General features: G+C 28.2%; 7 protein-coding genes across 8 annotated transcripts; 2 read left to right on the top strand and 5 right to left on the bottom strand.

The window, feature by feature from the left end:
- Window positions 1-413: 413 nt before the first annotated feature.
- On the bottom strand, window positions 414-2030 carry LOC113385173 (NAD(P)H-hydrate epimerase-like). Of its 2 annotated transcripts, none has more exons than XM_026622991.1 (5): window positions 1947-2030; window positions 1688-1869; window positions 852-1178; window positions 636-766; window positions 414-540 (listed from the first exon to the last, which is right to left on the bottom strand). In XM_026622991.1, the coding sequence occupies exons 1-5, from the start codon at window positions 1950-1952 to the stop codon at window positions 452-454; spliced, it is 735 nt and encodes a 244-aa protein (XP_026478776.1). In that variant the 5' UTR covers window positions 1953-2030; the 3' UTR covers window positions 414-451. The 2 variants fall into 2 exon arrangements, with proteins under 2 accessions (XP_026478776.1, XP_026478778.1); XM_026622993.1 differs by having other exon boundaries at window positions 1958-2028.
- A 2726-nt stretch (window positions 2031-4756) lies between these two features.
- LOC113385294 (nedd8-activating enzyme E1 regulatory subunit-like) lies at window positions 4757-7792 on the bottom strand (the record flags this gene model as incomplete). The annotated part of the gene is given in 11 exon segments (XM_026623137.1): window positions 4757-4852; window positions 4925-5069; window positions 5345-5448; window positions 5515-5714; window positions 5784-5917; window positions 5996-6126; window positions 6424-6559; window positions 6745-6934; window positions 7121-7303; window positions 7420-7584; window positions 7656-7792. Coding segments are annotated over 11 exon segments (1552 nt in total), but the record flags the coding sequence as incomplete, so codon positions are not given.
- A 400-nt stretch (window positions 7793-8192) lies between these two features.
- Window positions 8193-10435, top strand: LOC113385324 (protein nessun dorma-like). The gene is made up of 7 exons (XM_026623166.1): window positions 8193-8336; window positions 8406-8580; window positions 8658-8785; window positions 8923-9158; window positions 9236-9902; window positions 10085-10243; window positions 10311-10435. Exons 1-7 carry the CDS (start codon window positions 8236-8238, stop codon window positions 10426-10428), a joined length of 1584 nt encoding a protein of 527 aa, XP_026478951.1. The 5' UTR covers window positions 8193-8235; the 3' UTR covers window positions 10429-10435.
- Window positions 10436-11154: 719 nt separating this feature from the next.
- LOC113386067 (cytochrome b5-related protein-like) lies at window positions 11155-16165 on the bottom strand. Its single transcript, XM_026623875.1, has 5 exons — window positions 16137-16165; window positions 13394-13584; window positions 12826-13211; window positions 11875-12060; window positions 11155-11672 (listed from the first exon to the last, which is right to left on the bottom strand). Exons 1-5 carry the CDS (start codon window positions 16153-16155, stop codon window positions 11156-11158), a joined length of 1299 nt encoding a protein of 432 aa, XP_026479660.1. The 5' UTR covers window positions 16156-16165; the 3' UTR covers window position 11155.
- A 2715-nt stretch (window positions 16166-18880) lies between these two features.
- Window positions 18881-23801, bottom strand: LOC113385469 (cytochrome b5-related protein-like). Its single transcript, XM_026623320.1, has 5 exons — window positions 23764-23801; window positions 22390-22580; window positions 20828-21213; window positions 20570-20755; window positions 18881-19397 (listed from the first exon to the last, which is right to left on the bottom strand). Exons 1-5 carry the CDS (start codon window positions 23771-23773, stop codon window positions 18881-18883), a joined length of 1290 nt encoding a protein of 429 aa, XP_026479105.1. The 5' UTR covers window positions 23774-23801.
- Window positions 23802-25463: 1662 nt separating this feature from the next.
- On the top strand, window positions 25464-34639 carry LOC113386066. The gene is made up of 12 exons (XM_026623874.1): window positions 25464-26319; window positions 26665-26892; window positions 27075-27326; window positions 27752-27910; window positions 28642-29595; window positions 30142-30369; window positions 30562-30813; window positions 30879-31042; window positions 32193-32913; window positions 33108-33335; window positions 33420-33671; window positions 34473-34639. The coding sequence occupies exons 1-12, from the start codon at window positions 25464-25466 to the stop codon at window positions 34637-34639; spliced, it is 4461 nt and encodes a 1486-aa protein (XP_026479659.1).
- Window positions 34640-37580: 2941 nt separating this feature from the next.
- Window positions 37581-58648, bottom strand: LOC113386065 (organic cation transporter protein). The gene is made up of 13 exons (XM_026623873.1): window positions 58578-58648; window positions 53989-54160; window positions 52983-53167; window positions 52884-52907; window positions 51610-51798; window positions 44630-44733; window positions 43892-44046; window positions 40200-40368; window positions 39888-40037; window positions 39635-39810; window positions 39346-39480; window positions 37967-38160; window positions 37581-37890 (listed from the first exon to the last, which is right to left on the bottom strand). The coding sequence occupies exons 2-13, from the start codon at window positions 54029-54031 to the stop codon at window positions 37690-37692; spliced, it is 1725 nt and encodes a 574-aa protein (XP_026479658.1). The 5' UTR covers window positions 54032-54160; window positions 58578-58648; the 3' UTR covers window positions 37581-37689.
- Window positions 58649-72089: the final 13441 nt, after the last annotated feature.

Below are 72089 nucleotides of genomic sequence, written 5' to 3'. Positions count from 1 at the left end.
ATTTTATGTTTTCTCGACGTTTGACACCAAATTTAGAAAAAGTACAACCTTTTGCTCAGAGAGCTGAACCAATTTCAAAAATTTAAAACGCAAACTATTCTAATTTTATTTACTTCATTATATTTCGCTATATATTTATGATCTTCTATTGAATATTTGTTATTAAATATAACTAAAATTAATCATAGTTGTTGCTTCATTTAAATTTACATTCACCTATTTAGGGTAGATTATTGATCGTATTTAATCATTTTATTGAAATTTCGATGCAAACCTGCCATTTGCATGAGATCAATACTAAATATGATAAAATTTTTTTTACATAATAAAAACATTTTAATTTATATTATTTTATTTACCATTACATAAATATTTAATTCATCTTTTTCATTTATCTTTCATTCCACAAAGACATCATTATTAAAAATATTGTATCTGTACAGTGTATTGACTATAGTTTTATATAAGTTGATGTTCCAGGATACTGTGGCAGATTTAAATCATATTTATCTTGCAAACTCTTTGGAACAAATAAACCACCTAAAAACATTTTAATACAGAAAGTATAGTATTTAAATTATTATAATTATACAGTAAAAATTTAATCTTAAGTATCATGAATAGATATATTATACCTAAATAATGGTGGCCATTAAACTTGTGTGCACATTTTTTTGGTGCTGTTAATGATATAAGCATCTTTGGATTTATTCCTCCACTTTCGGGGCAGCCTGTTTCGACATCCCACCCACTTGGAATATCAATGCTAAAATGAAAAAATGATTCATTTCACTAGATTATAAGCATTGAATTTGAAATTAGAATATTTATATTGCTTATTTCAAAATTACCTCACAATTGGAATCTTTGTTTCTATCATTTGATTGATTATATCTTTGAATTCATCTCTAACAGGAGGCTTGAAGCTAAATCCAAATAATGCATCAACTATTAAGCCAAATTTATGTGTCTCTGTGATTTTATGGCTTGATTCAATTAGCGGAATATTATTTCTAGTACACTGATGCAAAAGATTCTGGTATAGTTCTTTAGGAGTTTGTTTCGGATAGTATAAGAATGGACAATAGCCAGTTAAGGCTAAATGTCTTGCAGCTACTAAGCCGTCACCACCATTGTTACCAGGGCCACAACAAACCAATACATTTTTACTTTCTAAACTGAAAAATAGGCAAAAATTAAATAAAGAAAAAATAATGGTAATTGACTTTAGTTAATAATTTTTATTGTGGTTTTTGATTCTTCTTGGAACCCTATTAAACACTGTCATGAGCATGCCTATTTTAATCAGAATTTCTCACTTTCAATATTGTAAATATTATTTCAACGATTATTATGCAAAGCAAATGAGAACTCTGCCTTTTAGACAAGCTCAAAGTCAATGTGTATTGGATAAGCCTGACGATGAGCAGAATTATTGTGCAATTACACTTAAAATTGTTTGGATATTAGAAATATCTCATTGGTACTTATTTAGACCTGATCTTAATCACGACAAAACTATATTGGCCATTAGAAGCATTATATTTAACTATGCTCAGCTCAAATTACTGAATCATATTGCAATGACATTCATCGATAAAATTTATTATAGCTATATGTAAAGCTAATCATCATCATCATAGATTAAATCGATAAACTAATTAATCCTGAATAATAATGAACTAACCTATCAGGAGGATAGCAATTAGATATAGCAGAAGAACAGCTCAAACCAGCAAGTTCCATTAACTGGTCAACGCTGAATTTATACTCATTGAATAATTCAACATCAATTTTTGTAGCTTCATCTTGCGAAAGGTATTTCATTTTGGTCAAACAGCTTGTTTGTATTTTTCTAACTTGAGATAACTGAAATTGTGTTAAAAAAATTAAGTACATAGAATATAGTACTGACTATTATATTCGAATTGAGTAGCAATGCTCACAAGCATATTACTTTATTATGCTATAAAATCAGATGATTAGCCTATTTCAGTTTAAATTTTGCTGTTTTATATTATTGTCTGGGATTATAACATAGACGTTTCTCTCTCGCGGTATTTGCGTTCAGAGAGCTAGGGAAAGTCACGACCGCAATTGGGTGATGGCGCTTTAATCGCATGTCGCTCGGCAGCCTCGTGCTCCAAAATGCATTCAAATTAAAGCGCCAAAATTAGAAATAAAAGAAAATTGTCAATTTGTAAAAATAATTTATTTGTATTTAAATTTTGCATTACAATAGTCTTATATTGACATTGTTATACAATAACAAAACATACCAAACATAATACATATATTAAAATAGATATCAAAGTAAATAGCAATATGTTGCAACAAACATATTTATTTAAAAAAAAGGAAAATAAAAAGTTTAACGAATTACAGGATTCCTGCCTTCAAGTGGATAATCATTCATTATTCACTACCAATAATGTTGTGAACACAAAACATGGTGTTTAAATTATAGTGTCTGTGCATTACTTATTAACTAATAATCATTCAAGTAAGATTTGTCACTTTTCAGCACATTCTTTGCGATAATCCAGTCATGCTAAATGGCTCTTGATATTATCTTGATATTCAAAAAACTGCTGCATTAAATAACTTATTTTATCATTTGCACGGCAATTGGAACGTTCATTAACTCAGTGGGTGTTCTAAAAAATGTAAGTCTAGTCTATTTATGCTTTTCCATATGATATTAAGAGCCTCCAAAGTTTAATACAATTTAGAGGAGCCTTGCTTTCTTATAAAAGAGCCCTAGCTTGCTCCCAAAAATGTATTGTGATTAAATTTTATTATATACACTGCTTTAACAACTGCTTTATTTCCTCTTCATTTAAGAGTTATAGATTTGCTTGAATCACAAATAAAACCGTATAAACAATTATAAAACACTTGTAAACACAACAATCACAATAAGAATCAAAACAAAATTTTGACATTTCTGGTACATATTGCTCGTGAATTACTAACCTGTCAAACTTGTCATCGGCTCACTAGCGCCAAATTTGCGCCTAGCGGTCGTGACTGGAACTACGCGTTGTGAACGCGGATTTTGTACTGAGATAATAGGGCCTGTATAACCTAACATGACTGTCAATTACTAATACGTCAGGTATCAGTTGATACAAGTTGCATTTTGCAGCTCTGTTCCAATTCGACGATGCAAATATTGAATTTAATCGCTTATTACTATCAAAATCTTCATTACTAACTTTTAATATCTCGTATCTATTTAGGGGTCGTCTCTTAGAAATATTTCTCCGAAGTATCTGGTGCAGTAAAGACTAATTTCTTCTTCTATAGTTCGAATCCTGAGATCTTGATGTATCAATCAATTGGGAACGTATTTTGAAGCGTTCACGATTTATTTCAAAATGTTATTTTGGAACCTTTGTGGAATAGTTATGTTCGATTTACTGGCCGCACCCCATAATTGTACGCCGTAGGACCATATTGGTTTAATAATTGTCTTGTATATTAGGAGTTTAACCAATTAAGTTGCCTACGTGTTAATTCAAGCTGCTGACACTTCTTTAGAATATGTTCATGCCAAGTTAATCTTCTATCTAAATGTATTCGCAGATATTTAACAACATTGGATACAGGCACCAAACACCATTCAATCTAACAGGGGGGCATGAACCTTGACGTAAGGTAAAAATAACGTGAACTGATTTAGAGTTATTAACTTTTATTCTCCATAGTTTCATCCACTTTTCTACTTCATCTACATGTTTTTGTTGAATTGCCGAGGCAAGCAAATGGTTTTCATGTTGAGCTAGAATTTCCGTATCATCTGCAAAGGTAGCAATCATGGTTTCTGCATTTGTAGGTATATCAGCAGTATATATAATGTAAAGCAGCGGACCAAGAACACTACCTTGGGGAACTCCGGAAGAAATATTTACATTAGATGAAGCATCATCAAAAATGATGAAGAACCTTCTATCACACAGATATGATTTTAGGAGGAGATAATAGTTGTATGGTAAATTCTTCTTTAATTTGTACAACAAGCCGTTATGCCAAACTTTATCAAACGCCTGACTGATGTCAAAAAAAGGGCTGAACAATATTTCTTTAAGTGAAAGGCTTTATAAATGGAATCAACAACTCTATGTATTTGTTCTATTGCTGAGTGTTGTCTAATGAACCCAACAGATCCTTTTCATGTATTTATAAATTTATGAGTATTATTTCAAACATGAAACAGTTTTCTCCATATTCTAGAAGGTTCAAAGAATTCTTTAAGCCTTTTAATCAATTCCTTGAAAAACTGTATAGTGCTCTTACCTCCTAATAAACAGGAAACCAAAAGTATACAAATGTACATTGATTTGATATACATATATCCAGTTAATGTAGAAAAATATTAGATTATCTACTGTAGAATATTGGAAACTAAAAATATACAATCTTGCAAAATATGCTAGTTATTTTTGAGAAATAATTTAAAGTTATACAGTTGAAGCAGTTTTAAATTCAGCCATTAAGATGATTCCTGGAATTCCTGATTTGATGGAAAATCATCAGCATTGAATAAGTTCATTTATATGGTAGATTAGTCTAGGCAGGGTTTAAATTCTGCAACAATTTAAAATAGTGGTTATTTCCTTAAAACTCAAAATAATCTGACAACTAAAATAATCTGAAAGGACTAAGGCGGATTCCAAACACCTATGCTAAGACTTCTTAGAGAAGAAAGCTTTTATTAATAAATAAATAAATTAAATTTATAATATTAATGTTTCAGTTGAAGAAGTTATAGCATCATATATAAAAGTATTATGTAAAGGTTTAAACTGCCTTGTAACAATTTTAATAACTTCTTGTGTAACACATCCTCCTGAAAATAATTTTATGTGAGTTCAGAATTGATGAGTTATATTATATATAAATTAAAAGAGTCGATATAAACCTATAAATGCAGAAACACTATGTATTTCAGATCCTCCATATCGACACAGTTCATGGGACAAGTCTTCTCGAGGTATAGCTGAACAACCCCAATCAGATATCAGTTTTGAAACACAAGACTTTAGACGGGCTGCATCAGGTTCCATCTGACCAGATTAAGCAGTCACAATATTTTATTAAAAAATATAATCGAATTAATTGCATTATTCTTGATCATTCATGCAAGAAAAAAATATCTTAAGATACGGAAAAAATAGCTTTCTAATATATAATTTCTGGAAGTTATATATTACATACAGTTTTTGAAAACAAAAAAATTATACAAAAATATTAGCATAACATGATTATTATCTAATCTAATCTAAATAATTATTTTTTTCATTAAATAAACATAAAATAATCAAGAGTCCTATACACTTACCTGACATTCTCCAGGAAGCACACCATATTCCATTAAAAATTTCTCAGTAGCCCTCAGCGTCACATAGTGTTCCATTAAGCTACTTGGATTTTCAAGTCCTGATGCTATAATTTATGTCATCATAAAAGATATCATACATGAGTTTAGACTAAAGTATTTAATTGGCTTACCAACAATATTTGCTATAGTTGATTTGTCATATTCATCTGATATTTTAGTACCACGCACCAAATGTAACGAATTAGCATTTCTGCAGAATATTTTTATATCTTGCTCACTAACGTAATCATAAGGTAAATCTAATTCTTGAATCAAATCTTGCACATATTTCATTACAATTTCAACGTCATGATTGAATTGGTTCTTATATCTGTTAGAATAAAAATATTTATAAAATTGTAAAGGAATAAATATCAGCATAAAAAATATATTGTAATACACTTGTTGCAATGCGATGTATGATTTAGTGTCAGCAGTCATATCTGGAATAACGCCTTCAACTGGTAACCATCCATTTCCTTCTTTTAATTCAAACTTTCTAACAGCATGAGCCATCACCCAAAATGGAGTTGACTGAAAAACAAATTATCTTAATTACTAAATTTTAATATCTACATCATTGCATTTTATTATTATCATATATAAACTAACATTTCGAGATAGATTTAAACAGCTATCATCATCTAATATTTTTCTAATATCACTTGTTGCCTTTCCACCTCCAAGATTCGAGTTGACTGCACGTATGGCCTCTTCGTAATTTTCTTCATCTGCAGTCATACCTAAAATACATAAAACAATTGTGTTAAAAAATAAAAACATATGCTATAAAATATAGTGCTATGTACGAACATTACTTTAAAAAAAAAATATGTAAAATGGTTGAATATGAGCATTGACACTGTGGGTAATGATCACATGTAAGTAATTGAATCATAAAAGTTTTTAGATATAATTCAATACAATATAATAATAATTAATTAGAATATAATATGACATGTTTCTGTTCTAGCAAAAAAATAGGAGTTTGTACAAATATTATTATGCTAATAAATTAAATATTAATTGAAAGAATTTACCTGCTTTAATTAAGTCCTTCAATTCTGTTTTTTCCTTATATGTTTTAGGAATTCGACCTTCATTTGATTTGCGCCATATTTGTAAGTAATGGTACAGAATTTCTATCCAAGGAGTTTTTGAGGATAATTCTGTTCTCTGTAAAATATAATTTATATAAACATATAAGTTCAAATATTACCAGTACCTTTATATGTATCATAAATTGAATTGAACATTATTATTTAAACAAAGCTCTGCATTCTTACTCTTATTATCTTATATTTCACTCTTATATAGTGAAAAATAAATTATGTATAAAAGTTATGCTTTTATAACAATACCTGAAAATGCTTCTCTAATGCTGGGAAAGGTTCTACAAGACGCAAATCAGAAGATTTGTTGTCTGGATGTGATTCTACAACTGTAAGCTCTTTGATTTGAATTCTCAATGAACCCATAAAACCAATACTTCGACAGACTATTAATGGTACATTTAACTCCCATAGATGATTTGATAATTGAATGGTCGTTCTGAAAAAGTGAACTATATCAGTTTTTCTACCAAGTCAACACCGTATAATCTCTGATAAGATATAATTTAATATTGAAATTATTCTGTCAAAAACTGTTTTAGCTGTAAGTTGTAAGCTGTGCATAAATAATTTCTAAATATTTCTTTTAATTGGATATATCTTTAGAATAAAAATATTTTCATACTTTTCTGATAAAGATGTGGCTACTACAACTTTGAAGTTTTTGAAAAAGTCTGGATTTTTTTCTAACAACTGTTCAGGGCTTTCATCAACATAATCTCCTCTTACGTCAGGATTTAGTTCGAGTAGTCCCCTTGCACAAGCCTGAGCTCTAGATTGCCCAACACAATTTAATTCCAGGAAAAAACTAAAACAAGCAGAAAATAATCATTAACATACAAAAATTATACATGTGCACATATAATTAAATTCTATAGTAATTTTTTATTTGTATAAACACATTTATATTGTCAATGTTCTGACTTGCATCCAACGTCTTCCTCAGTGACTGTTTTCTCATCTACAATAGTAAATCCACCAACACCGGGTAGAATTAGGCCTTTCAGAATTTCACTTCCCAGAGCAGTGGCATTTATTACACATATCTGAGCTTGTTCCAATAATGATTGACCATTTTCGCCCCACAGCCTAATTGCACAAAATTTGTAAATGTTAATAAATTAAATAATGTTGCAATAGTTAATACGTTGATGTAATACCGTATTTGACGATCATATTTTTTGCTTTTTTCAGACATTTCTGGTGATTTCGGAGCAGGTGAGGACATTTCATTAAAAAAGTTTTTAATATAATTGTAAAGGTAAGTATCAACGAAAATTAGGAACTGTCAAACACGAATAACCTGAAATGTTATGTTTTAGTACGAGAGACGCCGACATACAGCGTTACACCTGACTAATTTCAAATAGGGATCAATACACAAATATTGTTTAATTACAAATGTTCTCGTATTACAAATATTTAACTATTGATAATATTATTAGATATTTACATATTGATTTTTCAATAAATGCAATATTTTGGAAAAATTAAAAAAATATTCAAAATTCGCGCCCATTTATCTTCTACAAAAAATCAATATTTTCAATTAGCAGAAACTTCAGTTGAGTTTTAAATTTTAACTGTTTAACAACCGATGAGCTTTGTGTCAAAAATATTGTCCTTGTCACTAGCACATTTTAAAATTAATATCTGCTAATTAAAAAAGTTAATCTTGTTCATATCTAAACATTTGAGTTTTATTTAGTTTATTTTATATTTTTGGTAATAGCTTTTATAATGGACTTGTTTTCCTTTGAAAAAACTCGTGAAGAACGCTTAGAAGAATATTTACAAATCTTACGGTTTAATGATGAACCCTTACCTGCATCTAGAGTTAGGTATAGTAAAATATTAAATTGATGAATCAATGGTTTTATAATTATTTTGAAACCAAAAATAATTTTCAGATCTGAGTGGTCTGATTTTCTGGAGATCGAAATGGAATCGTCTGGCTGGCAAGCTATTTGGAAAATTCCAAGGGATCTATGTGAACAGTTCAAGATACATTATCCTAATTTAGTTCTTGTTATTGTGAAAGAAATTTGTTATAAATTGCTCCTCGCTACAGTGACTGTTATCGGTGTAAGCAATCGAACTACTACAGATTACATTTCGTAATATTGTGATTAACAATACTTTAGAATGTTGTATATTATTAGGTTCAAGATGATGATATTCATTTACCAGAAACATTGGAAGCAGAATTAATAGAATTATGGCCCACAAAATCTCAAGAATATGATACTCTAGATGTGTATCGCACTGCAGATTGTTTGGATAAATTTAGGTATAATTCTTTTTAACATAACATATTTTATTGTAATAGTTGTATAATTTCCTCGAGCTGATCTATGTATATAAATCAGAATTAAATTGTTAATTTAAAGTCTGATTAGTAATAGATTTTACTAAATTTTCTTAAAGATTCTTTTACAATAACATTTGGATGCCGTGGGACATGTGCATGGATGACGGTATTGATTGGCCAGAAGAACATCTCAAACCTAGATTAGATTTGTACTTTGCCCTACATTCAGGAGAAATTCCTGGACCAAAATGTGCATATATCAAAGGCCTTATAAAAGAAGCAAAATCATTACAAGATATGAAAAACAATATTGAAGCTGAAATGAGCGATAATGAAGAAGAAGAGCCTAATGGTACATTAATTTTCTTATTATTATAACCTTGAAATTGGGTTCAGAATTTATATTGTTGAATATTTTTATTATTTTAGATCCTAAAACTGCTAAACTCCTTTTAAGAATACATTTTCAACTGAAGCAGTTACAAGAGCAAATTGAAATTTGTGAAAATAATAAAATGAGGGATCTACTAGATATTTCAGGTTCGGCTGATACATCATTTGGCAACAGCCAAGTAGCAGATATATATTTTGTTTCACCAATTTGTACTGTTGAAGATCATTTAAAATATGTGAAAAAATCCCAAGAGTTCATTCCTAATACAAGTTTAGTTGAATATTGCCACAATCTAGAAACAGTTTTAGAATCTTGTGGCCATGATAACACCGTCATTATATCTCCTGGAACTTATGCCATTCCATCCATGATCAAAATCAGAGAGAAATGTGTAGTTAAGGGAATATATTCTCCCAGCGAGACTAAACTTCAGACATTAATTGAAAACTCATATTTCATTAGTACTTTTCGGAATGTAGTTATTGAAAACTTAACAATTGATGCAAACAATCTTCAGTATGCTTTCATCGCAGCTTATGGAACATTACACTTGAAAAATTGTGTTATAGTAGGTGATGGAAAGTCTGTTACAACACATGGAATTTCAATTTCTCCCAACTCTGTGCTAGAAACGGACCATTGTGAAATATATAACTTTAGTACAGGAATTCTTTGCAATAAAGATTCAAAAGTTATATTGAGGTAAGTAGAATAGAAATCAAAGATGATATTATAGATTTTTTTTTTTTTGTTAACATTGATAATTCATACATTTTTGCAATCCGAACATTATTGCGCCAGACTTTCCTACATAAGAAATCTGTGTAATGCTGAAAATGTGAATATAGCTTTTTTTCTTCATATCAATTCCAATTTTGTTTTAGGGATTCAGTCATTCGTGATTGCTTTTGGGGTATGAGGGTATTGTCTGGTTGCAGTGTAACATTAATTAATTCTTCTATCAAAGATTGTAAAGAAAATGGTATTCTAGTGAATGATGATGATCTCACCGAAGGTCATGGTGATAGCGACATCCTCAAAGAGTAATATTTTTCCTTCATTTCTACTATTATTTGAATGTGTAAGAAATTAATATATTTTCTGCTTCAGCTTACATGGATTTAAACTCATGTCATCAACAATCCAAAATGTGAAATTAGCTAATTCTGTTATAAAGAAAATTGGGCAAGCTGCTTATGGAACGGTGAATGATAATCACATGGAATGATTGGAGAAAAATGGTTATAACTATGCATAAGACTATATAATGGTATCTATATATTTAATATGTCCAATATATAAAACTTAGTATAAATATTATTAGTGTACGTTAATATAATAATTTGATAAAATAAATGTTTTTTTGTATAAAGTATTTTGTTAATTATAAACTCTTAAAAAGAAATCAATAATTTAATTTTATTCAATGATAATTGTCCAATATTTACTTTTATATTTTCTTATATGTAAAGAAACTCTACTTTTCTTGTTAAAATACTGTTTCGTATTGTAATCTCTATCTACTCCGCAGTTTTAATTTGAAAAATAAATTAATTTTGTTTTTAAAGATCTTGTAAAACTTTTAAATATTGCGGATTTTTGGATTCACATATAACTATAAATAAAACATAAGTATAAATAAAATATAAATATAAATAAAATAATTTATTAACCGTTCAATACTTATAATCCAATAATCTAATTTAAAGTTATTTATATGAAATTCAGAAAAAACGTTATTTATAAAAAAAGCTAAAAAAAATATCAACATATAATAATCGATAAAACCATGGTTTTATGCAATGCTATGCATGCATTTCTCATAAAAAGGACTCAGTTATTGGTGACTTAATATATACTTATATTATTTACATAAAATATTTTGAACATCAGTTTAAGCAACATCATAAAAAGCGTGTGACTATCAGATGTTTCTAAAATGTCCTTTGTCGCAATTATTTTCTCACTTTATCTGGAGCTATCATATTTGGGACTGTTTTTAGCAATTGACGGAATTGGCCTTTGAACAAATCCCATTGACTAGTAAATCGTAAATTCATACCGAATTCTTTACAAACTTGCCGAAAAACTGGATACAAATATGGCAATTCGGCGTGATCTAACGTTGGAAATAAATGGTGTAAACCGTGATCACCAAAAGTTGTTAAAACCAGAAATAATGAACCTGTGACTTCCTGTCTCTCCATAACCGTGTCAATCTGAAATTTACCGAAATCCAAATCTTCTCTAGGGGTATCTCCGTGATGATAAATTTCTGGATGATGGTGTGCTGCGTTGAAAGCGGTTACACCAAAGAAAAAACTTGCTATTACCACAATCATGAGCCATATTTTTAACGTGGAGATCACAGGCAAACTTGATGTGAGCAGCATTGCCAAAGGCAAAGAGAATGGAATCACCTCTTGCCATAACGGGGTATGAAGTCTGCTTCTTTCTATAGCATCCAGCACTCTAAAAATTATATTGTCGCTTAAAATTTTATACCGCGAATGGTTTAAAATTTATAAGTAATAATTTGCATAAACTGTACTTTTATCAGCATTTCAACCGCCTGGCAGTTGGTAAATTTATAGTCAGCGATATATAGTGTGAGCAGTGGAATTTACAAATTTTTCAAAATATTAATGTTAGAAATTAAAATAATAAAACATACCTCGATAAATATTGCGTGATATAGAGACTGGCATAAAATACAGGTGACACAGTCCAAGAAATATACCTCAAAATACTTTTTTCTTTTGATTGCCATGACAAAAACGGTTCGGCTATGCTGAGCTCCATGTCGACCAGGGTGTTTGGATGCAAGTGATGTGACAAGGCATGCGATATTCGCCATTCTCTTAAAGTTTAGAAAAGATTATTTAAATTATGATGGGGAAAGATTTTTTCAATTTATTATTTTTATTTTATGACGATAACTTTGCCCTTCTTAAGGAGAATCTTACAAATTTTTATACAAAACCCGCCAACGCTGCGAATTTTACTTTTTGAGGCGATCTGATTGTGTCGAAAGATAAACCATTAACTTGAGTCAAAAATATTGTAACGACAATAGACATTGTCGCCAAAGGGGTCAAAACTCGAGGGGTAAAAATCGTCGTTAAGAAATGTAAAATCCTCCGAGGAGGCCTGTCGGGTCCAGGCGCGAGCCCTTGGACCCACTTATAGTGTATAGTGGTGTGTGTTGTGCCAGGAGAGAAGAACCTGTTCCAGCAAAGGTCAGATTGTTTTGTTTAGTAGCTATTCCCTCCGTAACTCCGTCGCTCTGTCATTTATAATAATTAAAGATTTGTTAGTACGATAGAGTTTAGGGATGGGACATGACTGTACGTAGGCACAGTCATGCCCTCACACCTGTAATCATAATTAGTTAAATTAGATAAGATAAAAGCACATTCTGTTTCATTCGTGTTGTCAGTTCCACAGGTAATTACAGGCTGTTCATAGAAGTCGGGTTAAGGAGTTGGAGTAACCCTTTCGTAAAGGGAGTGTAATGCTAAAATTTAATAAATGGCCGTCATTGCACGTCACCAAGAAAGGAAGTTCAACCCCACTCGTCACAATAAGTAAAAGGTTTAGTTTTTACAGAAAACAATATATTCACCTGTGATTCATCATAGATAAATTAAAAGCATACATTCTCCAGTTGTTTCTTTGATGAAAGAAATTATGTGCTGCTATTGTTGTCCAAGTCAAAAATAACGCGGCTACAAATATGAACGGGCAATAGGCTGTTGCTAGCATTGAACTAATAAATGTACCCAGAATGAAACAATCTAATATAAGTTTGGATTTTTTCTTGGCTATTTTTGGTATATTTTTGATTTCTTCTCGAACACGACGTTTCAATGTTCTATAGAAGCCGTTTTCATGGTATGTTAATAATGAGTGACTTGGTGTTTGAGCATCTCGCACATAAAATTTTGGTAAGAGCTTTTCGGCAGCCAGTGATATGTGATGTGCTTCGAAAGCTGCGGTTATATCAGTGTTCTGAAAAAAGACAACCGTAATTATTAAATGAGAAATTAAAATGCTAACTTGTTTCTTAAGATAATTCGTTGAAGCTTGTTGATTTTTATCTGAAATTCAATAGACAATTGTATTTAATTTGCTGATGATATTTCATACCAACTTTTCTGAATGATTTTGCTATACATAATGCAAAAGTTTACCTGTGTCATTTCCAGCCATTCTTTACCACCTGGATGATTTTCAACAAATTTTGTTAGATCGTATAATTTATTATGGATCCTCCACAAGCCTTCTGCTCCTCCATCTAATCTTTGGCCCAATATCCATCGATCTGTTGATCTTGGGAGAACGTCTCTTAATGATGGATAGTGCGTGTGAGTATTACATTCACCTGAAAAAATATAAATAAATTAATGATAATATGAAATTTACAAATTTATCAACCTTTTATTATTTAGTCGTTCAATTTTATAAATATACACTGAGACTGATCTCACTTGGGGTTATCTGCACCACCCGGAACAAAGTACACATTTTAGAGAAATTTTAGATAATTATTTTAATACATATAAATACCGGTCAATTTATTTCTGATTTGAATTGCATTTTTGCTATTTCATATTAAAATAATAAAATGTAACGAACACTCTGAATATTTGAAAATGCATAATTGAAAGCCGTAAAATCATATACGCTCTTTCGCACACTAATTATTACGCATTATCTATGAATAAATTATATTTTTTTTTAATTTTGTAGTTTACATACCGTCAACAATGTCTCACATTCACGATAATAGAACTTTTGTTATGATATTAGGCATAGCAGAAATATTTCATATTGCTGAGGTTGTTAATTTCGATAAATATTAATTTGCAAGCATATTCATAACTGTCATATTTCTGCATGATTCTATTTTTTTGTTAGATCTATTTTATAATCTATGATATTCTTTATATTAGATAAGTATGGTTTTTATAACCGAAACAGCGATAACCTCAAGAGATCATCAATGCAAAATTACTTCAGTAGTTAACAAACTGCCTTGACCATAAACCTTGACATAGAACACAATACCAAGTTTTAGGATTTGTATATTCAATTTTCAGTAATTTTTACTTCTATTTTTACATTAATTAAATATTTTTCAAAATTAAGTTAATAAAAAGAACATCAAAATTACTAAAAATTTAATTAACTAACACATCATGTATTATTCACTATAATATTTTGTATATAAGTCCTTACTAACTTCCACTATAGTTTACAATTTATAATAGCAAATCAAAAAGTGTAAAGTATAATCTATTGTGATTGTATTGATTCCTTAAATAAATGTATTCATTTATTATCACCAATTTTATTTCATATAAATATATGACAACTAATATAATATCATAAAAAGATTAAAAATTCTATTACAGTTGAGAAACTTGAAACAAAAAGTTGGACTGGAATGTTGTTATTGATAATAACAACAATGTGTATGGAAAATAATATTGCATTAGCAATCAGTAAATATAACAAATAATAACTAAACTGCTAAAATATTCTAGATTCCGAAAATAAGCTGAGGTATTATTTGGAATTTTAATGTAGTATCGAAAATATGCCTTAAAAGTCATTTAGAAGAAATATTAATAATTAAATTACCATCGAAGAGTTCACGATATTCCATTTATTTTTTATATTTCAAATAATCGTTTAGTTAGATAAATAATTACAATAATTATTTAAATTTCTTGAAGAATTTTTGTCTCAGGCAATGAATTTTAAGTTATATAAATAGTTATAAATTATAATAGGTAAATTGAATGCAAATTTATGCTAACAAAAATATTGAAGAACGATTCACACTCATATATGTGTAGCAAAATTTCACAATCAATTTTGTTTTGCATTTTACTATATAAATATTATTTCAATATAAATAACATTTAACATATCAACATTTTTTACTCCTTGAACGATTGAAAAGTTACCTTCATACAATAGCTTTCTTTTGAAATTAACGCAAAGTAAACTAGTGGTGTACGGTATTGCGCACTAAGGCAAATTGCTGGAACTTCCCGTACCGTAACGAAATGATCGAGGAATATTGTTCTGAGGTATGTCAAAATGTTCAGAAGCCTCTGAAACGTGAAGTTTAGAAAAAATTTCCATTTTCGATTTTTGGCCCATTACTATAACTTACCCTGTGGGATGTTAAAAATATTAAAAAAAAAAATAATATTTTAGAATATAATTTGTTACACTATTATAGACCCAATAATTTAAGTAATGAACATTCGAAGAAAGTTGTTAAATTAAATATTTTGCCGCTCCCATAATACGACATCAGAAAGTCGCTGCGTCTACTTTGGCAATCATTGGTTTATAGTGACACGTGCGTTTTGTATATGAAGATATATCAAAATCTTCATTGGCATTCATCTTATTCGAAATATTATTATTCGATATGTTTCGACACATGATTTTATGACATCATGAGTTGATTTTTCATTTTGAAACTCACATTATAACACTGCACTACACTGCACTATATTAAAATGCTATGGAAAAGTTTCATAACGACTATTATTCAAAATAACTTTCTAAAGAAATTTAACACAGAATATTCAAATCAAATGGTAAACAAAATGTGAAAAATCAAAACGAATAAAAATGGACAGATAAAACAAATAATTAGTCGAATATTCAGGCATTCAAATAAAATAAGATTTAAAATGAATAGCAAAAACAATGACATTGCTTCCATTGGCTCATATTATTACAGTACATAAGTAAATATTTGTCAATTTATCTTTGAAATTACCAAAAAACGCCTTATTGTAAAAATATTGAATATGTTAATATGAAACGAAAAAATATGTTAAAAATATTATGTTTTTTATTATTAAACTAAATATATCACCATTAGGTATTTTACCTAAAAACGCATACCTTTATTCTCTGTATCCATTACACTAACTTGCCTTGAAATCAGTAATAAATATATAAATTATGTAAATTAAGTTAATGTATGAATAGCACTGCTAATAAACATTAGTATAGTAGATTGTGTATCACAGATATGTTATGAAATAACTCATACGCATGTTCTGCAATATAATATATAAGATTATCAGCAAACTGAAATCGTTGGTAGATGTCACATTTTTAACACTTTAGGGAAGACTGGGCATCTTCTAAAGTGGTCTAGGAAAGTAAACTATTGAGATTATTTACATACATTCACACATGGATACAAACACACACACACAGATATATATATATATATATATATATATATATATATATATATATATATATATGATGAAATACTTTATCTCCAAAATTGTAAAAGTCGATGGACCGGTTATTCCCGGTGAGATTACCATCAAACGTCAATACTCTTGCTTCCTAAACTCGTAAACTCTCCTAGTATCAAATGCACTAAAATATTTACTAAAATCAGAATTAAAGTAGTTGTAAGTAGCATTTTGCCTTAAGGCAAGTTGCATGAACTCCTGATACATAATTTACTTAAAACAAGAATTCAACTTCAGGTATTTAGGTAAATTTTTCACCTGTTATTTCAAAAATAATTTTTTGCTTTTCATTTCATTTTATTCATTTCTAAATATGTGTTTTATTTAGTGTGGACGTCAACTGTAATCAGTAGCTGCCTACGGAACGCTCAACGTGCATATAGTTTGGCTTAAGTGATTCATATTGGAATCGTATAAGCAAGCAGTGAAATTCTAAACTTTTATGAATTTTCATACCGCTTATCGTAGGCCTATAATATTATTTTGGTATGTTATAAGTTTTTTCCCAAATGAGTCCCAAATGATATCTTTCAAATAGTTTTAGTTGAATTTTCAAAATCGGTTCTGAATATTTCACGAAATTAAAATTATGCGCTTTCTGTTTATTCTGAAGAAACGGCTCAGCCGATCGTTGGCTGGTTTCTCGATTGAGTTTCATCAACTAGCTTTTAAATTTAGAATCACGTGTAACATAAATTATGTGTGTATGTGTATTTGTCAGCTTATAAGTGACTATATACATATTATAAGTTTGTTATAGGAAATTGATTTTTTATAAGATTGCTGTGATTTCTCATACCAGAATAATTGCCTGTCTGAGATACTGTATGCATGAATTATATAACAAGAATAAACTCATTTTCAGAATCACATAAAATGTCAAGAAAATTTAAAATTAACAAGTTCGATTTTTTGGCTAAGATATAAAATTCTACTTCTCTTCTACTTAAATGGAAATTTTATAATATTTCTCCTTAAAACAAAATTTCTTACATTTTTAATTTAAATTACATATATATACGTAAAAGAATAATATTCATGTGATATTATCTAAACACCAGATACTGATTGTTACTGCATTAATTAAATAAAAAAATATATCGCACAAGAAATTTAAATAATTCTGATCATACCCTAAAATAGTACAATTCTTTTCGTATACTTATTGGATTTTTTTTGTTAATTTTTAACTTTTAATTAAAATTTTAATTTTTATTTGCTCTATGTGACATCAGCCTTATAAATCTTACTTCATATAAATATTGCAATTTATTCAGATTAATATTCAACACGTTCAAAGTCTATCAACACAATTTAATACGTTATAGCTAGAACTATTGGTAATTAGTTTTTTTAATGATGATTGTAAAACAGCGTTGAACAATTAAAAAGAAATAAACTTTGAAATATAGCATTGATACTCAAAATGCAAATTCAAAGATAAATGACAAAAATGCAGCTAATTTTAAGTTTGAGGCCTATTTCATTCCAAGGATTCACCCAAATAAGTAAGCCAAAATAAGGTGGCCTAATATAGCACATTCTGTACGAACTACACTTTTTATTCTTTTATAAAAATATTTCAATTTATTATTGTTATATATACATATATATATTTAGTTAGATGTATGTTGACTGACTAGTTGACTATTATATCAAATGACTTATGTGTAGTATTTGTTGCTTTAGGCGGGCTCATATGTGACTTGTGCCCAAAAATTGATCAAAATAAGAACGTTGCTTTTTAAATTATACGTAGTTTTTAATAAATACCATGTTCTGGTTATCTGCCAATATTTATAATAAAATAATAAAAAAAAATCTAGAGAAAATACAAAGATATAAAACGGATGATTAAATCGCGAATCAAAAACTATTTTGAACAACCTGTGAGGGCGTCCATTAATCACGTGATTGATTTTCTAATGATTTTTGGACCTTCCACCCCCCTGGTAATACGTGCTGATATTCAAAATTAACCCCCCGCCTACCCCGACAAACATCACGTGTATCTTTAGTTACAAAATTTTTTGAAATTTAAAGTGTTTGGATTTTTTTTAATAAATTCAGGTAAAAAATGAAAAATACACGTAATATCTTACTAGACCGTCCCTTCCCCCACGTGATATTTCGTGATTTTTTGTCACTAAAACTTTTACAAACAGCATTTTCAAACGACATATACTTGTATTAACGTACAGGATACTATTAATAATTTCCCATAAATATTTTATTTGTATCGGAAAACCAGAACATCGAATGAGCCCAAATGAGAAATGCAATCAAATTTTTGTCCAAAACACTTAGTTTCCACTGATAATATTTTGTATAATTTAATTTAAGTAAAGTTATGCAAATTTCCTATTCCAATTCTTCTTATTTTTTTACTACATCAGGAGGTATCAAGTTCGGCAATGTCCTCAACAATTGACGAAACTGCCCTTTAACTAATTCCCATTGTGAAGTAAATCGTAAATGTATTCCAAACACTTCACAAACCTCCTCAAAGGCTGGATATAAATACGGAAGTAGTGCATGATCTAAAGTTGGGAACAAATGATGCAATCCATGATCTCCAAAACTTGTCAAAACCATAAACAAAGATCCTGTAACTTCATCCCTGTCCATGACAGCATCAAGTTGGAATTTTCCAAAATCTAGATCTTTTCTATGGGCATCGTTGTGGTGATAAATTTCTGGATGATGGTGAGCAGCGTTGTAACCGATTGCTCCAAAAAAGAAACTAGCAATCATAATAATTGTAAACCAAGTTTTTAGGGTAGAAATTATTGGCAAATTTGACATAATAATCATAGCCAACGGTAATGTATATGGAATCAATTCATGCCAAAATGGGGTGAGTAGATGACCTCTTTTGATCGCCGCGTTTATTCTGGAAGGTAAACGAATTTTAGGAGTATTTTGTAAAATTCAGTGACAATTATACATTTAGAATATTAATCTAATGAAATCCTGTCAAAACGTATATAAAATTTTTGAAATTATATTTTGAATTTAAATTTTTTGGCAATTTTCAAGATCTTGATGGAACCACACGTATATTGTTTCAACAAAACTTAATCAGAACTTTCAACTTAATGAAAAAAATCTGTTTCTTCGTTTTTTTTATTGAATATCATAACAAAATAACAGATTATCAGCAAATATTATGATATAAATTAATTATGTTATCATTCTGTATCTGTCTTATCAAAAATTAAATGATTTTGCATCATCTGGTATTTGCAGAAGGTGCATAACATAATTGATTTATGAAAAAATAGTTTTTAACTCAGCCTGATTTACTATGCAATACTACATACAAATACGTGCTTCATTAATAACATAAAAACAGTAGAACAAACTACTCAGGAAATGTTAAATAGACCTGGTAGATGGGTTTATGCGATATTACCGATTTTCTAACAAAAAAGATGTAGAGATGAGAGTTTAAACCTTACATAAATTTGTAGCCAAATGGTGATAATAAAACTTTGCCTGTCGCTTACTTTTTAATTTTTAAATCTATTTAAAAATGTATAAACTGAACATGTATTTTAAAATACATAAATATCTAAATGTACTAAAATATTAAATGTTAATTAACATCTAATATTTTAGTACATTTAGATATTTATATAAACATTGATATTCAGTAAAAATTGGGAGTCCTTGGCAAAGTCTAAGCTACGACTCAAACAAGTTTGGAAACCTACGCTTTATACCATGGCTTCTTAAACCATTTATTTATATATGCATGAAGTTTCCTAATAAATAATCATATAAAAATAATAATTTCTTTGTCTTTCATATTTCTTTGTCTTTCATATCATAACTTGCAATCATAAATAGCAATATCACGCAGTCAAATAATATATACCTGTAATAATATATAGCTGAATGTACTTTGTATAGTTTGCTATGAAAAAAAAAAAAAAAAAAAATAGTGTCGCGAATAAAAAAAGTTTAAGAAGCCCTGCTTTATACACCTTTCGGGGTATGTTAATTCTTTCTAATTTTTAGGGGTATATGAAATAATGTAAGTTTAAACTAATATGTTTTTACCTGAAAATATACTGCCCAATATAGATAATAGCATAAAACAATGGCGATATAACACAAGAAACATATTTCATGAAACCTTTATCTTTTGGTTGCCAACACAAAAATGGTTCAGCAGTGCTGCATTCCATATCAACCAAAGTATTCGGATGCAAATGATGGGATAAAACATGAGATATACGCCATTCCCTGAAATTAAATCAAAATTAGAAAAGATAAAGTAAACAATCTGCCAAATATTATTATGCATTTTCAACCTACCTACAACTTAATAACGTTAAATTAAAGGCATACATTCTCCAGTTATTTTTTTGGTGAAAGAAATTATGCGCTGCCACTGATGTCCAAGCTAAAAATAAGCCCGAGAGAAATACTAATGGCCAATAAAAAGTCGATAAGATCGAACTAATGAATGTTCCCAAAATAAGAAAATCAATAATTAATTTTGATTTTCTTCTTACTGATTTTGGCACACGTTTGATTTCTTCGCTCATACGTTGTTTTAGAGTTTTATAGAAGCCATCTTCATGAAATGTTAATAACGAGTGACTTGGTGTCCTTGCTTCACGTACAAAATATTTTGGTAATAATTTTTCTGCAGTCTTTGAAATGTGATGAGCTTCAAATGCTGCAGTGATATCCATACCCTATAAAAATCAAAAAATATATTAATAAGTTGATTGATTAACTTCTCAAAATAGACTTTTCAGAACAGGCAAGTATACATATAATAAATATTATTTACGTATAGTATACCCAAGTAGGTCTAAATAATATAACTAATATTGTCTTTTCAAGACACAAAAGCAATTTGATAAATATGACGCTAGTTTTCTTGAAAAACTGTTGTGTGCATAATTTTTAATAAAATGTTTTGTATATTAGACTTGATCGAATTCCTTGCTCTGGAATGACAGAATCATATTTTTTTCTTTTTAGCATTTTGTAACAAGACAAAAAAAAACGTGATAATAATAATGATATTTTATATTTGTAACAATATTAGATGCATTGATGAGTAACTTATTCAAACTAAAACCATTTGGATTCCAGATATTTTTACATTGGAAAGTTGGTCTGTTATAAAGAATTGTTTCATGTAAGTACATGTCGCATATATCATTTCTAGATAATTGATGGGATATTTATTTGTTTTATGTTTATGAAAGCATTTTTTTAAATTTTAGGATAAAACGGGACAAAGAACTTAAATTCGGGACAAATGATGCTTCCAGAAAATTCCGGGACGTCGAAGACAACTTTGGGACGACTGGTGACTTGGTGATCTTAATATTTAGCGCTTTAGTAAATTGTACTTAATTTAAGACTTATATTACATACCTTATTTTGGTGTATGTGTAAGTATAACATATTAACAAAAAGAGTGTTCGTAAGGTTCACACGCGATTGAAGTAAAACTTATTGTAATTACTTACTTACGGTTTGTCATTGTAATTAGCATTTAGGACTTGAACCTTCATTAGAGAAATAAAGTAATTGCCGCTTATTAAATTCTATTTTCACAACGCCTAAAGAAATATTGTTTTGACAATTTCACTCGTAATGTAATTGTGTTCGAAGAACTTCATGTAATTAAAATTAACATACATTCATTAACCGCTTGTATTTTTTTTTACTTTTTTGGTGGCTATACAATTTAATTTTTTGAGCAGCTGTAATATTTGTCTTGCCTTGCATAGAAATGACTAACAGTTTGGGCGTAACGCAACTTCCGTTGCATTTTTACATATTTACTCCTTAGTCGCGCCTAAAGAAGTTTAATTCAACAATATATTATTAAAATAAATCTAACTATTATTTACTTTCGTATATTCCAGCCATTCTTTGCCACCTGGATGATTTTCAACAAAACGCGATAAATCATACAATTTGTCATGAATTCTCCATAAGCCTTCTGCGCCTCCATCCAATCTTTGGCCTTCTAACCAATTGTCTGCAGTTCTGGGATGTTTATCCCTTAATGATGGATAGTGAGTGTGAATATCATATTTACCTAAAGCAAAAATTACAGAAAATCTTAACCAACAAATTAAAAATGTAAATATTAAAAATAGCCCTTAAAAAGCCACAAATGACCATTAAATGATTACATAAAAGACAAGTAATACGTTTTTGTTATTCTAATAGTAAATCAATATCACCATCTATTACTAGAATACAAATCTTTTGAAGATTTGATTGATACATAAAAATACAAAGTTGTATGAGGCATAATTTAACACGTGTAAGAGATATATGCATATATATGTGTGTGTATGTGTCTGTCGATAAAAAACTTTGTACACTAAATTGTCACTAATTATTAAAAAAAATCCGCAAAATATACGTGCGTGTTTTCGTGTACATAATATGTTTTATGTAACCTTCATTGATAAGTATATTTTTGTATCAGAAGTCTAAATAATGATTATTAAATTTTAGCAAATCATTACCAATTTATACTTTGCATGATAATAAAATACACACACATACACATGTCTTGACAAGAGCCTGAAATAATATCTATTATTATTGATTACGGCTTGCTTATGAATAAATAAATAAATAAAAAAAATAAATAAATATATATATATGTATATATATATATGTATGTATATATATATATATATTTATATATATATATATATATATATATTTATATAAATATGTATACACACATATATTAATAATTTAATATGTCTATGCTAGTTAAATTTTATGTAAAATTCAAATATTTATTGAGATATTATGATACAAAATCATTGAAAATATCACATTTTTTCATTGCATTATACATTTCAATATTCAAATTAACGTCATCATCAGTGAATATTAAACACTCGTATTTTATTTATTTCATGTAATCTATAAACATTGTTAGTACTAACATATGTTTCAGCAATTTCTCAGACATTATAAATTTATTTTGTTATGGTTTAAATATTAATGATAGGTTGTAATATTGAATGAATATTATTATTTTATTGTAATAATCATATATATTAATATATTTGACATAATAGTGTAATGCAAAGTGTAATGCAGAGTGTGTGAAGATCAAGCAAACTAATTATGATTATCAGCCACTAACGATGAAACATGATTATAAGCCGAAACGTTATATTAGTTTAATACGTGTTCATAAATGATACTTTGATTTGTTATTTTTTGTTCAATTGAATATTAATATTGTTCACCTTTACCCATTTTGTACTTTCTCTAAATTCAGTTTTTTATGCACTTTCTCAGAATAACGATTTATTTTTGTTCTTTTCACATTGATAATTATTAATTTTTCATGGTTTTGTTTATAATGTTCACACTAATAATATTAACTTTTAGAATGCATGTGGTTCTATCACAGATTTATCACAAAATAATTCAGTCCAATGTTTACAATATAATATACATATATTTTTTATCAGATAGCGAATATAATCCATTCTTATCGTATTTCGAACTTGAACCTTTCGAATTTGTTACGGTCCGGCGATAATTTCGAAATAAAATTTTTCGAAAATTCAAGTTAAAAAAAATCATAAAATATTCAAAATTTTAAAATATTTGATAATGTTCTTTAACTTTAAATATTTCTAAATTGTGAATAATACAGAACTGCAAGACCTAGCAAAGTTCTGGCGACTTTTAAGCTACAATATACAATACCAACCAACATCAAGAGTTTAAAAATGAACAAAAAATCACAGAAAATAAAATACTGTAAGCAAAACTATATATAATCTGAGGAGTATAATAAAACCAAAAAAGTAAATTTCAGAAGATGTGTTGATACCCATCTATCAAATGCTTTGGTCTTGTCTTTCATAATATTAAATATAAACTTTACATTGCAATAGACATCTTGGTCTTAATGAGTTAATTATTAAAATTTAATACACTAAGGGACAACGTGTTTAGGCAATATATATAAATCAATTATATTTATTATAAGTTTGTTTGAATTACACATCAACTAGAAATAGCATTAATTAGTTCTTAGTGAGAGCAAAAATTTCATTTTCAAAATATGTTTTAGTTGAAAATTTTATCTAAACATCTAAATCTCCATTCTTATTGATTAGGTTTATTATTTACATATATCAAGGAATTTATTCAACTTGCTTTGACAAAATGCCACTTACAACTAGTTCATTATAAGGACCACCTTACAGTAAGATAAGATAGTGAAAAGCAAAAAATCAATAAACATCGATTATAAATACATATTTACTATTTTATTGATTTTTAAAGTTACTTTTATATATGGCACTTAGTGAAAATAAGCTAATTTTATTAACTTATAGCAATCTAATTTTATTAATTTATAGCAAGTAGTAAGATAAGATAAAAAGCTTAATCGAGAATAATCTAAATATTTAAAAATAAAATTTTGATCTTTTATTCAGAGTTAGTAAAAATAAGCCAGTAAAAATATTTTGCATTTATAAAATTTTTAAAAATAATTTAAATCAAATTATTTTACAGCGGTCAAAATATTTGAAATATCCGCCTCGCCAAAATAATTTATTGTGAATCGATTAATCGATTAATTTTCATTGATAGTTTAATTATTTGATTTAATTCTTTAAGATCTAATTGTTTATGAAGTGCTGATCTTATTATTTCTTCGTCAAAATGTGTCAAAATCACAGTCATCTAATAAAGATACAAATTGTAGTGTCTCCCAAATATGCAATTGATAAGATAAGTAATTATATCTTGCGTGCTGAAAACTTGTTTACATAATCGTTGCGAACAGTCATGATCATAAATTATAGGTTTATCGGTATTGAAAAATACAATGGACACACTTAGTCATAAATATTGAGCGAAATTGAATCAACAATATTTTGTACATCAATCATTTCAATTTAAGCCACCGGGCTAAAAAGAAGTAATGGCTCTAATATTTGATACTGTTTTAAAAGATATTACAGCCACATTAGCTGTAATTTTTGCAATTATTTATATTTATTTCCTAAACGCGTTTTCGTATTGGTCTAGAAGAGGTATACCGACAATTAAGCCAAGTTTTCCATTCGGAAATGTCGCGCCCATGTTCACTTTAAGGAAATCTATGGGTGAAAATGTGACTGATTTATATAACAGAATCAAAGCTCCATTTTTTGGAATGTATGTGTTTGCAACACCGAGATTAGTTATTAAAGATCCACAAATAGTGAAGTTGGTTTTAGTTAAAGATTTTCAACATTTCCAAGATCGTGGAAACGAGATTGACCCGGAGAAAAATGCTTTAGTAGCACATTTGTTCAGCTTAGCAGGCAACCACTGGAAAAACTTAAGGAACGCATTGACACCTGCGTTTACTTCTGGAAAATTGAAAATGATGATGAACACAGTTATAAAATGTGGTGAAAATCTGCAATTATACCTTGAAGAAAAGGCTAAAGGCCAGGAAGTTTTGGAATTTAAAGATCTAGCAGCGCGTTACACTACAGATATCATTTCTTCAGTGGCAATGGGAATTGATGTTAACTCCATAAAAAATCCAAATGATGAGTTTCGAAATATCGGTAGAAGGATCTTCGATTTTTCTACTACTTGGGAGGCTATAAAGAATATTATGTTTTTCACTTCACCAGAGTACTTGAAGACTCTTAATATATCTGTGGTTAAGCCAGATGTACACGACTTTATGACAAATGTAGTTGAGCAAACTGTCAATTATCGAGAACAAAGTGGTGTCATGAGAAATGATTTTATGCAGCTTCTGATACAATTGAGAAATACTGGTAAAATTAGAGACGATGATGACATGAAAGTAGAAATTCAGAGTAAGTAAACTGTAATAGCAATGTATTAAAATGTTAAAAAATCCTGAAAGTATTCGAAACGAGGTTTACTCTATCCAATCGTTGAGCCAAATTCCAATGATAAAATCGAAATTTATTTTTATTCTAAAATATTGTGTCTCCACAGTGGTTGTCGAACAATTCAGAATAACTAGAGAGGTCGCGAAAACAAAATTAACAAATTGGATTGGAGTTTTATAACGATAACATAAAGCTAATTATTCATGTGATTTCAATAACTCACCATAAGGAAAGGTAGTTTAATGAGTTATTTCCAAATTTCAGAGGAGAAACAAATGTCCCTGGAAGAGATAACCGCAGAGGTGCATCTATTCTTCCTGGCTGGATTTGAAACATCGTCAATAACAATGTCATCCTTCTTCTACGAAATGGCAAGGCATCCAGAAATTATGAGGAAGGCACAAGCCGAAGTAGATTCTTGCGTCGCAAAACATGGAGGATTCACATATGATGCAATGAATGAGATGAAATATCTGGAAAATTGTATAAATGGTAAGTTAAATAAATTTATAATTGAAATGCTTAAAAACAATGATTGGCAAAAATTATAAAATTTTCCATATATTATTGGAGTTTTGCTAAATGCATTGTATTGTTGATTATGATAAAAGTGTAATTGAGATAACAAAGATGACTGTTATCAATTTAGTACAATTCCTCTAAATATTTTTCAGAAACTCTTCGCATTTACACTGCCCTGCCATTTCTACTACGCCAGTGCTCCATTGACTACAAAATTCCTGGACATGATGCAGTAATTCCTAAAGGAACCAGAGTGTTGATACCATTGATGGGTTTACACAGAGATCCTGAATATTTTCCAGATCCGTTGAAGTACGATCCTGACCGTTTTAGTGATGAAAGAAAAGGATCCATTGTTCCTTATACGTATATCCCTTTTGGTGAAGGAAAACGAGCCTGTATAGGTGAGATAAATTAAAACAATAGACAATAATTGGTAATTGGAAAGAAAATTTAAGCAATAAATAAAATAGAAAATAGACATTTTATATGAGTAAAAATAAATTTAATCAATTTTGTTTATCAGTAATTTATGATAAACTTCATGTACGTCCAGTTTAAATGTTAAGACATTACCTGGAGGTAACTCCTTAATGTGAGAGCATCTTCTATTTCTTGAACTTTTGCTTTCAATCTACTGAGTACTACTTTTTCATTTGCTACCTTCTTGGATGCATTTTATTTTCCCAAATCTTCTCCAATACTACACACAACTCCATATTTCTGACTGGCAGCATGTAAAAAAATTAAAATATCATACTCATTACATTTTTTTTGTATAAACATTTATGATTTTAGATTACGAACTATATATCTTTTACACCTCTAGGTATGCGTTTAGGAAAAATGCAAGTAAAAGTTGGTTTAGCAATGGTGCTTCAAAAATACGACATTCTGAAATGTTCCAAAACATCCACAGAGTTTCAACATGATCCAACAACTGCTGGTGTGGTTCACTTAGGAGGAATTTGGCTAAAGGTTGCTCCTCGTAAACAATAAAAAATGATATTAATTTAGAAATAATTTTTATACTAAGAATACTTTATATTTGCTCGTATTTTCAGCAACAAATGCTATATAATTATATAAAATAGAAGAAAAACAACTTGAAAAGTCGTGACGGTATATTTATGTATGAATATTTTTAGCATTATTGTAATTTATCGAATAATAGGTAATGTTTATTTAGACATGAATTATAATATAAATGGATTCGGAAATAATATATGTACAAAAAAACTCATAAATAAATTATAATTATGGCAATCATTTAGATAAGCATTTGTTCTATGATATGTCTTTAAGCATTCGTTCTAAGATATGTCTTTTCAATTGTCTTTAACGATGTAATTATAATCACTGTTCATTAATTTCTGTTAATATAAATGATTGTATGATGACATAATAAATATTTTATCATATATAAGATGTCTATGATATGTCTTTTAGCATTCGTTCTAAGATATGTCTTTTCAATTGTCTTTAACGATGTAATTATAATCACTGTTCATTAATTTCTGTTAATATAAATGATTGTATGATGACATAATAAATATTTTATCATATATAAGATATGCCATTATGCGATATGAAATCGTTTGGATTCGGCGTAAAAACAACTTTATCAAAATCATGAATAAGCATTATTTATGAAGCGCGTTAACAGTTGATAATCTGTGGTATATTTTTGGCAAAGTAACACGAAAAAATAATTGATATGTACTAGTCGTGTAATTATAATATTTTATTGCGTGAATAAAAGTGAAAAGGTGAAAATGTTCGACTTTATCCAATATGTGTTTGAAGTTTTGGTGGCCGTTCTGGTGTTAGTACTTGCAGCAACTTACGTATATTTCAAACACTCTTTCACATTCTGGGAAAAAAGAAATATTCCATCAATTGCACCAACTTTTCCTTTCGGAAATGTAGAACCTGTGTTTAGATCCAAAAAATCAATGAGTCAAAATATAGCTGATTTATACAACAGCATAAAAGCGCCATTCTTCGGTATTTATGTGTTTTGTATACCCAGATTGGTAGTAAAGGATCCAGAATTGATCAAGTTAATTTTGGTGAAGGACTTCCAATATTTCCAAAACAGGGGCAATGAATTTGACTCAAAATCCAACGCTTTGCAATCGAATTTATTTAGCATATCAGGAGATTCTTGGCAAAAATTAAGAAATGCTCTGTCACCGGCATTTACATCGGGAAAACTTAAAGCTATGATGGAGATTATTATTAGATGCGGTAAAAATTTGCAAGAATTTCTTGAAGAAAAATCCAACAGTAAAGAAGAACTCGAATTCAAAGACTTGGCTGCAAGATACACAACAGATGTAATTTCTTCAGTAGCTTTAGGCAATGAAGTAAACTCAGTGAAAAATCCAAATCACGAATTTCGCGAAATTGGCAGAAAAATATTTAATTTACCCACAAGATGGGATGTTGTCATGTCCATTATGTTTTTCATGTCACCTGAAATCCTGAATAAATTTAAATTGGCAAATATAAGTCGTGAAGTTTATGATTTCATGATGAATGTTGTTAGACAAACAGTGACCTTTAGAGAAGAAAATAATATAACAAGACCTGATTTCATGCAACTTTTGATTCAGTTGAGAAATGGTGGTGAAATTACAGATGATGATGACATGAAAATCAAAGTACAAGGTAATAGAATGATATCATAAAAAATGATAGCCAACAAATGTTTTTTTGATACCTATACATTTTTGAGTATTTTATAAAAAAATGTATACATTAGGGTGGTCCTTAAAATGGTCATTTTCGAATTTCCTTGCTCCCATGATCTCAAATGGTTCCAAATTGATAAAAAACAATTCTCTGAAAGTTTTGGCTCTTAATATTGTCTTTTAGATAGAGCGCAATTCAATCAAAGTTGTGTATGGAAATAGCATGAACAAATTTTCAAAAATTTTGAGCGTAGAATTTTCAATAAAAATGACACAAATTTTCACTTTTAATTCATTTGTCGCTAAGTTGTACCTAAAAAATTTTTTTTTCATGCTATTGCCATACGAAGTTTGATTGAATTGCGCACTATCTAAAAGTTAATATTAAGAGCTAAAACTTTCAGAAAATTATTTTTCATTAATTTGGAACCATTTGAGCCCTTGGGAGCAAGGAAATTAAAAAATGTCTATATTAAGGACCACCCTAATGTATATGTATGATTCTTACTTGCGATTCTTTCAGGAGAAAAGCAGTTATCCTTGGATGCTATAGCATCAGAAGTGAATTTGTTCTTCTTGGCTGGTTTCGAAACATCTTCTATAACAATGTCATCATTTTTCTATGAAATGGCACAAAACCATGACATCATGCGAAAAGCTCAAGCAGATATTGATGCAAGTGTCGCAAAACATGGAGGTTTTAACTATGAAGCAATGAATGATATGAAATATTTGGAAAATTGCATTAATGGTAAGAAAATTACAAACAAATGTATATGACTGTAGTCTTACCCTAATATATCTATGTTATGATTGAAAATTTGCATTTGCTCTCCATGATAATATATAATTTTGATTCTTTACCAGATTCTGATTCGTACAGGAACTTTAGTTAATAGAAGGCCAAATGCTTTTTAATGCCAAAAGATTGTTTTTATTACAGAAACTCTCCGGATTTATACAACGTTACCATTCCTTGTTCGCGAATGCTCAATAGACTACAAAATTCCTGGACACAACGCATTCATTCCAAAAGGCACCAGAGTATTGATACCGTTAATGGGTCTCCACCGAGATCCAGATCATTTCCCAAACCCAATGAAATTTGATCCAGACCGATTCAGTGATGAGCGTAAAGGTTCCATAAAACCTTATACATATTTTCCTTTTGGAGAAGGAAAAAGGGCATGCATTGGTAATAAAGAATTACATCAAAATAATAATATTGTTATGAAATATGTTATAGAATTTTACTTTTAGGCATGCGTTTGGGAAAAATGCAAGTGAAAATGGGATTGGCAATGGTGCTTCACAAATTTGATATTTTGAAATGTTCTAAAACATCAGAAGAATTCCAGCATGATCCTACTACTGCGGGTGTTGTACATTTAGGTGGAATCTGGCTGAAAGTAGCTAAACGAAAAGTTTAATGAGTAATAGATAATTAGTATCAAAATTCGTCTAGTTTATACTCACCGAGAAAACATTGATTCTTAATTAAAAATATTTTAAAATGCGCAAATCACGTAGATGATTTGCACTTCAGTCAGTTGATGGTCAAAATTTTGAGCCATTTTGAGCCGAATTTCTTTCATGTTATTTTCTTTCCGTCGTTAATCAAGTCCATTATTATTTATAGTCGGACTTTTCACTTGACGTTGTTATTTCAAAAAAAGATTCCACCTCAGTTTTGTGTTCATTTTTAACTTCTTCACTGTATTTGCATATATTCAACTATGTTGGTACATTTAATCTTAGTCAGGATATTTTTGTCTTAATCCAGGATATTTTAGTCCTGATGTATTATTATTATAAGTAGTTTAATACTAACTTATATAAATAAGAATTCCAAACTCTTCTATAACATATTATAATTATTATAAAAAAAAATTAATTGAGTAGCTAAAATCGAATAATACGAACAAAAAAACTCGATTGAAATATCGATTGATAATTGCAGAACTGATATCACTGAGCTAATATTTTGACTCAGGAATAATTACATTTGCATATTAAGTAAAAATGCAAATTTCGCCAAACATTAATTATTTTTAAAATTTTTAGTAATAAGGTGCAGTATAGCATTTTATGAAATATTTATTTGTAAATTCGATGTATTTCTAAATACATAATTATAGATAATTAATTTTGTAAATAAAAATCAGTTGTATCCAACGTATTTATTTAAAGTGATAACCTTTTAGTCGTTAGTAAAACTTATCTCTAACAGATTGTACCAAAATAATTGTGCTGGTCATTTAATAATATTGTCACATCATCGTTCATAACAAATCCACTACGAGTTTGAATTTTTGTGTACTAACATAAACTTGTATTAATTCTAATTGGTGTAAAATTATAATAAACATTTCAGTTACTAAAAGAAGCCAAAACTTCAAAATGATATTCTTAAATAATGTATTAACAGTAATTATTGCAATAATTGTAATAATTATTACAGTAATTTATAGTTATTTTTTGTATTCATTTACTTATTGGAAAAGAAAGGATGTACCATACATCCAACCTTCTTTTCCATTTGGTAACATAAGTGCAATGTTTTTCCGAAAACAGTCAATGAGCCAAGTGATGTCAAACTTATACAACAGTGTCCAAAAACCATTTTTTGGTATATATGTATTCCTTTTCCCACGATTGGTGGTAAAAGATCCCGAGTTAATAAAAATGATAATGGTAAAAGATTTTCAGAACTTCCAAAACAGAGGAAATGAGTTTGATCCCAAAACAAATGCTTTGGCATCGAATTTATTTAGTTTATCTGGTGAGGCTTGGGTAAAATTGAGGAATGTTCTATCACCAGCTTTTACATCTGGAAAACTGAAAGTTATGATGGAAACGATCACAAAATGCGGAGAACAACTTCAAGAACATTTATCAGAAAAGGCAAAGAACAGTGAAGTAGTTGAATTTAAGGATTTGGCAGCAAGATACACGACTGATATAATTGCATCAGTAGCTTTTGGAATAGACGTAAACTCTGTAAAAAATCCTGACGACGAATTTCGACAAATTGGTAAAAAGATCTTCCAAGTATCCAATTATAAAGACTTTATCGTGAAGTTATTGTTCCACAATTGCCCGGAATTGATAAATTTATTAAGAATTTCAATTATTAATGCTGATGTGTACAAATTTATAATGAATATTGTACAACAGATTGTGACTCTTAGAGAGAAAAAAGGAGTAGTGAGAAATGATTTTATGCAGATGCTCATACAGTTACGGAATTCAGGAAAAGTTAATGAAGATGATGGCATGAAAGTTAAAATCAAAGGTAGGTAAACTTATTTTTTTTAATAATAATATTTAACGATCCAGTTGTGGAAAAGTGGAAAAAATGCAGATTAGTTGCTGGTTGCTCCCAACCTCGCCTAGATCGGTATCAAGCAGTATGACGCTGGACATCACTAATCACCACGATCATAAGTCATATTAGTAAAAGCTACTATAAAATAATTTACATTTCAGATGCAAAGCTTTTATCGATTGAAGCAATTGCTGCTGAAGCTCGCTTATTCCTTGCAGCAGGTTTTGAAACATCTTCAATGACAATGTCTTCATTTTTTTATGAAATTTCCCAAAACCCATACATTATGAAAAAAGTCCAGAATGAAATCGATACTTGTGTTAAAAGGTATGGTGGTTTTACATATGAAGCCCTGAACGATATGAAGTATCTGGAAAATTGCATAAGCGGTAATCAGCACTAACACCTAATTAACCATCAATACAAATAATTTACCCAATATCAAATTAATTCTCTCATTCTATTTTTAATAGAAACATTACGTCTGTATCCTGTTTTGCCTTCACTGACAAGGGAGTGTTTAACTGACTACAAAATTCCTGGAAGCAAAACAGTAATTCCGAAAGGTACCAGGGTATTGATTCCGCTATTGGGATTGCAAAGGGATCCTAAATATTTTTCAAATCCTGAAAAGTTTGATCCTGATCGATTCAGTGATGATCGCAAAGATTCAATTACACCATACACATACATGCCATTTGGTGAAGGAAGAAGGGCCTGCATAGGTAAATATATATAGTCACATGGTATACATTTTGGGATTAAAATTTTTAGTCATGAAAAAAAAAATGATTTGAAGTAAGAATAAATCAAAAATAATAGAAGTAAGAATACATCAAAAATAATATTTAATAGCAAGCAACGATTCTATTTTTACGAATCAATTGAATGCAGATGAAATTTAAAGTAATTCACAAATAGTGATAGTTCTAAAAGAAAAAATTATAAACCACTTTACCTCTAATTAAATCCTATTCATCATGAAATCAAGATTAATTTTGCAGCAAAATATTTATTTAATTGATGAAGTTGAAACTCAAATTATTCCATGATGAATAAATATTATAAAACAACCCACATAGATTTATTTAGATTTTAAGTGGTTCATAAATATTCTTATGTGTCATAATATTTGAGTTTACGAATACTATACAGATGAGATGGCGTAAGAATTTACTTAATGACGTATGTTAATAGCAAATATAAGAAACTTTCAATTGGCGTGCGCTCTATCTAAATGTTTATATTAAGAGCTAATACTATTAGAGATTTATTTTTTATGCATTTGGAAGCGTTGGCGCTCTTGGGAGCAAAGAAATTCAAAAATGTCTTTGTTAAGGACCACCCTAATATATAGAGATCTACAGAATTACATTTCTAATTCCATGATGTTGTTGTTTTATCCATTAGTAAACACATGCAATAATTAAATTATATACATACATAAAAAGGAAAAAAATCTAGATTTAATAAAGCTTATCAATTTTCAGCACTTGCTATTTAAAAATTAACTTTTCTTTTTTTAGGTATGCGATTGGCAAAATTGCAAATGAAAGTTGGATTGGCTATGACATTATATAAATTTGATATTTTGAAAAGTGCAAAAACTTCGCAGAAATTTCGACACGATCCAGAATCATCAGGAGTTTCACTTTTGGGTGGAATTTGGCTCCAAATTGCACACCGAAAATAAAAATTACTGTTTTCATCATCAATAATAATAATCTATATGAGTTCATTTCCAAATGACGAATTTCTTATAACCTAGTTTTATAGATAAGTATTTTTTTAATTTTATAATATTTTTATATATTTAAATACTAGTTGGTGTATGGCATCGTGCCTTAAGGCAAATTGCTGGAACTTTCGAGGAATATTAAATGTTTTCAAATTAATTATTATAAATACTGTAACATTGCCTAATATTTATAAGAATTATATGAACTGAATCACAAAGTTAAAATTATTTACTTGGAGTATATAAGTGAGCTTTAGAACTAGCCATTATTAAAATTAAAATCTGAATTATTTTCGATATACAAAAAAATTTTTTTTTCGAAAACAATGGAATTTAAAAATACCTGGCCAAATTATTCAAATTGATATAAAATTCATTTATGATATGATAATGATTTCTGCGCAACATTTTATGAATGAAGATGATATAATAAACAAAATAAACGTCCGAAATATTGCCAAAATAGTTTTATTACAAATCACGAATTTTCATTAAAATATTCTATCATTAAATTAGTTAAACTATTAAGTCTAATTTAAACTACATGATTATCAACAAGTTAAGTTATTATACTACACTTATATTAATATTAATATAATATTAATAGACTTTGTGAATGTCTTAACAATGTGCGCAGAAATATTTAATACTTTTAATAATACTAAAGTTGATCAAAATCACAGAAATCTAGATATAAGAAATATTTGAAGTACTAAATTAGTTATTTACAGTATTAGAGCTAAAATTGTATTTTTATAATTGTAGCATAATTGATACCTTCTTTTAATCCACGAGAATTATATATTTACAAAATTTTAAATATTTTAGACCGCTAGGATAAAAAATGTATATGAAGAATATATCTGGGCCTATTATATTTAAGTTTTGAGTTGCTAAAATAAAATTTCTTTGAATGTATTTTCTTTTTTTTTGTAAAATGTGAATTTGTCTTTTAATTTTAAACGATTCGTTACTGGTATGTCGCATTTGTTTCAAATTATAATAAAATAGATTTGTTGGAGGTATTTTTTATAAGAGTTACCTACAACCTTGTAACCGTTTTGGATATCTTATTTATATTTTTTAGAAATGTATTATTTTAAATACTGCTATTATGGTATTCCTATAAGATACAGTTTCCCAAAAATTGTTCATAATAAACCTATGTTCATATGATTTTTAGTTTAGTACATAAATCATGGTCCAATAAAAATTGCAATGTTTAAAAAACAGTACCTATAAAAATGATCTTATGCTATATTTTTATAATAAAATAAACTTCATCATAAGTTCATTAACTTTAAAATATTGTCTATATTGTTTATATACATTATATGTTCATATGTACAAACTGTTATAAAGATTCATATCACAAGTTTCGTTTTTATTTTACTTGGTTCTTTTGTAAAAAATATTTATGGTTACTGGTCGAAAATAAATAAATAGTCTTAATTAATACTAACTTCTAGAAGTTTTAATGAGTAGATTTATCTTAAAATTTAACATTTTTTGCACAACTTTTGGCCAAATGAATTTTTGCACAACGTCCCATGTCTTTTTATTCGAATTACTCTTCTAGGATTTTGATAAAACTTCTCATGACGATAGAGTTGATAGTCAAATTGAACACATTAAAATATTATAGGCCTATGAGCGAAGGTTTAATTATGAAAAATTTCAAGGTGTTCGGTTTGACTATTGACTCTATTTCTAAGCCAAAATTCTTCAAAATCACAGAAGTGTAAATCAAAGGTTCTCCTTGTAAGTCATGTATATTGACACAAGATTGATACAAGATTTAAAAAAAAACACGAAATTTAGATAGATTTCACTATAAATACGCAAATGAATTTTTACAAATATCAATTTAACAAATAACCATTTAATAAAATATTAGTGGTAAAGGACTAAATATCTAATAAATATATTTAGATGTTCATTAACCGAAACTGAATTTTTTACAACCCATAATTAGTCTGACCGACAAACCTAATAAGTTTAACATTACCTATCAAAATATCATTATGTAATTCTTTAAGATATTTACAATAGTGCCTTTTGAATTAAACTTATATTTATTAACAATTGTGACCTTAATAATAATTCTATAAACAATTAAATAATAAATTTAATCATACTTATGTATGATTAACGTGGTAAATTAAGTACCATGAACTATATTGCTTATATATAAATATCTGAATGATGATATCTGATATCTGTACATAATCACACAAAATATCATCATGTGTGATGTTTAATCCATATTTGCAGATAATTTATAAAACTAGATTTGTTTCAAATATATTATCACAAATCTATAATGTCCACATTTGTAGTGTAAATACTATGAAATTTGCTATTTTTCATTTAAAAAGTTTCAACAAAATTAGACATATTTTCTAATAGTGATTAAATAAATTTCTATACAAGAATATATCAAATTATTGAAAAAAAAACTAATTTATATTTAAAAAAATAGTAAGTCTTCCATACGTTTCGATAGACAATTGACTTATTTTGAGTGCATAATTTGTAGACTTGTATATACAATACAATTTTATACATAATTTTTTTATTTTTTGTGTTTGTCAATAATTTGTGGTTTTAGGCATTAAATAATAGTCAATTTTCAACTCGAAATGTATGGAAAACTTACACATAGGTTAAATTTTTCTTTTCAATAATCGAATAAATGCCTGTATAAAAAATTATTGTTTACTATTATATATTTCAAAAACTAATGTATGTATATATACGATATACGTATATATATATATATATATATATATATATATATATATATATATATAAATTCAAATCTCAAACTTTCAAAATCATTATATAGTCCACGATTCATAACAATTACCCAAGCATTGTTGAATAGTCCGTTGTAATATTATTTGTATTTAATTCACTGTTTAAACACCAAATATTTTTAAAACTAAAATCCTGATTAAAAGGCTCACCTTCGTAATATTATTTACAATCACCTACGATTTTTTTCAAAGTCTCGTTTTGTCTTCATCCACAGGTACCGTCCAAACTGCAGCATTTGTTGGATCCAGAGCACTTACCTTATTATTAGGCATTTCAGGTACTACTTTTTCTGAAACTTCTGGTGTCCTTAAAATCAGAGTGAAAATGCCTCCTACAGCAGTCAGTGCGCCAAAAGCGGTCATTGATGCTGGCACCCCAAATATAGACTAAAAATAATAAATAAAATAATTTCTAATACTTAACATCAAAACATCTTCACAACAAAAACAGAAAAAAAATTACCAGGACTCCAATAAAAGGTCCACTAAGCAGCCAAAATCTAGCCCAAGTGACAGTAGAAAATCCAGTCATGGGTCTCATTTCAGGAAGAACTAATTCACTTGTGCAAGCAAACAATAATGCCAAGGTTGCTGATAGAACTATTTTGCATGGCATTGCCATCAGCATCCAAGCAGCAATTTCATAGTTGCCGGATACTGAGAAAAAAAAAATTCTTACTCATCTATGATAACATTGCAATAATCTTAGAAAGTAGGATTGTGCTCAGCGAGTTGGCAAGAATTACAATTAATTGAAATATTATATATATATACTAGCTAACCCGGCGAACTGCGTTTCGCCACCAGATGGTTTCGTAAGAAAGATAAAGAATTTTTTTCTTTGTTTTATATTTGAAAAGAAAAAATTTTATTTCGATTACAAAAATGAAGTGTTTTTTAGTTAAACTTTTTATTATCCGTTTCATTAAAGTGCTCTATGGTAAACCACATTTTTTGTTTTTTGGTTTGACGTTAACACAAACAAAGCGAATGGTTTTCCAACTCGTGAACAGGCAATGTAAAACTGCCCATGTGAAAAACAATGATTTTCTAAATAATCTATTTGAAATTTATCCCGCAAACCCTAAGCGATTGGCCTTGCAACTTGTTATTGCAAACGCTAGGCAAACTGGAAATTGCAATCGTTTGAAGTCAAACGGAAGACCAGTCGGAATCATTGGTATGTCACCAAATCGCCAGTAATTTTTGATTGAATGGTGAAATTCGGCGCGTGTATATCATTATTCTTCACGGCAAGAATTGCTCGTTGACTTAACCAAGCATAATTCTGATAATTCTCACTAATGTCATTACTCGGATTTTTAATTACGGTGCGTGAAGTTCCAGCAATTCGCATTACGGCACAATGCCATGCACCACTAATTTTCTTAGCTATAAACCTTGTGGAGCCCGAGACCTTTCCAACGAATGCAAAATTATCGAAATCGGTTCGTTCTGGAGTTATATCGCCAGGAAGGAAAACGCGACTTATTTTTATATATATGTAGATATAAGAAGACACTTATACTGAATAAAAACTGTTCATCTTAAACGTAGTCTAAAATAGCATATGAATCTTTTAGAAGATTAGCTACTCAAATCGAATGTTAAATACAGGATTACGACTTGAAAGACAAATTAATATTCTACAATTTAAAATAGCAACTTATTCTTTACAAAACCATCAGTTTGCAAAGAGATACACATGGTTGGCCATGGATGATGAATTTACGTTCGAAGATAAGATTTTGTATTTTCAAAATCATTTAAGCATATGATAGCTTGTTATCAGTTATTTCATCTTCTGAGCTAGTATAATATCAACAACTTATATCAACTTACAGGTACTAGGCAGGAACCACGAGAAACAAGATATCAATCCACCAACGATTGACAAATGACCTGCCCACACCCACTTCTTTTTGGTAAACATAATTATAAGCATGCAGATCGTCACGCCGAGAATTTCACATATTCCTAAAAGTAAAAAACTTTATAAAACCAATATTTTTTATAAAATTATTAATAGAACATAATCGAGCAGGCATACCACATGTCTATATATAACAAACTATCGCAACTCCCACAAGAACTAAATGATAAGAAAATATTATCAGAAAAGTTTATCTACCTGCAATAGCTGTGTTTATGTACAGATGATCTCTACCAAAACTTCTAATATTCAGCAAAGTTCCATAATAACAAGTTACATGAATTGGCCATGAAACATGTAGACCTAGCTGATTAATTTTGGCTCTTGGGCCTCTAAAGATATGAGACCATTTTGGTGGTGGATCAGCTGTTTTCCTGTTAATAATAATTAATAAAAATGAACAAACTGATACGCATAATAAGATTAATATTAAAAAATAAATATGGCTTACGCTGCTGCAGCCAATCCTTGCAGTTGGACTTCCAAGTCAGAAGGCAAGTGCTCTTGGCGTTTATTGACTCTGGCAGCATCTTCTAAAATCCATTGAGCATCTAATACGTAGCCTTTTTTGATCATCCATGAAGGTGAGTCAGGTACCCATCTAAATAGAATTGAAGATTGAATAAGGTTTCAATATATTAATGAAGCAAAAAAGCAAAGAGTTACTAAAACGTTTGGATAATAATTTGAAGCTGTCCAACCATATTAGTGGTTTTAGTCAAATTTAGTTTTCAATAAATATATTTTAAATCTTCGTACTTACTTAAGTAATAATGATAAGAATACAGTTGGTATGGATATGGCCATATAGAGATGAGACCAACTGGTAAACATACTAGCTAAACCCGGAAGCATAATAACACCTATTGACCAGAACTGCTCATACAGTGCCAGAGCAGCAGTTGTATATTTGCCTCCGGTAATATCACAGACTGAAAAAATAACGATGTCAATTATAAAATAAGTAGTTAACATCTATAAAACTTCCAAAAAATATTCAAGGATCGAACCATTGTCTCTTTAATTAGGGAGCATCTCAATATTTCATCTTAGCAACGATTAAATTATTTCAAATGAGAATGGGTTTTTTTAAATCAATCTGGATTAATATGCGCGATATCAGGATTAATAATAGAAGTAAGAACAGAAAATAACTATGTCTAGAAACCCTATAATCTCATTGTCTAGAAAATTAGAGAAATTAGATTTTTTATTTTAATAGACAATGTAATATTTACGTATAACATGCGAATTGGTTTCTTCTAGTTTTACATGTGCACCAAAAAGTTTTCTTAATTGGGTTTCTGCTAAACCAGGGTATTGATGTATTATATCCGAACTCATAAAGACTACATACTCTAAATCGCTTGGGGGTATTTTCAAGTCTATAACTTCCTACAGCCTGTAACAGCGATTCTCAATATCCACATAATTATTTCAAAATTTAGAATATTCAGTTAAAAAATCAAATAAATAATACAGTTCTTCAACTAAACTTCCAAGTCTTATATTTTTTCTTCAAAAACCATTGTAGCAAATTCTAGAAAGTTCAAAACTTTTTGGCCATTCATTGCTAGTTTTTAAATTTTCAAGACAAGATATTTATTTTATCATTAACATTAAAGAAATAATTTAATTTATAAAAATAGTCAAAAGTTTTAAGTTCGAGTCAACCAACTCTTGAAAAATGGAAAAACTCCGATCTAAGAAAAATTACTTGGTTTACAATACAGAAATCTATTCTACAGTCGGTCAAGTAAGAGCGTGGCCGGGTTAATTTATAAAAATAATTATTTTATGAATCTTTAATATTTATATATGCATTGTATACGTTAAAAGCAAGGATGCAATTTGGTCAATATGTGTCCAGTCACCACCGGAGTGGACAATTGGCTGGCATCTCCGACGCCTGCTTTTTACTAATTTAACGGATTATTTTAGTCTGACGGCTCTATGAGGGGCAGGGGATATTAATTTAACGGCTCGATGAGGGCAGTACGTGCTCCTATAGAACTTTCAAAAGTGTAAATGACATTTTCAAAATCTCTAACAATATTTTCATGTGCTCAAGCGGAAAAGAAGCACATGTTTTTCAGTCGTCAGAGGCTTCCCCGTTGTGTTGCGCCATTTCAGATCATGAATACGAAGAAAGGTTCAGATAGTTTTGTACATATATCTGTAGATATTTCTAAACATTTTGCCATTAATTTTGCTCATCCTTGCTGCAGTGTTAAAGCAGGATTCAGCAAATACCCATTCACTGTTCTTTTTTCTTCTTTTTTATTTGAACCACGTTCTGATAAATCATCGACATGTTTAGCAACTTTATATAGGTGTATCGAATTCTGTACAAATGCCTTCAACTTTCTCATATGTTTAGCAGCAGCTGATTGCTACATTTGATTTCCTTTTAGGTGCATGCAAAAGGGCGCAGCCTCGTAGCGCGACGCGTAACTTAGCACTCATGGCGTTCAACGTATTTTTTTCTCAAAAGATCAACTGCAACTAAACCTTTTTTGACAATGCATCAAGGACAAAGCTTCACTTTATCGGCCCACGAAAGAATGAGACCGAAATCTTTCATTAACTGTCGTTAAAGTCGGCCACGCTCTTACTTGACCGACTGTATCTATTATATATATATATATATATATATATATATATATATATATATATATATATATATATATATTCCTAACGTTTATTGATATTATTAAAACCAAATTTTTATTTTTAGTAATAATTGATAGTAATGCCCTAGGGCAGGTCAGTAAGCTAAGTTAAACTCCAACTGTATTCAGGGAAGAATAGTGTGAAAGATTTTCAATTGCCATTTTACGTCCGAAATTGGGTTATTTCAATTGGGAACATACTTTTCATATATAGTTTCAAGTAAAAACGGACATCGCTACAGCACGATATGAGAGAGTGCGCTTAACCATTACGCTATGGAAACCCTTGTATTTTTAGTATTGATCATTTATTAATTTTATTATCAGTCATAGATATTAAATCAAATTAGTAGTCACAGATTAATCACAGAATCGTATAATCATGTATCCTTGTGCGAAAATTATTGATTTATGCATTAGTAAAGGAGTTGGGATTCAATTTGATAGTATAATAATATACAGAAATTCGAATATTTTTTTCAATTTTAAAGTTAGTAATATTATAATATAAATTATACCAGTTGTACTTTTTGCCACTCTACATTCAAAATATCACAACTTAATTTAATCATTATATTATTGGTTTGTTGGATCAGTAAGACAAATTTCAAAACTTACTCATATAAATAATTCTTAAACACGTTATGTAGAATAAGTAGAAATATAATTTAATATTTATACTGTAATATAATTAAGGGTGTGTCACATGAACTCTTAAAACAAATAACTAGTTTGAACAAAAATTTACATTGAAAGAATAATTAATTAATTATTAAAGTTATTATTTATATCAAGCGTAGTGTGAAAGATCCAATAATTATGACACATACTTAACACAAGTTCTTTCCAATAAATTAATTATTTTTAATAGGTTAAGTACAATACGATTTATTATATAAATAAATAAATAAATAAATAAATAAGTAAAATCAAATAAATTATATTTTAGTATCCAACTGAGTTGTTCTTCACGCTTTTATTATAATATAAGTTCAAAAAATATTTACTAATATTAGATTATAATTTAAAAAAATATTTTCACTTAGCTTCCACACTATAAACTGATTGCTGATAATAAACGTGTTTAATTATCAAATAAACATTATTACAGAATATAATTTGCACGCCATATAATGCTAACTGGTAATGGCAATTACTTCATGTCGAAGGAGAAATATACAATTCGTGATTTGCGTGATGTATATAATTTATAAAGGAATATTATGTAAATAACTTACTCCGAAGTTACATCTTATTTATGATAATGATTTATCTGATTATATTAAAAGAAGAAAATAACTTAATAACGCAATTAGAGAAGTTTGCAAATTCTCTTGTTCGAAAACAAAATATTTATATAAGGTAGATATAAATATTTATATATTAATAATAATTCGTTCAAAAATGATAATCACGGCAGGTACTTTGCCTAGAAGCTCATTAGTATAGGTACATAATAAACCGGATTACCACTGGATAACATTTCGAACCCATTTTCCTGGTACATATGTTACTCAAAATTACTCATATATTATGTTTTCTTTATAATGACTGATTGTAATTTATAATAACCAAAAAATGTTTGAATAAGTAAATTAGCAGTAGAACAAGATATTTTAGATGATCGAGTTAGATATGTTGCTGACAAAATTTGAAGTGAACAAAATTTATGATTTTTGAATTAGAAGTTATCTCATGGAAAAATATTTGTTCTGAGATGAAAATGAATTGAAGGAGCTAAAAAATTTTAAATAAACTGATAAAATTTTATAATTGAACTTACATATCACAGCACCTCCAGTTACCATAAGAGAGCAACAACAAGCAGAGAGGAAACGGAAAAACATATGAATTTCAAAAACAGTTACAGTTCCAGTAAGAACACCGCAACCCACCTGGGCTAACATCCCTGAGAGCATAACACGTCGAGGACTATACCTGAAAATGCAAAAAAGATAAAATCCATTATTTGAATATAGAAAATTTGATTATACGATAAAATGAGGGCAAATGATAGCAAAAAAGTGCTGTTAGTCATTTTAGGCGAATAAAGGAGCCGATTCTGCCATAAAATAGACCAGTATTATGGCAAGGTTACGTTATGTAGCAGTTTTCATACAAAATGGTACTAAATACTGACAAAATGTAATGCATTTGCTGTGCGATCAGGCGTTTTACACATAAATTGCAACTTTACTCATATCTCACTATGCCAAACCAGCACACCACAAAGATGCAGTTAATGCAGGGTTAGGTTTTCTCTCTATAATGCCTGTACTGCTCAGCAATCAGGTGGCTTTTAACAGTATTTAGTACCATTTTGTATGAAAACTGTTTCAGCACCATTTTGTCAGGGAGTTTGGTTTGAGAATCTCACCCTAAATATTTTTAGAAATACCAAGGCATCATTTGATAATATTTAGGAAAGAACTTTGAACACTTGTTCTTTGGTTCTTTGTTGCCGAATCAAACAAATAATAAATAGCAATTAAAATTCATTCTTTGAAACATCAACACTTACCCTTCAATTAATTTCGTAGCAAAAATGCCGCCGAGAAGAATTCCGAAAAGATGAAAGAATTGAGTGACTGCTACTAAAATATCTCGGGAGCACACCAAATCAAACTGGAATTATATAATAAACATATATATATATATATATATATATATATATATATATATATATATATATATAAATATTATCAACGTGTTCTATAAGCTGTGCTTGATATCATGAATATTAACCAAGTATTTCACCTCGACGTGGCAACCCAATGATCAAGAACTTTTTTTCTGTATGACTAGACTATATGTATATCTAATACTGTTGGTTTATATTTGTTTAAGCAATGCCTACAAAGGGCAATTTTCACTTGGGAATATATAAGATTGGGATCTATATTCTTCATCATACTACTTGATACTTAACTGGCCGCGGTTGGGATCAAACCCGAGACTAAATTTTTCTAATCCACGTTCATAACCATTACTGCATGATGGATTTATCTCACAACTACGTGCAAGAAAATTGAATATATATTCACTTAACAAAATACTATATTAATATATTAACAAAACACAGTCAATTTTTTTCTTGTTAATTAATTAATGATTAACGATTTCATTATAAAGAGAATTCTTTGTAAGATAATAAAATTTCGTTTATACGAAAATGTACCGCGTAAGGCTAGAACAAATATTGACACTAGACACTATTGACTTATTCTGTAAACATTCCTTATTCTGAACAAACATAAACAAGATCAGATGCGAGATACATTTAAGTAGAAATAAATTAGAGATAATATGTGAAAATTAAAACAACAAATATTGGGTATTTTATGCCAAACTAATATTATTTAACGTAATTCAGATTGGAACTAAAGGTACATTCTGGTTAATAGTCATATCAATATTTGTTAAGTGCAAAAAAACGTGATTTACATATGGTACTCTGCGAGAAGGCAGGTCTATAATCTTAAATAATCAGTTTTTCATAACTTGAGCCATATGTAAAAATTAATAATAATTATTTTCGTTAATGACCAATTAACCAAGAACATTTTGGTATTTATATTGTCACCAAACCTCGACCCATAAATGTATATTTAATTTTTAAAGCAAATAAGTAAAATTAGATTGTTTGTGCCAAATTCATTATATAATTAAAGTCAAATCTAGAAAAAATCGGTTGACATCACGTGAAACTATTGCAAAAAAAATAGTCGAATAGCTCGAAGGTCAAAAATTAAAAATCACATGATTTTTCTCATAGATTGTTTAAATTTTTTCGTTTATCATAATTTAATTCTTTCTACTCGTACAAAGCAAAACTAATACTATTATTATTTAGTTAGTACTATTTTGCCAGAGTAGAGGCATCCGAGTGGAAAGGGTTAAGAGCATTTATACTAATTAAAAAAAATATTACCTACATTAATTATTATTGTACAAAATGAAAAATATTAATTAGTTTACACCGTTTATGTTTTTGGTTGAATTTCTAGAGAATTGAAACTAGAAAATTGAAACTATCATAATTATGTTACTTGCAATTAAATATTGTGGAGAAGATATTATGAAACACCATTAACATTGAATTCTTATGTTTAGAATGTAATCATTTACAAATAATGAGTTAGATTGCATTTGGTAATAAAAAATTGATCTGTTGCATTGTAATTAAATGCAACTGAATAGTTGAATCGTAATATTTGCGTTCGTTCCTAAACTTTTTTTTTTAATTTTGATAACTGACTAAACAATTTTTATTTGAAAACTAACAGTTTAAACCATAGGTTCGCAAACTTATTTGTGTCGTGGACCCCTGGCGCTTTGTCATAAACCCTCTATTTAGCCGATATTGATTTTCTTATAAATTTCTATTTGTACTAACGTTTAGTATTAAATATTTAAAGTAAAGATTCAAAAACAAATTTAGACATTAATTAATTGACTTTAAAATAAATAAAAAATAGATATTAACCACTATCGTTGATGTCTAAAATTCCTTTTCGCTGAGGTGGACCTCTTGAAACTTATCAAGGACCCCTGAGGGTTCATATGGACCATTTTGGGAATCACTGGTTTAAACTATTGTACTGACAATTAATAACAGGTAGAAATATATTAAACAAAACTCCAAGAGGGGGTACCTTTAACCCTTTCTTGTCAGAGTACATATATAATTGGCAATAAAGATAGAAGATTTTTAAAAATAAAATGTTTGCATTAAATTTATTATAACTAAACACAATTTAACTAACATACTTTAATATTTAAAAGTTTATAATAATTGGTTAACCAAACTTTTTGGAGCTTGTTTAAGACATAAGATTCGGGTCCAAAACATATGGCAATAACGCCCAATATTTACCCAGTGTGTAATTCAACATGAAATTCACGATTCTTATGAGTATAAATATAAACTCTGAAAATATATCATTAAATATTGTTCATTACATCTTCTCCGATTTCATTTCCCTTTCGAAGGTGTTTTGTGGAAATATTTTTTCATTATCACGAAATCTTGTGGAGGTGTTTTCTTTATAGGAAACAGATTGAATAGAATCCGTAACTTCCGCTTTACGACTGTCGTAAACCATATTGACACAAAAACAGTTATTGATTGCTTATAACGTCGGGATCCTTAATACCCCGAACAACAGAAGCTCTAAACAAATTTCTGTTACCCATATAAATAAAATTTGAAACATAAATCTAGAGATCGCTTTCAGGGACTTTGACTCCGATGTCTACTTTGAAAAAACATTTTGTCTGAAATTCAATTATTATAAAAGTTATGGTCCGTAAAGATGAGAATGGGTAGACTAAGTAATTTACAGCCAAGTGCAATTTTTCTAATGGGTAATATTTCCAGAATCCACATTAATATCCAAAATCACACCTACAATTCTAAAACAAATTAGCCAATTAAGCCAGACGACCAGACTTAAAAGAAAAATAACTGAAGACCTAATTTAGTATAATTAACTATATAGACCAAGAGCCCGTGGGCGGATGACAGTATGTATTTTACGACACCTGAGATTTTGTGCATCGATTCCTCTATACCTATCCTACATGAAATGGGGACTGACTAAGCCCAAAGTGGCGGACACAGCTACTGCGCAGCTGGTAAAGGTACCTTTTTTTCGACCATTTCCGAACCATTTTACGACGGCTGCCGTTACGAAAATTTGAAAATATAATATTATTTTTATCGGAAAATACCAATGGCAGACGATTATCGCGCGGTTAACATGGTGGCAGACGATTTTGAAAATGCAGAAAAAGAATTTTTTTGAATGTATTTTACGATGTCTGCCATTTACATATTTTATTCCTTATAGTATCAAAACCTTATATTTATTACGGCAGACGTGTACCTGGTGGACCAACATCAGCAGAGTTAAAAAACTCAGCTACCATTTGGCCTGATAGTATGCATAAATCTCCATGTTTTATACCGATATAAGCAATTCTTTCATAATGATAATAGAAATTAATATTTGTTAGTTTATATGTGACATTTAATAATGTTGATGAGCGGAAAAAAGATTTTTTACGCTAAATTCGTAAAGATTAAAGTATACAAACGATAACAACAATTATTGTAATATTTATTCTATTTTTTCATTTATTTTAGTCTAATTTCAAAATATTGTATAAAAATAAAGTTATACAATATATATATATATATATATATATATATATACTTTCTTTATTTATTATAATCTCGGAGCCATATCTCGCTTTTGATGATTCCTCATCATCCGCTGAATCAGATTCTATAAAATAATAAATCAGATGTAAAATAAAAATTATTTGAAAATCCAACTGAAGATGTTTGATAAAGACGAGATTCTCCGACCATACTTTAATGCGCCCAACAATGTTGGTTGCTTGTTATAGATATTATTCCTAATATAGTTATAGTGGGCTCTAAAAATTGTTGATAAAACACGAGATTGAACTTGCACCAAAATTTAGAATTTTTTCTGCTGAATTGTTCATTGACGTTGTAAACTTTATAGTTATTAATGAATAGTTTGTACCGTCCAAGAACCACGTCATTTAGGTCTTTTTGCATTATATATTTGGCAAATATCTTAGGTGGTTTCCTGTTAAATTTTCTTTTTTGCTAAACCGAGTGTAGCAAACCCTTGTTGAAGATCGATATTTTTTATTTAAATTTTGTTAATTTATTTGAATTTCTGAGACTGTCAATTATACAATGATAATCACAAATGTCCAATCGTGTGTTGTTGAAGATTTTTGTTGTACTTCACATGAAGAACCTGACACAAACATTATCAACCACGCCCGTAACATCGCTGAGCATATCGTTGCAATATTCCTATTAGAGCCTTCGATACTGCAAAATATAAGTATAATATTGGTAATATGAATTGGTAATATGACATAACTGAGAAATATAGTAATTCAAATATTTGGATGCTAAATGGGGTTGAAAATAACCAGAGATATATTAACATCACGAAGCGAACTGGTTAGTTGTTTGCCAGAATTTCAATTTGTTGTCATGCTTTTACTGGTTCTGATTTCAATCCAGCCTTCTTTAACAAAAAAAAGACCTTACAATTCTCTGAAAAAAATCGATCTTCAACAAATGTTTGCTACACTTAACAAAGAACCCACATACAATATCTTATTAATACTATTCAGCTTAATTTTTTAAGTATGGTCGGAGAATCTCGTCTTTATCAAACATCTTCAGTTGGATTTTCAAATAATTTTTATTTTACATCTGATTTATTATTTTATAGAATCTGATTCAGCGGATGATGAGGAATCATCAAAAGCGAGATATGGCTCCGAGATTATAATAAATAAAGAAAGTATATATATATATATATATATATATATATATATATATATAATATTGTATAACTTTATTTTTATACAATATTTTGAAATTAGACTAAAATAAATAAAAAAATAGAATAAATATTACAATAATTGTTGTTATCGTTTGTATACTTTAATCTTTACGAATTTAGCGTAAAAAATCTTTTTTCCGATCATTAACATTATTAAATGTCACATATAAACTAACAAATATTAATTTCTATTATCATTATGAAAGAATTGCTTATATCGGTATAAAACATGGAGATTTATGCATACTATCAGGCCAAATGATAGCTGAGTTTTTTAACTCTGCTGATGTTGGTCCACCAGGTACACGTCTGCCGTGATAAATATAAGGTTTTGATACTATAAGGAATAAAATATGTAAATGGCAGACATCGTAAAATACATTCAAAAAAAATTTTTTTCTGCATTTTCAAAATCGTCTGCACCATGTTAACCGCGCGATAATCGTCTGCCATTGGTATTTTACGATAGTAATAATATTATATTTTCAAATTTTCGAAACGGCAACCGTCGTAAAATGGTTCGGATATGGGCGAAAAAAAGGTACCTTTACCAGCTGCGCAGTAGCTGTGTCCGCCACTTTGGGCTTAGTCAGTCCCCATTTCATGTAGGATAGGTATAGAGGAATCGATGCACAAAATCTCAGGTGTCGTAAAATACATACTGTCATCCGCCCACGGGCTCTTGGACTAATAATACTTCCATTTTGCTAAATTCAATGTTTTCTTTTGTTTTTATTATTTTTTTATCATATTTTAATTAGCCCATTTTAATAAGCCACTAGATGTATCTACTAATTTGTAATTTTATTTTTTCATATATTTGCCAGCACTTTCTGCCTATAGAATTGAATAAAATTGAATAAAAAATATCCAAAATAGTTTTAATTTCTTATCAAAGAACAAAGGTTGGTATTCACTAGCGAGGGGTTTTATTTATTGAACCGTCAAGAAGTATAAATAAAATATTCAAAAATCATTATAATTGAGAAATTAAAATAAAATTTGAACAAATATCAGCTCTATTACACATGAAGTTACTTCAAATTAATTTACGAAATCCGTAGTTATATGAATAAAATAAAATTAAAGTAAATGTCAACTAATCATGAAACTTTCTTTGTTTTGTCAAAAATGTGTACATATTCACTATACAGATTTAATAAAAATTAATAGTTGATGTTTTGATGGTTCTCAAGATACCAACATAACATTCCAAAAGATAAATTTCATTATTCAAGAAATCGAAAATGAAAATTTGTATATATGTCTTCTCAAAGCCTTTTGAAAATATTGGCATATCTTAGAAAAATCGATGTTTGTATGTGTGTATGTGTATCAAAGTTTGTGTGTACGTATGTGCGGATTCAATCTTTGGTCGACGATTTGGGAAGCACGAATCAACCGATTCGCGAGATTCAAACAACAATCGATTTGTATTGATGGGAAGATATGCTGATTAAGGCAGGATCCAGCCAGTTCGATGATACAACGAAAACGTGCAAAAAATGGCAATTCAGTTTTTGAGAGAACGGAGCGTCCGATTTGAACGATTGATAAAACGTGCAAGGTTTTTTGACGAGAATGATGAATGACGAATAGATGAATATTTGGAAAGACAGGTTCAGTGGTTTCGGAGATCCAATGGAAAAAGATTTTTTAAAGATTTTAATTATAAGTATAAATTTTGTTAAAATTTCTATATGTGCCAAAAATTTACAATATTTTACCGCTAGACTGCAATGGTTCATATCTAAAACAGATATGCAGTGTGATCACTTTGAAAAATAATCAAAATTTCCCAAAAATTTCAAAACTTTCAAAATTTCCAAAAAATCTTTTAAAATTATTCATTTTTTTTAAATTCGGAAAAAGAATGAAGCTTGCAGAAATTGTAAACTACGGTACAAAAAGTTCCTGAATTTTGCCTAAAGGCACGATGGTATTCACCTTAAATATTTATATTGTGCCATAGTGTACGTGAACTCAAAACAAACTAATTCAATTATTCGAAACATTTTTTTTCGAACTTTATTCTATTTTGAAGAATTTTCCATCAGAAATCTTCGAACCTACAATAAATTAATATTAACATACTGACCTGCGTGACCAGAGACGTGTAGTGCGTGTGGTGTTCAAATCTATCACATGGAACAACACTGGCATTTCTGGGAGAAAATTCTCCCGGATCAGTCACCGAGAGAGAGAGGTTGGCCCAGTCCCTAGCATGCTCCCTCGCATCGTCGTAGACATTGCAGAAGTCTATCACGAATTCCTGATCTGATACTTCCTATATATGATGACCAAATGGAATGTAATTTATTAAATATTTAATAACGTAACCTGTTTTGTTACACATGCCAATGCATTTCCTCTCTACATTAATCTACATTAACCCTCCGTCGGTCGGAGTCGCCTGGCCAGACTTTTTTCGACTTCAATTAAAAAAAAAATACTTTTTGTAATCCTATCTACTTGAAATTTTTGGTCTTTTCCTAAAATTTTATTAGTTGTCGATCAATGAAAAAATCAGGACGAAAAAATTTGTGGTCCAGCCAGACCACTCCGACTATTCGAAGGTAAATAAATATCTGACCGACGGAGGGTTAATCATGAACCTCATAATACATTGACTGCTATTCCTAATATGTTTCCTTTCCATTAAAAAGAGTCTTGAAGGGCGATAATGATGTTACCGGGCTAACGAGCTTTACCGAGAACCGTCGAATATTCTCGATTGCCCCTGTCGAATACTCTCGTTTGCTTAAATGTCATAATAGTTACCATGGTTATGTAATACGTGGAGCACGAGAGTAGCAATCGAGAGTATGCGACGGTTCTCGGCAACGCTCGTTCACTTGGTGACGTCACTATCGCCTTTCAAGTCAGCAGTCTATGTATTTTGAAGCCTACAGCATTAATACATACTCTTTATAAAACTTCATTAAAACATTTTTTTCTTTCATGGAACAAGTTCTAATGGTGTGTGGTATATTGCACATACTGCTGATCAGCGATCAGTTAAAAAAAGTGCAGTTTAATAAATAAAAGTGAATACATTTTGTGTTGGACCAGAAAATATGCCAGTCTTTGGGCGAGTAACATTTTTAAGTAAAAAATGTCATGTACCAAAACCCAATAAATAAAGTAAAAAAGTAATAATAAAATACCAATACTGTTCCTGATTGATACACTTCACAACTGATAACAAATAATAACTAATAAAAACATAATGAAATTCATAAAAAAATCCAGAACTCAACTTAATAGTCATCGTGCAAACTTATATCTAAAAATGCATAATGCAGCAGGCAAATAATAAATATTTTTATCATATTTACTCAATGTTCTTCTAATTTCTGAACTATTTCGTACCTTGCCATCATTTTTATCCCGTCGCTAATCATAAAAGCAATTAAACATGTTATTATTTATATTATGAAGCAAATAATTATCAAAATAATTTTGGCTAACCTTTACAGGATGTGAAATTTTTATCCATTTCCTAGTTGCATTGTGGTATCGAATATCTTCAGGCGGCTGACACCAGAATTCTCCGTGTTTTGGTGCAGGAGCCGTGAAGATGATGCAGGCCATGAACCAGGAAGCAGGAATTTTGACGAGGAAGATTATTAATACTGATCGAAGCTGCCATTTTCCTAAAAGAAAAAAATCGCATTTTGATAAATGCAAGTATAGAATACAGCAATGAGAATTTATGAGTGGTGTATGTATTGTGATATTGTGATAGTTTACTCATTGTCTAATTTTGATAAGAGAATCCAACGGTTGTTCTATCTAGATTTGATATATTTTTATTATTAGACGTTTTTTCAATACTGATAATATTCAATTTGTTACAGCATTGCATCAAGGGCTATTTTCACTTGGAGACATATTTTCATCTATATGTAGATACTGCTTATTTTTTTATACATCTCGGACAGAGGTATCTGGTATGAGAGATTGAACAAAATATCTATTCAACAGTATATATTTATTTAATAGTAGGTATATTCATTTTTACCTTCATACATTGGTCTAATTTATTTATATAGATTTTTTTTATAATGTTCTTTTAACTTAAAAATCTGGCAATCCAAGAAGAGTAAAGAACCTGAAACTTCTGTGTAGAAAGTCAGAGACCTAACCACTAATCCCGTGAATAATTTTATATGTACATTTTGATACAAAAAATAAGATTACATCAAATGTGATTAAACGATATGTTTGCCTGGTTTAGTATTATTTATTTTTCAATCGAAAAAAAAATTATTAGTATACTATTTATCAATTCAGGTATACTGAGTTATAATCATAAACTCCATGAGATAAAATACAATAGAAGTTTAGTGATCATATTGATTTTCCTTGTTATATTAGAAAAAAAAGACCCGAACATGAAGGCAATAAAAAGAAAACATTTGCCCTATAGTTTGCTTTTTGTTTCATATTGATACAATATTAGATAAGTTCTTACCCCAATCTCCCATAATATTTCGACATAGATCTGGCGGTTGCATTTTCTTTGGTTTCTGATTAGTTTCCTGGTTCAGATGAAGTTCGTATGAAGGTCTTTTTGATATTATTTGATAAGACCTTGATAGACTCCCTTTACGTACTTTACGTCCGCCGTGCCCCAAAAGAGGCTCCTGCAAAAAAAATATTAGATTTAAAAAAAATCGACAACATTCTTTTAAATAAAAGATATATTTTCTAAAAATCTCATAAATTCGAAACGAACAACAATTTAACAATTTGGCATTGAATTTGAATTTCATTTTCAATAAAATAAACTTTTTGTATTTTTTTTCTATTATTATTTTTTTAACTCTTGATATAGATGCGGTAAAAATAAGCTCCTAATGCCAAATTAAATGGGGTATTTTATTCGACTTCAATGAGCAAATAAATATTTTAGGGCTCATTATTAATTGCGTCTTTATCAGCAATCTAAACTAAAGAAAATAATGAGAAAATTGACTAGAACGGAAAAAAGCAGTTGAATTTTTGTATATTCGTAATATCTACATTCTCACGATTAAAATTTTGTTAATAAACGCATGAAATACATAACCAATCTTCAAATCAATTCTAAACTAATATCATATTTAGATATGTATATTTCTAATTGCAAATAACATATGAAGTCAAAGAGATAACTTTGACTATATGTAGTGACGTCTAAAAAAAATTTAAGAATCATTAAAAATTATCTCAATCTCAAAGTGTGCCCAATTTTATCGCCGACGTTTATTGATAAATCATTAATTAAAAGTAATTAACAAGAAACATAAGAGTTTAATCTCCAAATCACATTTTGCGCAAAAGATGAAAAGAAATTTGCACTCTGAATAAGTATAAAAATCAAATTGAATAAGAATATTAAAATTATTTTATACCTACTTATATGTCTAATTGAAGCCTTAAGTGAAAATTCTAACTTTTAATTTGTTGTATGGAAATAAAAAAGTATATAAACAAAATTAATTTGCAAATTAAGACTGAAGAGGAAGAAGTCAGTCTATTTATTTTAAAATACTTCTTTATTCAAAAATAAAAATAAAAAATAAAATAAGATAAAATAGATTAAAAGAGTTTTAAATTTCAAAAAAAAAATTTTTTGGGGTTATTAGAAATTTGACAAACTTGAAAATTATCAACACATTCAAGAGAGAGAAAACTTTTGCAAAAATTTTGGATAAATTTTGTAAACCTCATAGAATGAGAATGTTTGCAGGAGTAGGGGAAAGTCCAGTAACGCCGGACGGCACCAGGCACCGGATACTCTATTTAACAATTGTTATTTAGGCGAGTATAAATCTTTTCATTGACATTTCGTAAAATATTTTTGGATTTATTTATTAACAACCTTAGGTGTCCGCCACTAGTTTTCCCCTAATAGGTATTGTTTATTTAAATGAGATTGAGAATTTATTGATATAATAAAAACTAAATTAATATGAAAAAATATGACAGAAACATAATTTAATATGATAATATTATCTACAAATAGCTCATCCACTCTTTTGATGCACTCTTAATATTGTCATCTAATTTTTTATATATACTATCTCAAAAAATAAAAATTATTATATTATATGTTTTTGATCTATTTTAATAACTAACCCGACCATAATTAATAAATAAATAAATAAATGAACAACAATAAAACAAAAACAATAATTTAAATCAAACATAATAAGAAAACAATAAATGCACTTACATAATATATACAAAATACTTAAATCAACACACAATATTATTCACATAATATACATCAAACAGGTGAACACAAAAATAGCACAAAAATTACGAATTTCGAGATTCAACTTTTTATCACATATTAAAAATTAACTATTTATTTTTGAAACAAATAATTACCAATAAACTATAAATATAGATATAAATGCAAAGTAGGTACTCTGTGTCTGACAGAAACTGATATGTAACAGTTCATGAACTTGACAATGATCCAAAATTAAAACACGTGTTTAGCAATTTATTTAAAGATGTCTCCGAATAGTAATGGCATAGATTTTTTATATTGAACAACAAATGATTTTAGACGGAGCCAAGCTAGTTTGAAGACAAAGTAATTTTTGCTAGAATTCTTTGGTTGGTAAGTTAGGAAATTTTATATTTTTTTCACGTTTTACTCGTAACTTACAATTGGAATTAAAGCACATAGACACTTAGTCTACTTCCTTAACAAACAAACAAAAAATAACAATGGACCAAAAAAAACAACAAATTCCTACTTCAAACAACAAATTTCTACAGAAGTTATCTTTTACCTTTCACAAGCAAAACTGAACCAAATACTATTCCAAAACTAATTTATTACATCGGTATGAAACTGATAAGAAAAAAGATTCTTCTAGGTAATTGTTTATATAACATTTATTAGTGCAATTTGTATGCATCATTCAATTAAATTAGTTGATTAACACCATTGTAGAATGTTGCGTGTAATATGTCACATTAATTATTTTAAAAGTTTACCTATTGAAATCGATATCATGATATCATGCACTATTTTAATTATAGAATATAGTCGATGAAAAATGGAATAAATAATTATTTTTTATTACCAAAGACAGGTGTTGAAGAAGAAATGATGAAGTTATATAACACCAGAATTTTAAATCATAGTAATCTTAAATTCGCTGCTTTTTATAACGCACAAAAATAAATCAGTACAATGGCATTTAACTTTTTTTTGAAAATTAGTATTTTAGTTCTGGTATGTGATTTTTGTGAAAACATTCTTCTAGTTAAAGATTAAAAATGTTATTATTAATCATACATCTTATCTTTATTATGGAACTTTTTTGGCGATATACATCATGGTCTTATAGAACTTACTGAAATATTACGGCCTTACGACAAGTAGTTTAGTTTTAAAAATTCATCAAAGTTTGAGAAAATGAGTAGTTTTTTTGACGTTTGTCAAAATTAAAATTAAAGGATTTACTTGGTCTAACGATAGAGACTTGGAATTTTGAAAATTTGCTTTTAGAAAATACTTTGAGTTGTTCATTCGTTCTCAATTATATATAACAAATCCACTCGGAATACTTTTACTCACTTATAAATTAATTTATTTTTCATTGATTAAGTCGATTATTTACACATATCGGGAAGTTCATGAAACTTGTTTAAAATCTTTGATTTGGCAAAAGTGCCCACATTACAAGACACATTAAAAAAATTCAAAAAAAAATAGACCAAAAATGCTTCATACGTAACTGTTAATAACAAAATGATTAAGGAATTATTTATTTTATTGTAATGGCACCATAGTATTTAAAGATCCACAAATTATATGAAAAATAAGATTAAATGAGATTCCTAAACTATTATGTACCATTAGGATTCATACTGTGTTCTAAAACTAAAAATTCATTTTTCAGCATGGAAAAAATTCAAAGTCTAATTAATAAACATAAAAAAATTACAACGTTGAAAAACTTCAAATTTTGAATCCAAAATATGAAACCCAGAAAGTGATGAATTACTAAAATAGCTTATAGTAGTAGTATTTGCATTAATTCAAAAGTTTTAAAGGCCTAAAAACATCTAATAAAAATCAAGAACAACAATTTCAGTACATCGCTTTAAAAACGTACTCAACATTTTTTAAAAAAAATAATTACCATATTTATAGAAATATCAACAATATTCATTAAAAAAATTAAAACTTTCATGAGTATCATTTAGTGAACATTAACCAAAATTATGATCTCCTTGCTCTCATATTTATGCTTCAATCTGCTTTTTAAATACTATATTTAGTTTATAATGTCATGTTACAATTCTTAAAATTTATTACCCAAAAAGTAATCGAAAAAAGTAGTCCAAAAAAGTATTCAAGGCTATCTAATGATTATATTTATTATAAAACTAAACAATAACCACCAATCAATAAAAACTTAAAATTGTGACTGAAAACATAAATCAAGATGAAGTAGTAATTAGTTTACTACAAAAAATACTAATTAAAAAGTAATAGAAACAAAGATGTTATAAATAAAAACAAAGGATTTTTGATTTATATCCAATGCAAATATTTGCTTTAAGGCAGCAATTCAAAAGACTAAGATAGAAAAACAATAATTTATAGAATAGGATTTTACTCTATTTTTTAAAATTAGTAAAACGCAATTTTTTAAATAATCATACAAATCTTTTAAATTTTTATTAAATTTTAGAGTATACTGAAGTACTTGCGAAGTAAGAGTTGAGGATCAGATGCTAGTAAGTATAGTAGTACCCACTTATTTTTTCTTCAACAAAAATTTATATATATATATATATATATATATGTGTGTATATATATATATATATATATATTTGATTATCAAAAAATATTTTATAAATTAATAATAGAAGAAATATTGCAATATGAAACATACAAAATACCAAATTGGTTCAAATATGTCGCACGAAAATTTTTCATAAATTTCACACTTTTCAACTATCACTTCTACCAGCTAAACAACACCTCTGTGGCATTAATATTTATCATAAAAAATTCACAAATCATATTTCTTTACTATCAAGCACCTTTTCATCCTAAAAACTGATACAGAACTGCACATCTCTCGTGTTGTATATATTTTGTCACCGTTTGCCGTCCTAATATAATCTCGAACGGCTAATTAAAAGCGGATAACGTAATTATTTAAAAATTGCGAGCAAATTTCAATTTCATTTACGCGGAATGATTGAATGCGAATAAATATTCTCGATATTTGCGGATAATAAGTCTGCGGTTGCCGACATTGCCGTACCGTAAAATTTTAAATGACAATTATATTTGAAATGAGTCATTTCATATCTAATAGCTGTTCAGTCTCGAATTTTAATTATCGAGATAAAATATAAATTTTCTTACATTAGATACGATTAACTATTGGACTATTTTCAGTGAAGCTGTATCGTTAACCTTACTATTTTGAAAAAAAAGACAAATTTTACGATAAAATAAACCACAACATAGCGTTATTATGGCAACGCTAGGTTACGTTTATTACTTCAAATAAATTTATAGTAAAAATTGTCAAAATGCTATGTTTTTTATGTGTAGACAGGCGTTTTAGATAAAAAACTTAACTTCAACAACGCACAAACGCCAAGAAAAGAATGTTATCATAACTGCATCTTTCTGATGATCATTTATAACACATACGTGAAGTTAGGTTTCATGTGTTATCAGGTAAAACATCTGATCGCACAGTAAGTGCTTTAAGGCAAATTGCTGGAACTTTCCTGACCATAATGAAATATTCGAGGAATATAATTTAGTTCAAAAAAATTTTTTGGAAATAAAAAATAAAAAAAATTGAAACAAAAATGTTATTTCTTCCCAAAAAAACAAATGTTTTGTCTACACAAACAAAACGTTTTTGCAATCATTCATATCGGATGCTAATTTATTTTAAAACTGCCATTTTATGTATATTTAGCTCTGTATCTCCGAAACGGCTAGACCTGCCATTGCCAAAATCTAATCACCACTTGTCCCTATCATTACAAATTGATTGTGTTTTAATCATTCAAATCAGATGCTTCGTTCTCTCAGAAACTCGACTTCTATTTTCTGCACTCTTTGCTCCGTATCTCCGAAACGGCTGGATCTGTCTTTGCCAAAAACTAATCAGCACATTTCCCTAGCAATAGAAATCGAATGTTTTTTGAACAATTTAAATTGACTGATCCGAAAAACTGTATCCCTACATACATATGCATACACTCATATCCATTTTTTCTAAGATATGCCAAAATATTCAGAAACCTTCAAAACGTAAAGATATGCAAAAATTTTCAATTTCGATTTTTGGACGATTACAATAACTTACCCTACGGGAAGTTAATAATATTTTGACAGTTTTTACTACCAATTTTTATGAAAAAAGGAGCGCAACATAGCCTTGCCATAACAACGCTATGTTACGGCCTATTTTATTGGAGAATTGGCCCCTCAATTCTGTAAAAAATGAAAACAAATGGGCAAGATAACCTCATAGACCTTATAAATATCATATACCTCATATTTATAAGGTCTATGTCTATGGCAATCCTAAAAAACCTAAAAAATCGATGTACCTAAATGTATCAAATATTTTATCTCTTATTTTACAAGCTATTGAAAAGATAACATAGTATTTTTGTTAAAGACTACTCTTATAAATTTATTTATTCACCTCTTTTATTTTTATCATTAAACATTAAAGGTTTATTTTTTATTTGGAGACCTAATTTTGTACTAATGGTCAAGTATTGTTTTTGCACTCAAGATAGCAAGTTTATTCTTCATACTGCTTTTAATTCTATTTTTTAATGTTGAAATCTATGTAATTTTTATATAATTTAAAAATATCTAAAATAATTCATTTATTTTTGTTCCAAATTAATTTACTATCATAATTTGTTTTTATTCCTACACTATTGTTTTCTGTACCAGGTCATTTTACCACCATCACAAAACTCATATGTTGATTTAAATATTGTTAAAATTAATTGTGAATTATATGACATGATTTTTATTAAGCTTAATTAAGTTATGAAGTAATCATGTAATGATTACATCATTAAGAAAAATAATTGGATTTGAACAAAAATTCGATTGAATAAATTTTTGGATTTTTATATTATTCTGAATAGTTCAGTATAAAGTTGCAAAAAATATACGTCAGCAAAATGTGTGCCATCAAAATAAACTTTAGCTGGATAATTATACTTTTATTCCACAATTCATCGATTTTCCTTTTCTGACCGAATAAAACATCATGTACTTACGTAGATGTTAATCGAAGACCATAAAGATACAAAGGTTTATTGTTTTACGAGTGTTTATACAACGGTGATCGTATGTATCTTTGTTTATGTACATGCAATGAAAGTCTCTGTACTAATTTTAGATAATTTAATTCAGAATTTCGGTTAATTGCTGAACATAATCACCTAATTATACGCTTTTTATTCCAATGCTAATTTTTCGATAATATAGACACGCCAATGATTTATGCAAATAACCAGATCAGAGCATGAGGTGAAACAGATCCATTTATAAATGATATTTTGAAATAATGTTTTGTTTGTTCAATTGGCGAAACAATTATACAAATGTACCTACAAAAAGCCTCTGACGCACGATTAGATTTGGTTATCGTGTTTTTAATAAAAATATCAGATGACATTCAAATTAGTATTTAATTATTTGATTTATTTAGTTATATAGGTATGAAAGATTTTTCTTATAAACCGAAATTAAGTTATAGTCTCAATAACTAAAGTAACATTCATAACTTTCTTTTACAACAAATCCTTTGCGAGCGGATGAGTAAGTAATGTATTCAAATTTTCAAAAATTTCAAAAACTAATCAATTATGAGACCAGTTTTTTATTTTTTTAGAGTAATTTTTATCCATCTCTAATGTGTATATAAATCTTATGTATTTTTAGCGATTAGTATTGTACTAGTATAGTATTAGATGTAATTGTGCACTAATCAGAGTTATGCAAAAATTTAAAATATTTCAAAATTAATATAATATATAAAATATATGAAAATATTTTCAAATTTCTGCTATGAAATTCAATGCAATTTACTATTTATGCTAAGTTTTTATTTGAATATAATTGAGAAGTTAAATGCAAAGTTTCCTAATACTTCACTGTATATATTTATTACAATAAGAAAAATTAAAATAATATATATTATGAGTTCATAAAATATTACGTAATTTATTTTCAAATCAATGAGATATAATAAATATTCTTCATCCTACGACAAATTTGGAAATTACTACACAAATAGCTTAAAAAAAGTTCTAGTGTCTGTAAATTTTCTTATGCCTATAACCAAAGCTAAAATAAAAAAATTTAATTAGAAGCACATTTTTAATTTAAATTACAAAGTACTGCTCATTGATATCTAATGAAGTGTTTTATGTTACAAAGGAAATTATATGAAAACAATGAAAACAAACCAGAAATAGGAAGGAAAATTTAAATGTGAGTAAAAAATATAAAATTAAATGGTTTTTATAGCTGAGCACTTACTATTATTATTATTATTAATTCGATATTCCCCAAACTTTTTTTTAAGAAGTTGTAATTTGAATATGGTGCAACAGTAATAAAAATAGATGTAGAAATAATAGATGAATTTGTTTCAAAAATCAACAAGAAGTCACCCACAAAAATTAGACTACTTTTAATTTTTTCAAACAGTGTCAGCATTTGTTACAGTTAAAATAATATTTTCCAAATAAACTTTAATTCTTTAGAAACCAATTGTGATCTATATTTGATATTTATATTTATATTTTATATTTATAAAACAAAATTATGTCCTAAACAATCCTCAAATGGTTCGTCCGATTTTCACATAATAATTTTAATAAACATATAACTGCAATTTATCGAATGCTATTTGAAAGACAGCTTTTTGCAAAAAAAAAACAGTTCATGTTAAGGGTGATAATTGTTATTTTCATTACGGTTTCAGAATTTTTATGCCAAAAGGTTTATGTTAAATATCTTATTAATTATTTATCTTATTTAATAATTAGCCATAAAAACGTTAAGCAAAAAACTAATCTATTGTGAAGGTTGAAGTCAGTACATTATTTTTGAAGAAAACGCCGACTGAATGAATAATTTTCTTTGACATACTTTTTCCAATTTTCACGTCAAATTCAGACAGACGTCAAAGCGCCGAGTAAGCAAAATCTTTTATAATTATTTTTTGACAAATTCAAACTTTTTCTTTGCAAAGTTAATTATTACGTAAAATCATAATTATATTTTAATCATCCAGGAAAATTAAAATTTTGCAAAAATAACTAAATTTATATAATTATACTCAACAAGGCGATTTAATGAGCATACTAATTCAAATAAGAGTGCAAAGTAGAGTATCTACATAGAATATTTGAAATGAAAGTGAAAATTTATACTAATCAATTAATTAATTATAATTAATGATTATCCAGTGAATTATCTCATAAAGCATAGAAATATACTGTAAAACCATTAATCACTTACATAATAAGCAGAACATCACCAATAATACGCCTTACTTCAACTTCAGATTAACCGTTGTACCAAACAATCTACAAGCACTTATTTTTTCTATCTGAATTGCTGTATACCAATTAAATTGTATCAATAATATTTTTGCTTGAATTAATATCACTTGATAGAAGTCAATGCCGATGGCCTTTTCTATTGTTGGACCGCGATTTGATCATATGACACAATTATTTATTATTGGCCATTGCGACGTCAAGGAAATTTGAATCTTTGGATAAAATTATATGGCTGTTTATTTTTAAACGTTTTGCAATAAAATACTTGAACTTGAGCCATTACTGAACGGCCTTGACTTGCACTTGAATATTTTAATTGCAAGAAATTAAATTTCACCGAGATGAAATTATGTAATGGATGATGCACCGTTGCCAATAGTACCTTACTTGTGCCAAATATTTGGAATAAAAACTTGTAAATAGTATAATAATTAAAATCGTATCCAAATCACAAAATAATTTTACATGATTCATAAATCGTCTGCGAGTATGAGTAAAAAACATCTCTCACCACATCTTATAATGAAAGCTTTTTCATCCTATAAGAACATTAAAAATACAGAACATCTAAAAATATTTTCGGATAAACTTAACCTTGTATCTCACTGTTTTCTGAACATATGATGAGAGAAGTCAATAACAGCACTATTCTTAGGGCAAATAGGTCATATTACCTCTTATATTTGACATATTCTATAAACTACAAGAATGACTTCACCACATGATAAATAGGCAAAAAGATAATATTACATCCTTGTCGTCTAAAAGCTCAAAAGTTTAGTAGTAATGTTGAAATCATATTAAATCCTAATCATAATGGAATAATTTATATTTTCAAAAAGGATTTTACAAAGAACCTAATTAGTCATTAGTTGCAACCAATGACCATCATAATCTATAATATAAAAATGAATCGCAAAATTTGTTGGTAAGCGCATAACTCTACAACGCCTGAACCAATTTGGCCAGTTCTTTTTTTTAAATGTTTGTTGAAGTCCAAGGATGGTTCTCACGGCGAGAAAAAGTCGAATAATTGCTAGGAAACCCTAAAAACAGCCTTTTTTCACATACAAACGTTAGTATTTTCATATATATGCCATCGGATACGGAATATTTATACGAAAGTCAATGGAGCGTTTTGGGTCTGAATTTTTTTATTGTGCTCCAATTTGTATGAAATTTCGAAATTAGGATTATCTTACTCTCAAGTTCAAAAGTCGAAATAATTCCCTGGGGTGATGTAATTTCATTTTTTTTTCAAAATAACGTCGGATATCTATAAAGGAACTAATTATAAGAAAAAATGTTTTATAATGTTTTTCAAAAATGCAAATACTCATCATTTTATTTGAAACAGATGTACATTTAAGATCCATATGGTTGGATGTATGTATATTTCGGTATGAACTGTAGTGTAAAAAAACATAATAATTTTCAACTAATTGGTAAATATCTATTCTAAGAAATGGTTTGGCTGATAATAGGTTTTTAATTTTTTAATGTTTTGTAAATTTCAGCAAGTCATCAAACTATTTTCGAAGAAACTTATATGAAAAATTAAATAAATGTAAATTAAAATGCAAAATTTCCTTTAAATAATCATAATGATATTATATTATATCAAAATAGTATAAAAATAGTTATGTTTTAAACAGAAAAATAAAAGTTTTGAAAATACTGATTATCACTGTTGTTAATGAAAAATAACAATAGAATCTTTTATAGAAGAATATATGTAATAAGTATGGTATTCTGTTAACATAAATAACTCAAAGCAAATTCTGAAAGTAGAGATATTATTTCGCATATACTTAGTAATATTTATATGATATCAGTTTTTTTTTAAATTAATGAATTAATCATTCTTTCAAGATTGTTGATAAATAATAAAAAATGTGCATCAATTTTTATCAAATTGACAATTATTTATATATATTTCCGAATTAGGTTGCTTGAAAATGGATTTGTTGTTTTATTAATTCTGTATAGTTTTATAAAAATGTTAATGAGCAGTAGGTGGTTATTTGATCCCCGATGGCATTCTGAAAAATGTTCAGAACCATCTAAAATTTTAAGAAAAATACAAATAAATATACCAATTACAGTATTGTTTCGCCAACATTTCAATATGTTTTTTTTTTTTTACTTTCTAAAGGAGAACAATGTTTTCACCAGAATAACCGATCTGCTGCTATTTTTTCTTGGCGTTTTGAATCATTCTGAATCGTTTTATATGAAAATTAGCATTAGTATAATGTAATAAAACTTGAAAAAAAAAATTAATAAAATATACAAGCTGCAATGCATCTATCAATTGCGTTTTACGTTCTAATTTCAAATTTAAAACTAACAAACTATATAAATTATGATATTGAATATGATTAAATTTAAAATTCAAGGATTAGTTTTCTATTTATGCAATTAGCATAGTTCAAAGTTTTGAAAAGTTCATTTGACTAGACATTCTTAGACTTTAATACGTGGCTTAGTTTATATAATTTATTTTTTATAATTTATTTCATTTTTATATTTTAGATGTTAATCATTTATTTGTTATTATTTTATTATTGTTATTTTTATTACTATTATCTTAAATAATTTTATTATTATTATCATGATTATTATTACCATTATTATTATTATCATTATTATTATTATCATTATTATTAATATCATTATTATCATTATTGTTAATATTATCATCAATATTATTATTATCATTACTATTTTATATTATTATCATGTATTATTATTATTATTATCAATTTATATTATTATTATCATTATTATTATCATTACTATTTTTGTCATTATTATTATCATTATGATTACTAAGTAATACTATAACATTTAGAAATTGATTTTTAATAAAATTAGTTTTTTAATAATATGCATAGTATTTTAATTTTTTAAATTTTTGTTTTATTCATTATTTCTGAATAAGTCATCAAATTACTTAACCATCTCCTAATTACTTAACATAATTATATATTGTACTTTAAAAACTGCATCCACCAAACAAAAATGAGAAACACAAACAATTTCAATACAATTGCACAAACAACATAAAAATAAACACTCACATTTTGATATTTTAAACAGGTGGTGATTTATATCCCAATTCAATCAAATTACTAAATTACAATTACGTTAATTGATACTCGATGTGTGTTTATTATAAAACTTTTAAGCTCGCACGCGGAAAGCTCCGGCGTATCGGCAAAGCTTAACAGACAATGAAACATGATTCACTTTCGGTAGCGAAGCTTTCGTGTATCTTCCTTCATTCGCAAGCTTCGGGAACTTGACCTTGGAAATGAGGCTGAACATACGGACGATCGACATTGAACTCGGAGCTTTTTGCCGCGGCGGTGTTATTAGGTAATTTAAAGAGCTTTTAAAGAACTTGTGGTGAGGTGAGATAAAGATGAGATGATGATAGAATAAAACGTCGAAACAGGTATTTTGCAAATGAAATAATATATACATATTAGGTAACCTTTTACTGTTGTAAAGATCTTGTGTTAAGATTTCCGATCTGATGATTTGGGAACCTATACGAAACAAAAATATTGATTTGAATAGTATTAATTATTAATTAATTATTATTATTAATTATAATTAATTATTAATTATATATTTTCAGATGGTGTGAGATGATAAAAACAAATAGGGTTTTTATAGGCATTTATCCAGTTAATAGATTTTTAGAAGAAAACTGAATTTAATATATACATACATACAAACATGCATGTAATAACAAAATATAATAACCAGAATATACAAGGTGTTCCAAAACTTAACGTCAAGCCGAAGTTGTGTGAGTATTGACCGTAAATGTCCTGACATAATTATAAAGTATTTTACGGTTTTGCAATCCCGATTGAACTAACTTGCCATCACACCTAACCACTTTTTTTGAAAAAGGGCCTCTCAAAATCAACCCATTGTAAAAAACTTTAAATTCATAGTTTAATAAATAGTCCTAATTTTTGCAAAACTTGTGGTTATCATGTTATTATTATTTACTGCGGTTTTAAAAATGTTATTCACAGTTACAGTTCCAAAGTTTAAAATTAACCACAATATTTGAAAAATAGTTATAATTACACTAAAGTTCTACGTTGCACTTAAAAGCTCATAATTTCCAAACAACGTAAGACTATTTTTTTTCTAAATATTTTTAGGTTCAGTTAAGGTCAATACTATTACCATGTTTGGGCTTGATGCTGAATTCTGGGACACCCTGTATCGTTACTCATATTTTCTGTTTTATTTCTTAAGAACAGTCAGGCTGGATGGCAGCCTGACTCTAAGTTACTTACAAAAAAAAACAAAAAATAAATTTTCAAAAATAATTATCTATTCAAATTTATTTCAAAATAAATTCATAGTTGGTTACTCTAATAATTTTTCCGATTACTCTTGATATGAAATAAATTCAATTTGGAAGACTTATTGCATATGATGTCTTATATTAGATAACTTCAACATTGATATATATTTTAAATAAAATTTCATCATTGTGCTTATTTATATTTATGTTTTTTTGTTTAGCGCCAAAACTTAGTCATAACTTTAGTTACCAAGTATTTTAGTTATCAAATTAAAGTGTCTGATATCTCAAAATAGTAATACTTAATATAAAAATTAATTAATATTTTAATTATAAATTAATTTGCGTAATCAGTAATTAATTAATATTTAATTTAATAATGAATTTATTTGCGTAATAAATTGATAATATAATAAATAAATATATTTATTGGTTTTTGTTTATTTAAATATGTATTTTTTTATTAGCTTATTTTAAATAAGTCTGCTTTTAAAGAGGAAGAGTTTTTGTGTACTATCACAATAAAATGAAGGAACAAGTGGATTTTTTTGAAATAATTATTCACTACATGGTAAAAATCCATTTATATCTTATATTGATAGAGCACGTCTCATTAAATGTTTAAAAAATGGTAAACAAAGAGTAAAAGTACTATTATCAGCCAACTGCTCTGACAAAGATTTTTGTAAATAATCATTTTTCTTCTTTGTGCAATACTAAAAATAATAAAAATGAGTTTTCATTATATCTCAGAATAATCATCTAGTAAAATATGTTCGACATAGTTTTCTACAAAATCAAAAAAAAGATTTATATTTCTAACAATCTAATCCAGGAATAATTTACATCTCTATTGAATATCATCTCTGCGTAAATGATTAAGTTACGGAATCTAATTAAAGAATGAGTTCATCGATACAGCGTTTTACTCTTAAGCAAATGAGTTTTATTTTTAGAAACACTTTAGGACAATATATTGATTTGCAAAATTTACTCAATTTGTACATCCAAATATATATTTACTTAATATTACATATTCTGTATATTTGAAATGTTACATTAATTATTTTTTAAGATAGTTTAATTTTAAATTTTTAGATACCTTTTCTTAGTGTTAATTAATCCTTTTTGAAAATCGCTTTTAACTGAACATCTAAGTAATTTTGCATTTTATACAAATAAGTTCTAAAGCTCTTATAGAAACCAATTTTGTTAAAGCAATCTCTTTGCTTTCTCCAATTCAATGTCTTCGGACGAGCTCCTACATAAACCTTGGAGATTATGGGTTGCTAAACCTGAACTTGATATCAAGTTCTAAAGTTGTTTCTAATATAGAGCTTGTTTTAAATTATCAATCAATAAATCAAATCATTTTGAGAATGACTAGTAGTAAAATTTTCTCATTCAGCCTCTATGCAATTTGCTGAAACTTTTTCTTCATTAAATAAGTTATAGATATTTCAAGAAACCAATAAAATTTGATTTGAAATATTTAAATGTTTTAAATGATTTAAACTCTCTTGATTTTTTTGAAAACTTGAAACTTAAACTTTTTGAATAATCTATGACTGTTCAAAAATATTAATTTTGTCATCAACATTACAGAAAAACTAGTTGAAAGGAATTTATTCTACTTCGAAATAATAAGAATAAATTCTATGAAGTGAAATTATTTACTTGTGAAAAATTGACTATTTTCAAAAAAACATGCCACTATTGATAAAAAATTGCTTAGGTCAATGTAAAAGACAGTAAAATTAAAATTCATGTTGGTACGTAGATTTATATTTGTTTTTCACCACGTTTTTTCTAAATCCTTTGTATCGATTTTAAAACTTTATATTCATTCAAAGGATTTTGTTAGTAATTTGCATTGATTGGTTTTGGTTGAAGCGCTTTTTTGCTTAAAATTCCAGTAGGTAAAGCTTTTGTTAAACACACACACACACACACACACACACACATATATATATATATATATATATATATATATATATATTGCATTTTGCAAATATTTTATGCAACATTTAACTATAATTCGTGCAAATCAGGTTATCACAAAATATGATTTCTGATAATTTTTTGATATAGTAATTTTCAATGTCAATAACCGCGACACTGATACTGTGACATTGAGATTATTTTGAAATGATTTTTTTCTTTTATAAAAATATATTGAGCATTAAGGAGATAATAACGTATATGTGACATAAGCTTCGATAATAAAACATCACATGACTGTAAAAGCACAAAAGTAATGTGCCATAAAAGAAAACCTGCGAAAATCATACCAATAAATGTATATATATAAATGTATATATATATATATATATATATATATATATATATATATATATATATATATATATGTATACAAACATATGTGGGTGTATATCTGTGTACAAAGAGTATTTTCTAGTATATTAAATTTTTCATGCAATATTTATTATAAGCTTCATATTTGCATGTATGTCTCAATTCATCATATTTATTACATTATACTTTGAGATGATGAATATATAAATACTTGTGTTATGTAATATTGTACAATTATTATAAAATTAAATGAATAATTAAATATCCGAAATACTGTTCAGAATTGTATAAAATAATTTCTACAAAATAGTGATTTTTTTTGCATAGTTTTATTGTCAATCAAAAGAAAATACATTTTTTAAGACAATATGATGTTGGTGTTAATGCATTTAAGAGATTATCTCCTATGAGATATCTCTCTTTTTTATTATTGACATTTTATTCAAGATCGTATGGCCATTTTTTTTCAATCTTCGTGTGGGATATTCAGTGAAAAATAGTCTAAAATAATATTGGCCCAAAAAGTTATCAGGTAGGCAACTAAGTAAGAGTAAATTTTTGTTAGAAATATTAGAAGACATTTTGTTCATGAAACTAAAGAACTTTTTTCTGTAATGCATTGTCCATTATTATCAATGACATTTAGTCATCTTCCAAGCACCATTATTATCCAACATTCAACGTGATTCAGTTTTGATTTGCAAAAAACTGAATCACATACAATTTGACACCATCATCATCATTGAATTATATACCATTCAAAGAATGTTGTGCAGATAAAATGAAAAACAATCAGAAGGTCCCAAGTCAACAGTATATGGAGGAAGAGGCACAACTTCCCAACAAAGCAAGCTCTAATGATTTTTGCCAATTGGCCAAAAATATATGTCAAAAATTGAATAAAAAAATGCTTTAATTTGTTAATCAAACTTTATATGAACATAATTGTTGAATCACTTATTAAAGTTATTTTCTAACTATCAATATAATAATTATCATATTAATTTATATGTGTGTTTGAAAGTATGTATGTATGTGTGTGAGTGAATGACATAAGCCAAATAGCTCATAGAATTGTACTGTATTCTGATTGATATTAAAAAAGAATAAAAAGGTAAAAGGTCAATCCAGGCTTTTAATTTTGCATAATTAAGTTCAGTGTAGATATCAGAATTGATCGCTCGGTTGGATGACAAGAGTAAAAATAAAGAATTCCTTTGTAATCAACTTCAACTGGATGACTAGTGCTTTGGGGAAAAATCAACAGAACAAAATTTAGCAAAACAATTTTGACCCTGCTACTTTTTTGGGGATTGTCACCCTAATTGGCTCATAACATTTTATAAGCTTAGGATGCTGTTTTTCCTTGGCAGAAACAAAAAAGCAAAATATGACAAAAATTTTCGATTTGAGTTCCGTATTTAGACAGATACCTAACAAAAACAACGTAATCTATTGAAAACTTTTCTGATTGAAACTGATTGGCAGCTTATTTGAGGTACAATTCCAAGAGGTAGTTCACATTTGAACTACCTCAGGAAACCTAAAAATACAATTGAAAGTTTGTAGAGATGGGTAACTCACTTCGGAGTTATCACTCCGACACAACTCCTCCCTCAGAGTGAATCCGAGTAGAGTTGTTTCACAGGATTTGTCATATCCGACTTCCCTAAACTGGTACTAAATCTGTTACTGCGTTTTTGCTTTGGGAAGGAAGCTTTCTCGTCTCACAGGCAGTTTTAGGACTTTCCAGGTATACAATATATCAAAATAATGCTATTTTGTACTCTATATTCTGTGCACAATAATGTTTGTCGGTAAATAAGCTCTTTCAATGGTATACAACCAGCTAAAAATATTTAGTATTATATTATAACTTTTACACAAATATGATTTTATAATTGTGTAAATGCAATAGATTGCTAATCAAACTACCTGATGTATAATTCTAGAATTCTAGAAAAGGAAATAATAAAAGAATATGAAGTATTATTATTTTGTGAAAAATATTATACACAAAGATTTGTTCTTATTACATATATAAGGTTCACTGCATTATTTTCATATGAAAACAAACATATTCAAATAATTACATTTTTTCTCTTCAAAAATAATTACAAAATTGATTTTGATTTCCAAGTTTTTTGTCAATTTGAGATTTGTATGCATATTGAAATGCATAAAATAGGAATTATTATAATAAAATAAACAAAAATGTTTGAACTATTTGTAATTATATCCAGTCTTAAAAATCCTTAGAAATGTTAACAACACACTTGAGAACACATTGTGTAAAGTATTATGTTTCAAAGTTGTCGGAGTTGTGG

Source organism: Ctenocephalides felis, unplaced genomic scaffold, assembly GCF_003426905.1.
Source record: "Ctenocephalides felis isolate EL2017-DRISC unplaced genomic scaffold, ASM342690v1 CF-g0.4_SCAFFOLD_03571, whole genome shotgun sequence".
NCBI lineage: Eukaryota > Metazoa > Arthropoda > Insecta > Siphonaptera > Pulicidae > Ctenocephalides > Ctenocephalides felis.
Note: the sequence above shows the minus strand (reverse complement) of the source record. Positions and strands in the feature narration are given on the sequence as shown.

Excerpts from the sequence above, each read along its gene's own strand:
- LOC113385173 (XM_026622991.1), bottom strand. Across the intron at positions 1,179-1,687 it reads AATTGCTATCCTCCTGATAG|TTTAGAAAGTAAAAATGTAT; the intron begins GTTAGTTCATTA and ends CCTATTTTTCAG. Across the intron at positions 541-635 it reads TAATGGCCACCATTATTTAG|GTGGTTTATTTGTTCCAAAG; the intron begins GTATAATATATC and ends AAATGTTTTTAG.
- LOC113385324 (XM_026623166.1), top strand. The coding sequence starts at position 8,236 with ATGGACTTGTTTTCCTTTGAAAAAACTCGTGAAGAACGCTTAGAAGAA. Across the intron at positions 8,786-8,922 it reads GATTGTTTGGATAAATTTAG|ATTCTTTTACAATAACATTT; the intron begins GTATAATTCTTT and ends ATTTTCTTAAAG. Across the intron at positions 9,903-10,084 it reads GATTCAAAAGTTATATTGAG|GGATTCAGTCATTCGTGATT; the intron begins GTAAGTAGAATA and ends ATTTTGTTTTAG.
- LOC113386067 (XM_026623875.1), bottom strand. Across the intron at positions 13,212-13,393 it reads AATGGCTGGAAATGACACAG|AACACTGATATAACCGCAGC; the intron begins GTAAACTTTTGC and ends GTCTTTTTTCAG. Across the intron at positions 12,061-12,825 it reads TTATCTATGATGAATCACAG|AGAATGGCGAATATCGCATG; the intron begins GTGAATATATTG and ends CTAAACTTTAAG.
- LOC113385469 (XM_026623320.1), bottom strand. Across the intron at positions 21,214-22,389 it reads AATGGCTGGAATATACGAAA|GGTATGGATATCACTGCAGC; the intron begins GTAAATAATAGT and ends TGATTTTTATAG. Across the intron at positions 19,398-20,569 it reads ATTGGGCAGTATATTTTCAG|AATAAACGCGGCGATCAAAA; the intron begins GTAAAAACATAT and ends TTTACCTTCCAG.
- LOC113386066 (XM_026623874.1), top strand. The coding sequence starts at position 25,464 with ATGGCTCTAATATTTGATACTGTTTTAAAAGATATTACAGCCACATTA. Across the intron at positions 27,327-27,751 it reads AGGAAAACGAGCCTGTATAG|GTATGCGTTTAGGAAAAATG; the intron begins GTGAGATAAATT and ends TTACACCTCTAG. Across the intron at positions 33,672-34,472 it reads AGGAAGAAGGGCCTGCATAG|GTATGCGATTGGCAAAATTG; the intron begins GTAAATATATAT and ends TTCTTTTTTTAG.
- LOC113386065 (XM_026623873.1), bottom strand. The coding sequence starts at position 54,031 with ATGCAACCGCCAGATCTATGTCGAAATATTATGGGAGATTGGG. Across the intron at positions 44,047-44,629 it reads GCTACGAAATTAATTGAAGG|GTATAGTCCTCGACGTGTTA; the intron begins GTAAGTGTTGAT and ends TTGCATTTTCAG. Across the intron at positions 40,038-40,199 it reads TTCTTATCATTATTACTTAA|ATGGGTACCTGACTCACCTT; the intron begins GTAAGTACGAAG and ends AATTCTATTTAG.